General features: G+C 32.8%; 4 protein-coding genes and 3 long non-coding RNA genes across 11 annotated transcripts; all 7 read right to left on the bottom strand.

Moving 5' to 3' along the window:
* Positions 1–13,802: 13,802 nt before the first annotated feature.
* On the bottom strand, positions 13,803–16,704 carry LOC102664531 (uncharacterized). Of its 2 annotated transcripts, XR_001384166.3 has the most exons (6): positions 16,546–16,704; positions 16,001–16,134; positions 15,677–15,726; positions 15,278–15,366; positions 14,959–15,024; positions 13,803–14,380 (listed from the first exon to the last, which is right to left on the bottom strand). XR_001384166.3 is itself a non-coding variant. In XM_041008722.1 (5 exons), the coding sequence occupies exons 2-5, from the start codon at positions 15,724–15,726 to the stop codon at positions 14,355–14,357; spliced, it is 231 nt and encodes a 76-aa protein (XP_040864656.1). In that variant the 5' UTR covers positions 15,727–16,134; positions 16,546–16,704; the 3' UTR covers positions 13,803–14,354. The 2 variants fall into 2 exon arrangements, 1 of the variants encoding a protein (XP_040864656.1); XM_041008722.1 differs by having other exon boundaries at positions 15,677–16,134.
* Positions 16,705–17,143: 439 nt separating this feature from the next.
* On the bottom strand, positions 17,144–18,667 carry LOC102664657 (uncharacterized). Its single transcript, XR_417375.4, has 3 exons — positions 18,596–18,667; positions 17,905–17,960; positions 17,144–17,590 (listed from the first exon to the last, which is right to left on the bottom strand). It is a non-coding gene; the product is annotated as an uncharacterized lncRNA (long non-coding RNA).
* Positions 18,668–29,346: 10,679 nt separating this feature from the next.
* LOC100793262 (neutral ceramidase 2) lies at positions 29,347–38,269 on the bottom strand. Its single transcript, XM_003543770.4, has 9 exons — positions 37,661–38,269; positions 36,927–37,135; positions 35,865–36,158; positions 34,484–34,739; positions 32,161–32,419; positions 31,005–31,130; positions 30,849–30,912; positions 30,315–30,484; positions 29,347–29,901 (listed from the first exon to the last, which is right to left on the bottom strand). Exons 1-9 carry the CDS (start codon positions 37,966–37,968, stop codon positions 29,347–29,349), a joined length of 2,241 nt encoding a protein of 746 aa, XP_003543818.1. The 5' UTR covers positions 37,969–38,269.
* A 761-nt stretch (positions 38,270–39,030) lies between these two features.
* On the bottom strand, positions 39,031–43,320 carry LOC100789382 (zinc finger CCCH domain-containing protein 40). The gene is made up of 4 exons (XM_014765339.2): positions 43,005–43,320; positions 41,913–42,182; positions 41,040–41,263; positions 39,031–40,128 (listed from the first exon to the last, which is right to left on the bottom strand). Exons 1-4 carry the CDS (start codon positions 43,107–43,109, stop codon positions 39,324–39,326), a joined length of 1,404 nt encoding a protein of 467 aa, XP_014620825.1. The 5' UTR covers positions 43,110–43,320; the 3' UTR covers positions 39,031–39,323.
* Positions 43,321–47,800: 4,480 nt separating this feature from the next.
* LOC121173386 (uncharacterized) lies at positions 47,801–50,093 on the bottom strand. Of its 2 annotated transcripts, XR_005888142.1 has the most exons (4): positions 49,473–50,093; positions 48,868–49,393; positions 48,119–48,787; positions 47,801–48,031 (listed from the first exon to the last, which is right to left on the bottom strand). It is a non-coding gene; the product is annotated as an uncharacterized lncRNA (long non-coding RNA). The 2 variants fall into 2 exon arrangements; XR_005888141.1 differs by having other exon boundaries at positions 48,868–50,093.
* Positions 50,094–55,529: 5,436 nt separating this feature from the next.
* On the bottom strand, positions 55,530–61,176 carry LOC100793798 (putative disease resistance protein At4g11170). Of its 3 annotated transcripts, XM_003543771.5 has the most exons (5): positions 60,857–61,176; positions 59,437–59,957; positions 58,052–59,144; positions 57,640–57,942; positions 55,530–56,802 (listed from the first exon to the last, which is right to left on the bottom strand). In XM_003543771.5, the coding sequence occupies exons 2-5, from the start codon at positions 59,946–59,948 to the stop codon at positions 55,771–55,773; spliced, it is 2,940 nt and encodes a 979-aa protein (XP_003543819.2). In that variant the 5' UTR covers positions 59,949–59,957; positions 60,857–61,176; the 3' UTR covers positions 55,530–55,770. The 3 variants fall into 3 exon arrangements, with proteins under 3 accessions (XP_003543819.2, XP_006593609.1, XP_040864655.1); XM_006593546.4 differs by lacking the exon at positions 57,640–57,942; XM_041008721.1 differs by lacking the exon at positions 60,857–61,176 and having other exon boundaries at positions 59,437–60,845.
* A 1,899-nt stretch (positions 61,177–63,075) lies between these two features.
* LOC102665214 (uncharacterized) lies at positions 63,076–64,616 on the bottom strand. The gene is made up of 4 exons (XR_417377.3): positions 64,273–64,616; positions 64,044–64,109; positions 63,586–63,924; positions 63,076–63,506 (listed from the first exon to the last, which is right to left on the bottom strand). It is a non-coding gene; the product is annotated as an uncharacterized lncRNA (long non-coding RNA).
* Between the last annotated feature and the right edge of the window lie 7,473 nt (positions 64,617–72,089).

The raw sequence follows: 72,089 nt of genomic DNA, 5'->3' as shown, positions 1-72,089 counted from the left end.
GACAAGGACAAAAAGCAAAAGTTTTCAAATATTACGGAGAAAAGGTAAAAAAAAAATTTATCAGGGATTAAAAATAAAACTTAAATATATATCAAGGATAACAAACATAGTTTAGCCTAATATTTAAATACTCCTTGTTATCTAAAAAATAATAATCCTTATAATATATCTAATAATGTTAATAGTTTTGTGATTAAATAGAAACTTATAATAACTTTAATAAACTATTTTTAATTTGATGTAAATGTTATTTGCCTTTTGTTTTTCTTGGGCTGAAATTGGTTGTAAAGAACACAATTGTTTGTCACAAATTGAAGATGAGTTGCATGAATCCGTGAAAGGAAATAGTATGTTCTTTGCTGGAAATAGTAGCAACTTGTGTTCTAATCAAATGGTCCAGGATTTAATCCTGACTTTGGATATGAAATAAATCATCTTGAAAAGAAAATATTCATCTTATATATGCTTATAATCTCTGACAATTATTTAAGGTGGGTTTAACCCATTTTTCTTTTTGATCAAATTATTAAAGTCAACAGAAAAATAAATCATAATCAAATGATAGCTAGCATGGCAATTATTGAGTATTGGATGATTTTGTATTGTATTGTTTTGTAATTTAATGGTTTTTTTAAAGAATTTCTATTGACATTTTTTCAATCTAAAAGTCTGTGGATGGAAAATAACCTCAAATTACCTCTAAGATCTAACAAAATTAAAAGGAAGACTTAACACTATCTCTTGTAAACTTCTCAAGAAGTAATTTACATACGTAAGAGTAAGTTAATTTAATTTGTTTTTATTTTACTTACATTAAGCCTTGTTTTAGATAAGGGGATATGCTTAGATAAACTTTTCTATAAGTACTTTTAAAAAGAAAAGAAAAATGAAATAAATGTTAACATAAGTTCAAATTAATTTTTACATAAGTTAATTTACATAAATTCTCTCATATAATTTTTTATCATGATTTTTAACTTATGCATAAACTAATTTTAATTTATGAAAAAGTTTATTTTATTTTTTTCTTATCTTAAAAATGCCTGTGATAAGTTTATCCAATCAGATCCTAGGCCTTTTAAGATTCTAGCTCGAGCAAATTCTCCATATCAATAGACCATCGAATTATGCACCGATCTAAGTAATTAAAATATATTAACATCAAAATATAATATTTTTTTACACGATCATGTTAGTCATGAATTATTATATATAATAAGATTATTTCTTTTTAATAATTATTTTAAAAATCATATATAAAATAATTTCTAATTAAAATATAAAAAATTCTTCTGAAATTATATTACAATTAAACTCTAAAAATTATACATGATGGTACTTCTGTCATATTGAATTTGACTACTTATTATAGTCTTATGTACTCTTGTTAAGTTTTATATTTCACTAAATAAATGCATATAGTAAAGGTACCTTTGCTACGATACTCTGCTTTTTATTTTTTCTCTCTGGAAAGCAGCTTTGCCACCACCAGTTTCTAGAGCTACTAATTAAATGTTCTTACTTACAAAGTAAGGTGCTGTTAGGTTGGTGTTTTAATTAGATTAATAGTGAAAAGCCAACGTCACATAAAGAGGGATGCCAGCCAGTCATGCATAAGTATAACCTTTGTTTCTCCTTTACATGTAATATTTTATATTTTATACATAAAAAATTATAGGCACTTTTTCAACTAAACCAATTTATACTACACTACAGTTTATAGCTATTTACCTTTCATGTATTTCTTATATTCACATTTTTATTCAATCAACTGAATTATAAGTTTTCGGCTTTTAAATTAACTTATAAATTTCATGTAGTTCATCAGCTTTAGTTAACTTAGAATCTAGTTTTACCAACCACACTCATAAGTCAAAGACAAAACAAATGATAAAATTATCGCCCTAACCAAATGGTAAAAGATAATTAAAATCCGAATCACCTGTTTTTTTTTTTACTTTTGTTATTGATAGATAAAATCTTAGTAAGCATGTAAGTAGGGATGAGATTAGGTCAGACTGACCTACAAGGGTCTACGACCTACCCTACATAAAGCCTGATTTGAACTGACCTATTTAATTAAAAGGTTAGACTTAGGTTTTTTTAAAAGCCTATTAAATTAAATAGATCAAGCTTAGGCTTATTAAAAAGCTTTATAAGCCTGATAGGCCGACCTATATATATATATATATATATATATACTTATATTATTTTTTTGGTACAATTAATTATTTTTTTGAAATTAGCAGATTTTGATAACACATTAATGCTCCATAACTTCCATTCCTATAATCAAGTAAGACTTTAATTACAATTTAGGTGTGAGTCATGTGTCCCTTTATATTCCTCATTATTTTTATTGGTTCCTACCGTTTTCTTTTCCTTTGACTTTCCTATTACTTTCCTACTCTGAGCAAATGAATATTTAATGTGAAGAAGGCTTTTAAAAGAACTATCAGGCCAAACTAGGTTTTTAAAACGGCCAGACCGAACTAAAATAAAAGCCTTTGATAGGCTATAGACTAAGCTCAGGCCTAAAAAATTCATCGTAGGCTAAAGCCTGAGCTGGCCTGACCTATTCCCACCAGTTTCTAGAGCTACTAATTAAATGTTCTTACTTACAAAGTAAGGTGTCGTTAGGTTGGTGTTTTAATTAGATTAACAGTGAAAAGCCAACGTCACATAAAGAGGGATGTCAGCCAGTCATGCACAAGTATAACCTTTGTTTCTCCTTTACATGTAACTAGTTGGTGACCCGTGCGTGTATGCACGGGTCAGTTGATTGTTTTATTTTTTATTACATAGTAGGAATAAAATGAAATATAGTGTGTAACAACAAAGAAACTTACTATTTATAATAATATTATGAAACTATAAAATATTGACGGTAAATTCTAATTTCTATAATCCATTTCATATCATTTTCTGTCCCATTCACTTTATTGTCAAATATACATATGTCAACCTAGCTACTTCCATAAAGTAAATATGCAAAACAAAGAAATGATTCTTAACATCATTAATCTGAACAAACTTTTGAAGATTCTTCGGATCAGGAAAAAATGGCTACTACCAGTGTCAAATAAAAAATCTAGAGAAAAATCCTTCATATTTAAATTATTCTTTTATTTAAAGCAACAAAGACATAATGCTTGGGATCAAACAAAATGTCCTGAAACATAACAATAAACCAATTTTTGTCTGTAAGAAGAAGCATTGTTAACAGTACATAATTTGGATCCACTGGTCAATGAAAATAGCTAAAAACAAATGTTGACATCAATTAATTATACCTTTCAATTGGTCCTTCAAGGATGAACTTATCACCAAAATGTATGACCTGCTTACAATAAATCATTTCTGCATATGTTATCCTTGCATATAAACTATATGCTATCATTGTATATGAACTTATTTATAACGACATTGAACAAAGAAAGCAAGAAAAATCGGTAAAAACTCAATTAATTAGGTACAGCTCTTCAAGTTGCAATATAGGCTTAAAATTAAATTGATAAGTGAATTATGAAGAAAGTTAATATTTATAATTAACTAATTGTTCAAAATACATCATTCAAAAACATTTCTCAAAATACATCCTTCCCTTTCAGGCTGTCGCCGTAATTCTGCTACTTCTCTCATAAGCATAGCAGCTAATCTGTTTTCCGTCTCCAAATCCATTTGAGTGACTGAACATATTACACAAAAGAAAGAACAATAGGAATGAGACTTTAATTGAATGAATAACATAAACAATTAATGAAACAACTCTAGGATGCTGAGTTGTTTTGTATTGGAAAGGGGCAAGACACCAAATAAGCAGCAAAAAGCAAAAATTGAAAGGTCAATTATCACCTGCTTGCCATTGATAATGTAAGCGTCCTCAATTACACAAAATCAAGTGCTGATATAAATTCAGGAGGGGAAAAAGGGGAAGACCGTGAAGAAGGCACTGATTTGAATGTCCTTTTGCAGTTATACAATCAGATTCCCAAAACATGTTTGTCTTAAAACTATGTGTTGCGTATATAACTCACATGCCTGAATGCTACTGCAGATATTCAAGAACCAATTTGTCACAATCCTTGAGTCCATCCACACTATAACTGGGGCAAGAATAATTATATATCATCAATCCAATCAAGCAAAATGAAAATAAATGCTACAACAACTTTAACAGATCAAATTTGATACTAGATTTTGATGTGTGGGTGCCCAATATTCATTTGATGCATTTCTAGCAGTAGTGCTCAAGGAGTAATAGATTCCTTAAATCAAAAGCCAAGAGAAAAAGGAAAATGCAAGAAAAAAACCCAGCATTATCAAGTATGCTACTTAAGCTAGGCATGATATCTTATGTATAGGCATACACTAAAAAGGATCGTACGCACGGTTGTTTGATTTTTTTATCTAGCAAGTATTGTAATTTTTGATTGCATGGTTCCATTGCTCCTCTTTCTTGTAAGGTATTCACCGCTTGAGGCATAGAAGATGTTTTTTTGACCAATAGGTACATAAACACATATTATATGTTGTCCCTGTTAATTGAGAATAGTATATGATGGTCTGTACTCAAAATAGTAAACAATTATGAACAAACATAAGCAGTTTATTAATCATCATCCTACATAATTTGTCATCAAATGAAACAGAAAACAACCCAGTTTTTGTATTGAAAAAAAATCAAACACATAAAATTAATAAACTATATAGCAAAATTTAATAGTAAAAAATAAAAAGGTTGATAGATTGAGTACGTGATAGTGTTGGAAATGGAATCCAATCACTATAAAAATAATAAAATGAAAACACTGAATTGTCTAATAAAATATCAGACATTCAAAAAAATAGAAAAACTCAAAATGTTGAAGTCGAATTGATTCTCAACATACAAATGAACAGATAAAACAAAAATAACAGAGCATGGAATTTTTTTTAAAAAAAAAATTCAAGTGAAAAATGAGAGGAACACTAACGCCTTAAAATCTCGTGGTTGCCTTAACCTACGCATGGTGGAGAGAAGGGATCACAGAAGAGATAATGTCATGTATTTTTGCCATTTGTAACATATAAAAGGAAGAAAACCATGATAAAAAAGACAGAAAATGAAAGAAAAAATAGTTATCTTTTACTGATATTGCATCTCCCGTTGCACATTCACTCAACAAAGTAATAATTTATTTTCTGATCAGAAAACAAACTAAGAAACTATAGAAGCATAAAGACTACAGAATAATAATAATAATAATAATAATAATAATAATAATAATAATAATAATAATAACCTGCACGAAGTGAAAAGGTGGTAACAATCAACAAATATGTGAAATGCAACATAATCAAGCAGTTTAATGAACTAAAAACATGTATTCAATCAATTATGTACCTGCCGAATCCCCAAAACAAAAAAGACCAGCTAGTGTAACTGTTAGAACAAATGAAAGTTTAAAAAAAAAAGGAAAAAAAAGAAAAAAAAAGCTTCAAGTCCTACATCGCTCAAGATAAACACTTGAATAGTGTTTCACTCCCTATATATAGAGAGCTCATTTCTTCTTTTTTCCTTGCCCTAGTTGAGAAGCATTTCCTCAACTTTTCTTTCTCCCTCCCATATTTCAGCCGATGCATTTCCGGCAAACTTCTCCCTCTTTCTTTCTGTCGCTCTAAAATTTTCGGTTGCCTTTAAGAGTGACTTTGTAAGTCATATTTTTCGGTTGCCTTTAAGAGTGACTTTGTAAGTCATTTTTTCGGTTGGTTTTAAGAGTGACTTTTAAAGTCACATTTCTCGGTTGCCTTTTAGAGTGACTTTTCAAGTCATACAAGAGGGTGTAATTCTAGAAAAGGTTCCCTCAGTGCAGTGGAAATCTTATACAGTGATTTGGGCTGTTTTATCCTGGGGACTGTTTTATCCTGGGGACGTCGTGGTTGATAGTCTGCTTGCACAATTTTTGGCAGTGCCATGAAACGTCTTAAAGAAAGCGACATTATCTGTGACTCAACCAGTAATTTTTTCGGTTTGCCATAAACTATTGTTACAACAATTTTAAGACGGTTTCGATTCTGCTATGGCTACCGTAGATATTATTGGCTCGAACAACAATGACCTCAACAAACCTTTTAGGTTTGAAGGGTATCATTTCAAACGTTGGCAACAAAAGATGATGTTTTATTTAACTATGAGAAAAGTTGCCTATGTTTTGAACACTGATATTCCGGTGGTACTCGAGGATGCTGAGAAGGAAGTGAAGGATAAAATTACTATGGAATTAGCTCTCTGGAATGAAAATGACTACCTATGCAAGAATTTCATTCTGAATGGGTTAGCTGATGATCTCTATGATTATTATAGCCCATATAAGTCTGCCAAATTAGTTTGGCTGGCTTTGGAAAAGAAGTATGATACTGAGGAAGCTGGGACTAAAAAGTATGTTGTTAGCCGCTACCTCAAGTATCAAATGACTGATGATAAATCAGTAAAGTCTCAATCCCATGAGATACATAAAATTGCTCATGATATAATATCAGAGGGTATGACATTGGATGAGCAATTTCAGGTTGCTGTCATCATAGACAAATTGCCTCCTGGCTGGAAGGATTTCAAAAACCTTCTCAGACACAAGACCAAAGAATTCTCTTTGGAGTCTCTGATCGCACGTCTGCGCATTGAGGAAGAGGCACGCAGACAAGATCAGAAAGATGAAGTGTTGGTTGTGTCTCACAACAACACTAAAAGGAAGAACACAGGTGCAGTTCTGAAGCCTATATTGGCAAAAACTTTAAGAATCAGAACCGCAATGTGAGCAATACCTCCAACCGCAACAAGAACCCCCCAAGGGTCCAACATGCTAGACAACATCCACCTGCCAAGAATAATCCCGGTGAGTCATTCATCTGCTACAATTGTGGCAAACTGGGACATATGGCACGTAAATGCAGAAATCCTTCAATGACAGGTGCTCCCCAGGCTAACATGAATCAAGAGACATACATAGCTGTGATAACAGAAATCAATATGATTGGAGGATCAGATGGATGGTGGATAGACACTGGCGCCTCCCGCCATGTCTGCTATGATCGTGCTATGTTTAAAACATACACGAATGTTGAAAATAAGAAAGTGTTGCTGGGTGATTCCCACACCACTACTGTTGCTGGAACTGGAGATGTTGAACTGAAGTTTACCTCTGGAAAGACTTTGATTCTCAAAGATGTGATGCATACTCCAGAGATGAGAAAGAATCTGGTTTCTGGTTTTCTTTTAAACAAGGTTGGGTTTACTTAGACCATAGGTGCAGATTTATTTACTTTGACCAAGAATGGGGTATTTGTAGGGAAAGGGTACGCCACTAATGGCATGTTCAAATTAAATCTTGATATTAATAAAGTTTCTCCTTCTGCTTACATGCTGTGTGATTTTAATATCTGGCATTCTAGACTTTGTCATATAAATAGTCGTTGCATATCTAATATGAGTAACTTAGGTTTTATTCCAAAGCTATCTTTAAATCACTTTGAAAAATGTGTTTTTTGCAGTCAATCTAAAATAACTAAGAAATCACATAAATCAGTAGTTAAAGAATCTGAACCATTGGATTTAATACATTCTGATATATGTGAATTTGATGGAACGTTGACCAGAAATGGAAAACGATATTTTATCACTTTTATTGATGACTGCTCTGATTATACATATGTATACCTTATGAAAAATAAAAGTGAAGCGCTTGACATGTTTAAGTTATTTGTAACAGAAATTGAAAATCAATTCAATAAGAAAATTAAGAAACTTCGAAGTGATAGAGGCACATAGTATGATTCCAGTTTGTTTAATGAGTTTTATAATTTGCATGTAATCATACATGAAACGACTGCTCCATATTCACCTGAAATGAACGGTAAAGCTGAAAGAAAGAACAGAACTTTTACAGAATTAGTTGTAGCTACTATGTTGAGTTCTAGTGCAACATCTTTTTGGTGGGGCGAAATTTTGTTAAATGTTTGTTATGTGCTAAATAAAATCCCCAAATCAAAAAGCAAGACATCTCCCTATGAGATATTAAAGAAAAGACAACCAAATTTGTCTTATTTGAGAACTTGGGGATGTTTGGCCTATGTAAGGATCCCAAATCCTAAGAGGGTTAAACTTGCAAGTAGAGCCTATGAATGTGTGTTCATTGGTTATGCTATTAATAGCAAAGCGTATAGGTTTTATGACCTAAACGCAAAAGTGATCATAGAGTCAAATGATGCTGATTTTTATGAAAATAAATTTCCTTTTAAATTAAGGGATAATGGGGGTACTTCATCCAATTATCTTCTTGGTATTAGTAGTGAAAATCTTGCACAACCAAAACCAGATATAGAGCCTCGAAGAGGTAAGAGAGCAAGAATTGCTAAAGATTATGGGCCCGATTATATGACTTATACATTAGAGGAGGATCCATCAAACCTCCAAGAAGCTTTGTCTTCTTTGGATGCTGACTTGTGGCAAGAAGCCATTAATGATGAGATGGATTCTTTAGAATCTAACAAGACATGGCATTTAGTAGACTTGCCTCCTGGTTGCAAACCAATTGGTTGTAAATGGATCTTGAAAAAGAAACTAAAACCTGATGGTACTGTGGATAAATACAAGGCTCGTCTTGTAGCCAAGGGTTTTAGGCAAAGAGAGAATGTGGATTTCTTCGACACCTTTTCACCAGTCACTAGAATAACATCTATTCGGGTGCTAATATCTCTTGCTGCTATTCACAGTCTAGTGGTACACCAAATGGATGTTAAAACTGTTTTTTTAAATGGTGAATTGGAAGAGGAAATCTATATGGAACAACCTGAAGGGTTTGTGATTCATGGACAAGAAGATAAAGTCTGCAAGTTAGATAAATCTTTGTATGGCCTAAAACAAGCACCTAAGCAGTGGCATGAAAAGTTTGATAACTTAATAGTCTCGAATGGGTTTAAGGTGAATGAAAGTGACAAATGCATTTGCTACAAATCTGTAAATAATATTTGCACTATCATATGTGTATATGTCGATGACCTTCTCATATTTGGTTCAAATATTCATGGAGTGAACAATGTGAAATCATTGTTGTGTAACAACTTTGATATGGAAGACCTCGGAGAAGCAAGTGTAATCCTTGGTATTAAGATTACTAGGTCAAAAGAGGGAATTTCTCTGGATCAATCTCACTACATTGAGAAGATCTTAAAGAAATATGACTACTTTGACTGTAAACCTGCTAGTACACCATATGATCCAAGTGTAAATCTGTTTAAGAACACTGGTGGAGGTATACGACAAACTGAGTACGCAAGTATCATTGGCAGCCTTAGGTAATGAGGTACCTGCTATGTTGTGGGATTATTATGCAGGTTTACCAGTAGACCTAGTATGGAGCACTGGCACGCTATTGAAAGGGTAATGAGGTACCTTAAAAGAACCATAAATCTTGGAGTACATTATAAAAGGTTTCCCGCTGTACTTGAAGGATACAACGATGCAGATTGGAACACTCTTTCAGATGATTCCAAAGCAACCAGTGGCTATATATTTAGCATAGCTGGTGGGGCTGTTTCTTGGAAGTCAAAGAAACAGACTATCTTAGCTCAGTCCACTATGGAATCTGAGATGATAGCACTAGCAACTGCTAGTGAGGAAGCAAGTTGGCTAAGAAGCTTACTTGTAGAGATTCCTTTATGGAAAAGACCGATACTAGTTGTGTTGATCCATTGTGATAGTACCGCGGCTATTGCAAAAATTGAGAACCGTTATTACAATGGTAAGAAACGACAGATACGTCGTAAGCACAACACTGTTAGAGAATTACTCTTAACAGGAGCTATTAGAGTGGATCACGTACGCACTGATGATAATTTAGCAGATCTTTTGACGAAAGGATTAGCTAGAGAGAAAGTCCATAACACTTCTAAAAGAATGGGACTATTGCCCTTACTGCGATGATCATTCATGATGGTAACCCGACCTATATGACTGGAGATCCCAAGAACTAGGTTCAATGGGTAATAAAAAGTTATGAAGTGATATGAGATGAACATGCTCTTATAAGTGAAAGCAGCATGATTCCTGAAGTAACAAGAGGATGAGTTATGGAAAAAATTCATAATTCTTAATGAGATATATGCTCTACATTGAGTGGAGTACCTAGGCTACAGGAGTACTCTTGATAGACTCACCTATGTGAATGTTGAAGTGGGGGCCGCTTCATATGAAATTTTGGGCAAAAATTTCTAGAGCGTTCACTATACCGGGATAGACGTGCATGGCCTTTAACGCACGGGCTTTATAGAATACACCTATGAAAAGGTTGTGTGTGGTTTGATGTCGGAGATAGAGTTCAAGACTTCGAGTCACTCTAATAAAATCCGAATCTTACTCACTATGCAAAGGTTCAAGTTGTATGACACCTTTGTTTATGCACAATTTTATGAAATCCTCGAAAATCTTCTTTTCAAATTTCAAGTGGGGGATTGTTAGAACAAATGAAAGTTTGAAAAAAAAAAGAAAGGAAAAAAAAGAAAAAAAAAGCTTCAAGTCCCACATCGCTCAGGATAAACACTTGAATAGTGTTTCACTCCCTATATATATAGAGCTCATTTCTTCTTTTTTCCTTGCCCCAGTTGAGAAGCATTTCCTTAACTTTTCTTTCTCCCTCCCATATTTCAGCTAATGCATTTTCGGCAAACTTTTCCCTCTTTCTTTCTGTCGCTCTAAAATTTTCAGTTGCCTTTAAGAGTGACTTTGTAAGTCATATTTTTCGGTTGCCTTTAAGAGTGACTTTGTAAGTCATATTTTTCGGTTGGTTTTAAGAGTGACTTTTAAAGTCACATTTCTCGGTTGCCTTTTAGAGTGACTTTTCAAGTCATACAAGAGGGTGTAATTCTAGAAAAGGTTCCCTCAGTGCAGTGGGAATCTTATACAGTAATCTGGGCTGTTTTATCCTGAGGACGTCGTGGTTGATAGTCTGCTTGCACAATTTTTGGCAGTGCCACGAAACGTCTTAAAGAAAGCGACATTGTCTGTGACTTAGCCAGTAATTTTTTCGGTTTGCCATAAACTATTGTTACAACAGTAACAAAGCATGAAAAATTAAAATAAAATAAAATTGAAGTAAAAATGAGAAGAATACTTACTTCTTAAAATACCGTGGTTGCTCTGACCTGCTCATGGTGACAAATTTTAATCACAGGAATGTCCTAGGCAATACCCTAGCATAGTCATGGTGACTTGACTTGAGTAATAATAATAATAATAATAATAATAATAATAATAATAATAATAATAATAATAATAATAATAATAATAATAATAATAATAATAATAATAATAATAATAATATAAAAAATAAAATAAAATAAAATTGAAGTGAAAAATGAGAGGAACACTTACTTCTTCAAATCTCGTGGTTGCCCTAACCTTGCTCATGGTGACAAATTCGAATCACGGGAATATCCTAGACAACACCCTAGCATAGTCATGGTCACTTGACCTGAGTAATAATAATAATAATAATAATAATAATAATAATAATAATAATAATAATAAAAACATGAAAAATCAAAATAAAATAAAATTGAAGTGAAAAATGAGAAGAACACTTACTTCTTCAAATCTCGTGGTTGCCCTGACCTGCTCATGGTGACAAATTTGAATCACGGAAATATCCTAGACAACATCCTAGCATAGTTATGGTCACTTGACCTGAGTAATAATAATAATAATAATAATAATAATAATAATAAAATGAAAAATCAAAATAAAATAAAATTGAAGTGAAAAATGAGAGGAACACTTACTTCTTCAAATTCCATGGTTGCCCTGGCCTACTCATAGTGACAAATTTGAATCACGAAAATATCTTAGGCAACACCCTAACATAGTCATGGTCACTTGACTTGAGTAATAATAATAATAATAATAATAATAAAATGGAGAGGACTTTGCTTATTATTCAATCAATTATGTAGGTGTCGAATTCCCAAAACAAAAAAGATCAATTAATGTAATATAGTATGAAAAATTAAAACAAAATAAAATTACAGTGAAAAAATAAAAGAAACACTTACTTCTCCGCAATTTATTTTGACTTGTGAGAATGAAAAAGCAATTTCATTTTGCATGGAACTTCCTGCTAACAGATTCGTAACAGGAGACATTGAATACTGCAAGGCAAAGACATGGCAATAGCATGTTGTGCCAGGAATCAAACCGAATGCTTTAATTAAATTACTATTAATTAATTAATTATTACCATCCCCATATGATGCCATAGTGAGAGTTCAAGAAATAATCTTCTGAAAAATTTTAGTGATATCAAAGTGATTCCATCAACTGCATTTAAGAACTGCTCTAGTCACACGAATCGAATTCCTATCTACAATTTGGAGCCTATTAAAGTTTGCTACTTGAGAAATTCCGCCAGACGAATCAATGTATGGTTCTAGTTGACTCTTAAATTGATATTTGTCCTGGTCATATTATTTTCCAATACTTAAATACAACAGTTATTTTTCAGTGTCTGCACATGTTTAATATTCCATGCAATTTGAGCTTACTTTTTTTTTAACTGGTATTTGTACCCTCGGGATGCACGGACAAATGGTTGGCATTAAAAGACTAATTGACATTTTTATATTATAAGATTAGATTGTTTTTATATAATATCATATGACAAAGCTTTTAATAATTTTAAATATTTGCATTCAAAATTATAATCAACATTTTTGTATAATAAATAAGTTTAAATCACCACTTGACTAAATTAAATACGTTATATTTTTTCTTAAATTTTTAAAATCATTTATTATATATAAAATAATATAATTTTACGTAAATGTCTAGGTAAATTACCAGAGATAATAAGATATTTATCTTGTAGGCAAATTACTATATGATATTAACCAGTTAGTTATGGGTGCGTTCGCATAGGTTGAGTTCGTTGTTATGCCATTTATCGATTTTTAGTGGCTTTTTGTTGTTACTTTTCATATACATTTCCGTTTAAAGACATTTTTTTTATTTAATTACTATTATTATATTATTTTTATGTTGAAAACTATCATAAAATTTAATTTACATTCATCTTAAAATATAATTGACTAAATTTTTCTCTTGTAAATATTACTCTTTTTTGTTATAGAACTTTGTAACCCTGCTCTATTTTAATATTTACTATTGAATAAACAAATTAATTAACGAAATATTTTATTTAATTAGATGTTTTAAATTTAAATCCATAAAAATATAATTCTATTAAAAACTTGGAATAAGAATTTATCCCACATTATAATCTTATATGTAATTTAATTTAAAATAATTATATATTTATAGTTTTTAAATATCAGTGATCATAGAAAAAGAATTTTATATATTCTAAATATTTAATTCTAGAAATAAAAAATATTTCACTTAAAAATATAATAGATTTTATTTTCAAACTATACATCATTTGATGCGAAAAGAGTAGAAGAAGGTATTATCATATGAAAAGTGTAAAAAATAATATTATATACTTAAAATAAATTTATGTCAAACAAAAAAATAAAATAAAATAAAATATTTTATGAATAGTATATTTAAAGTGAAAATACATTAAAAAGTACTTAACAATGTATGGCCTATAGTATGATTTTTTTTTTTCATTTTTTACCCGAGTTAAATAAATTTGATGTATAATAATAATAATAATAATAATAATAATTATTATTATTATTATTATTATTATTACAAATAGAAAGATATCTAGGATACAAAAACGCATTCTATCACATGTAAAAAAGAACAGAAAGATCAAACCCCACAATCCCATAACAACAACGTACTGCTAGAAAACACATGACCGTATTACTATCAAAAGATCCCATCACGCTTTTAAAAGACTCCCACCATATATAGTTAAGAATCCTATACATCAAAGCTTTTAACCACACCCCTTCTAAACAATATTGTATATTCGGACCACTGAGATACCATCTTCATATCATTATTTTTGAAGCTTTCTCCAAGTAAAATGAATACTCCTACACACCTTTTCATGATTGGAAGTATGCTAAAAGAGCCCAATGCTAAATTTATCTCGCAATAGCTTCGAAATACACAAAATTGAATCTGATAAAAAGTTGTTTTTGCCAAAATTCTCTGACTGCTTTATAGTTCAGTAACCCAATTCCCACGGACACAAACTCCCTCAATAATCCTCCATGCCCACCAACCATTTGATACTGTGCGTGAACAAAAAAAATATCACCATTCAAACCGTTGTCTCATCCAGACATCTCTATGCAAGCTCTGGTATTAAGAATTCGGCCTGATAAAGGATACTGCAAACCTCTGCTTTCTAGTGTTCCATTGCCAAGAAAACACCTGTACATCTTCCAACATTGTGACATCAGTGTGCTGCATTTTTTTTGTCAGCAAAATGAATATTATAAAAAGCACAAAAGAAAGAAGGTAGTAAGAAAAAGCGCTCAATTTTGATACATAAAGCAGTAACTATGATTGTAAAAAATTCCAAGGAGCTTAAAAGGAGGAAAAAGAAAGAGAAAGTTGTCATGGTTACACGTTCATCTACCGGCACATCCCTGATATCCATTTTAGAGAAAGGAAAACCCTTGAACTCCGAGACCAAGCAAGATGATGTAAAATATATTTAAGATGGAATACTTTGGAAATCAAGTCAAGTTGAAGCAGCAACTATTAACTATTATCAAGCAGAACATAGAGCTCAAGTATACTTGTAAATAACTAAAAGGAGCACAGAGATGGCCATTTATGGGAGGAAGTAAGAGAGTGACACACATGATACACACAGAGAAGCTATTAACAAAAGATACAACGATCTCACAAGACATTAAAGCATAAAATTATAGTGTCAGCAATGGCAAAATGCCAGATATGTAATTTAAATAATCAACAACTACTAATCTTGCAAAATATCTTACATCTTGGATCATACTGAAAACATCCTTGATAGCCAGGGGTATGATACCATGAGAATTTTGGTCTCCCTGCACGTTATTATTGAAAACAAAATTAGATTTTAGAGACATAACTGGAAAGATCATGTCTATACAGAAAGTATAAATTAGATAATGCAGTATAAAGGCATAAAGTATTTTAAGACAAAACCAAGAAACATGACAAAGTAAAATGTGGTAAGACTGTAAACAAAACTATAAGTTAATCAAGCATTAGCAAGCAAAAGCATGCTACAACAACACCATAAAGAAGGCCTCAAACTGGGAGAGGAGCATGAGCTACCCTCTAGGTTCATCTGTGTGGCCATGTCCCTCCTTGAAAGAGCAGGAGATACATTGGTGTCTGCATCTTTGAAACCATCAAACTTTCCCCTATAAGTTGGAACCAACATAAAAAATGACACATCATAAGCACAAAAGTATAGTTTTAAAATTACATAAGACAATCATCTCATCATTATGGATACAATTGTCAACCATTAACGCATATCATTAGTGTTATCAACATAAAATGGTCTGGTCAACAAACCCGATCACAATTCTCATATTACAATTTAAGTTCATGATTTAAGTGATGCTTCTTGAATTAAAGTAGCAACAGGAGAATTTAAGTGAAAAGAAAAAAAAAGTTGGGATTGAAGAATGAGAGAAAAAATTGAAAGGCTTTTGATTGATTAAATACCTTTCTCCATAAGTCAATACCTGCCTTCCTATATCCTCTGATGCAATCATCTGCAAAAGCAATGAGTTTTGAAACACATGACGTACTATATGAAATCAAACCAACCCAATTCCCCTTTCTAGATGTGACAAAGCGTGTAGAGAAATCCAAAATAGATCATACTATAGAAGGAAGCAAAGATGCAAGAGAGACAAATTATTTTTAATTCAGGTGCGGAGGGAAGAGTAAATGAAAGAAATTCTATATCATGCAAACTACTAGTGCGAGTTAGAGAGAGCATACTCTGGACTCTAAATTCATTAGAACTGCAGATTTCGTCGATACCTTGGCATGGTCAAGCTGTACCTATGTAACTGCCATTGTAGGAAGCCCATATTTAATTTGGCACATATCAGGATTCACAGCAAGAGACAAAAAGCAACGTAGATTTAATCCATGGGGAAGGTGACCTTGAGTTCCTGAAATACAATCACGACCAGATAAAATAGCTTCACAGCAAGGACAATCCATAAAAAGAGTCAAAAAAATAAAAACATGGCTTCATTAACCCAACATCTAAAACTCAGAGTGACCACTTTCCAGCAAACAACAACACAATTGATTCCCGACTACACATTCCTTAAAATGATCACAAAGGAAACCAATATATGTCATTTTTCTCATTGCCATTCACTTCACCACCCTTCTTCCCAGCCTCCATTCTCGACAACATCATCTTTTACCCAAAAAAATAAAAAAAAAGTTAACTCAAATGAAACAGAACATTACCAAGAATTTTTTATTGAAAAAAAAATCGAACACATAAAAATTAATAAACTATATAGCAAAATTTCATAATTAAAAATAAAAAGGGTTGATAGATTGAGTACCTGGTAGTGTTGGAAATGAAATTTAGGTCTGTGAATTTAATCCATGGACACCCACCTTTCACTTCACCACCGTTCTTCCCAACCTCCATTCTCGACAACATCATCTTTTACCCAAAAAAAAGTGAACTCAAATGAAACAGTAAAATAGAGATCTATAACAATATTAGCGATCATGTTATTGACAAAGACAAAAACATAAGTATGAAAGATGATATCCCCCCCCTAAAGCAATAATGGAAAATGACAGATATTGACTAACATTTTAAGGAGAATGATTGTAGAAAACAAAATAAAATTAAGGAGAATGGAGTGTCTAAAAATCAGGACTGTTAAAAAATAATAAATCCCAGACAGGGAATATATCACCCAAGAAAAAGAAAAGAGAGATATAATTGAAAAAGTAAAGCATGCATAGTTCCATTCTTAAATACCATATCAGGCAGGATCAATGTCACAACTGGGAAAAATAACTATTAGCTAAGAAGAAAACATTCATAAGAACAAACAAAATTAAAACCTTGCAAATAAAGACAAATAGTAATGAAAAAAACATGCATAAGCGGGAAAATAAAAAAGGAATAAAAAACAAACCGTAAAAATCAGTAAGAAAAAATAACTATTAGTTAAGAAGAAAACATGCATAAAAACAAACAAAATTAAAACCATGCAAATAGAGAAAAATAGTACTGAAACAAACATGCACAACAGTAAAAGGGAAAATAACTTGCCTGCAGTCTTAAATACCATATCAGGCAGTCAAGATCAATGTCACAACTGAAAAAAATAACTATTAGTTAAGAAGAAAACATGGATAACAACAAACAAAAATAAAACCTTGCAAATAAAAATAAATAGTAATAAAACAAAGACGCATGACGGTAAAAGGGGAAAAACTTTCCTGTTGGATGCTTTTATGCATGACTATGCCATGTGGTTTGATGGTTATAGTTTCTGGTGATTATGCCTTTGCACTTTTATTCGATCACTTCTTCTTCTCTTTGGATTGTTTTGCATTTCCGGGTGTTGTCTGGGGAGATCTTCCCTGCTATTATTTTAAACATACCAAACAAAATAAAAACATAATAGAAACATAGACTATAAGAAAATGATATTGTCTTGCTAGAAAACAATACCTTATGCATGCACACGCGCGTACGCACACACACACACACACACACACATATATTCATAGTGCTCGAATATTAGTGTTATTTAAAATGAAAACTATACACATATAAATATACGATTCTAACTACAAATCTAATAAAATGTTGTAATGAAAATATATCTCATGTGAAAAATAAATAATTTTAAAAGTGCCACAAATTTAAAATTAAAATAAGAAATAAGAAAACATACCCAAAAATATCATCTTGACATTTGATCAAACACATAACCTGCAACCAGTAAATGTCCTAATGAACATGATCAGAAAATGAATAATTGTGAGCACTAAAAATAATCCTGCAGACAATGGGAAAAGGCATGTCAAAAGAGGATTTATCGTCTAGGGCACACATGCATCTTGATAACAAACCAAAAAACCTAAGATAATAGAGAATTAGATATTTGTTCTAATCAATATAAATATACAATTCTAAATACAAATCTATTAAAATGATGGAATGAAAATATATCCCATTTGAAAAATAAATAATTTTAAAAGTGCCACAAATTTAAAATAAAATAAGAAATAAGAAAACATACCCAAAAATATCATGTTGACATTTGATCAAACACATAACCTCCAACCAATAAATGTCCTAATGAACATGATCAGAAAATGCATAACCATGAGCATTAAAAATACCACTGACACACATACACCCTGATCCAAATAAAAATTGCAAAAATAAAAATAGCAAAAATCGCAAAAAGATACTGTGAGGTGGAGAGCTTGCATGCAAATTCAGATAATTAAGCATTGAGGAAAATTCATAAAAATTATAGCTTACCTCGTAGACTATCCCGTAAAACTCTAAACCATATCAGAAATATGAGTTTAAGGAAAAAATAGCAACAAAGTATCCAAAAACAAACCAAAACGCACCATTTGCAGCACCCCTTTAATCTTCCTCTCTGCCTTCTTCGTTTCCTGTGGTTTGATCTACGCCTTGGCAGTCTACATAATAATAATAATAATAATAATAATAATAATAATAATAATAATAATAATAATAATAATAATAATAATAATAATAATACGAAGCTTCTTCGTCGATAGCTTGGTAAGCAGGAAGATAAAAATGGAACCAAAAACAAAGTAGAAAAATGAGCAAGAAAAAAATGAATTAAACTCCTCCCATAAGTTAGATGAGACAACTTTTATAAGAGTTAAGTACATAAGTTGATCCAAACAGGGTTTTAGGGGCACTTCAAATAGGCTCAACAAAACTAAATGCAACAACTCACAAAAAGCACCAATGTAGAGATAATAATGGAAGCACATCTCACCAGAACATGTAGAGATAATAATGTACAATGCACAAATAGCACCAAGAAACCTGCAATTAAAAAACATCAAAACCCAATTGATTCTAAAGAAATCGGATGAAAGTTAGACCATCAATAAAATTATAAAAAAGGGAAGCAAAAGTCAAAACTTTTCCATTCAACAAAAAATGGACAACGGCAAAGGGACCAAAAACACAGGAAAACAAAAACTTAACATGCATCAGAACAAAAAGAAAAACATGCATGAGAAGAACAACAGGAAAAGAAAAGCAAAACCTCGTTTGCCATCGAAAAATGCACATCAACAAAACCAAGCACGACGAGAAGCAAAAGTTAAAACTTTTCCACTCAACAAAAAATGAACAACAATATAACAAAAAATAATTATTATTAAGAAGAAAACATGCATAACAAAAAAAAAAATTAAAACCTTGCAAATAGAGACAAATAATACCAAAACAAACATGCACAACAGGAAAAGGGAAAAAAAACTTGCCTGCAGGATGCTTCTTCGTCGATAGCTTGGTAAATGGAAAAATAAAAAAGGAACCAAAAACAAAGTAGAAAAAATAGTAAGAAAAAAAATAACTATTAGTTAAGAAGAAAACATGCATAACAACAAAAACTCAACAGAAAATCAAAGCAAAAACTGGAAGTGAAGATGGAAGAGACGGACCCCAAAAATGGAGAAGAAAGAAAGCACGGAGGAAACCTTGTGTAGCAAACAGAAAATGGAAAACCTCATCAAGGGGAAAACTCAATGACAAGTGAAGCTAGAAGAAACAGACCACAAAAATGAAGAGAAAAAAATCAAACGGGAGAAGGTGAGGAAATGACGAAACACAGTTCAGAGGAAACAACGGGAGAAGGCTGGAAAAGGAGGCACATGGAGCAACCAAAGCTTGAAGCGGAAAGAAAATGACTTTCTTGTGGCTGGTTGTGTTTGAATCGAAAGAGAAGAGAAGAAAATAGAAGAAGAAAAAAAGGAAGAGGCACGGGAGAAATAGAGAGAGAAATGGAATTAGGCACAGAAGAAGAAAGAAAGGAAGAGACATGAGAGAAATGGACAACTGCAGGGTCACGTGTCAATCTTAGAAAATTTTCAAAATTCCAATTCTGTTAACTGCAGGGGGACACATGTCACCACCTGGAGCATGGGCACAATAGGCATTTCCCTAGACAACTCTTTTATAAGACTTATAGTATAGATATTTTATATTTTATACATAAAAAATTATAGGCACTTTTTCAACTAAACCAATTTATACTACACTACAGTTTATAGCTATTTACCTTTCATGTATTTTTCATATTCACATTTTTATTCAATCAACTGAATTATAAGTTTTCGGCTTTTAAATTAACTTATAAATTTCATCTAGTTCATCAGCTTTAGTTAACTTAGAATCTAGTTTTACCAATCACACCCATAAGCCAAAGACAGAACAAATGACAAAATTATCGCCCTAACCAAATGGTAGAAGATAATTAAAATCCGAATCACCTGTTTTTTTTTTTTTTACTTTTGTTATTGATAGATAAAATCTTAGTAAGCATGTAAGTTACTTTGTAATAAAAAAGGAAATTAACCTAGACTAGAGAGTGATTGTGCGGAATACATTTTCAGTAATTAATCTCCTTGTGGAAGACTAGTTGGTTTTGTTTTATCACGAAAAGAACATGGACTTCATTAAATCATGATTTAATTGATAAAAAAGCGATAAATTCTATAATTTGATAAATGAAAAGAATTAATAAAATGAATGGAATTAATTTTTTTTAATTAAAAACAATACTGTTTTTCATTAAGGTTGAGGTTCTTAATTCCCGTAAAAAAGGGTTAAGGTTCTTAATTAATAATTAAAATAAAGTTCATGTCATTTTTTTGACATATAATAAATAAATTCATGTCTATAATTGATCAAAAAGTTGAAAAACAATTCTTTCAATATTTTTATCTAATGATTATTGAGGAGGGGATCCACTTACTCCACCTGTAAAGTTTTTAGAGTTATTCCTTATCATTCATCATTCATTCTCCTAAGATCTAATGGTTATAATAAGTAACTAATCTTAATTATTACATCTCAAGAAAGGAATTACTCTTCAAATAAATAATCCCTTTCTTGATTATTTATTAGCTAGAGATTAGGAAACAACTTAGTTTGCAATTTGATGATTTTATTAGGAGTTGTAAAATTATTTACATCATCAATTAATCATAAATCCTTTTTAATATAACCTTTAAATAATTATTATAGAATTAATAAATTTACAATATATGGTAATTTCTAGTTTGATGAAAGTGTAAAAGGCCTTATTAAGTTTATATTATCTTTACACGTATAATTTATTCTTATTTTTTTTAATTAATGAAAGTATAAGAGACGCAACTGTGATCGAAATTGTGCTAAAAACATCTCACTCTCCTACTTCATTTGCATTGCAAGGGAAAAAATGTCCAAATCAATGGGCCTGTGAAGAAAACTCTTCGAATGAGAGCAAAGAAAATCGGGTAAAAGCTATCTTTTGTTTTCAATCATCGAATTTACGTACCCGTCACATAATTAATCATTTTCAAGATTGGGACAAATTGTGCATTATGCTACATACAAAGTATGAACGCCTTTATATTAAAACTAGTCTGCAACCCGTGTACATGCACGGGTTGTTTGGCAAGCGTTTTCTAAATGTTGATGGACACCAAAATAATAAAGTTGATTAATAGGAAAATGGAGGTTAACAACAAAATGTTGATTGAGAACAAAGTTGATTAACAGCAAAATAGGATAAGTAAACATTAACAGAGATTGTTGGAACTAAAGGTAGTCTAGTTGCTGTCAGTATCCTCCCAATCCTCCTGTCTCCTAATTATGATATCCCAAATTTTTTCATAATACCTATAGTAAATAGAGATTTCATCTCCATCATCAAAATCCATTTCTTCAAGAAAATCGTTTCATGGTTGGAGAACACCTTTTCTACCAATAGGAGGATTCAACTATATAAGGTTTAATTGCAAACAATATAGATTTTCATTTTCTGAAATGGAGTCAAATTTCATTAGACATTAAAATTTGCTAATTTAATTTGGGGTATTCTTCTTTTCTTTCCCTAAAACATGACTTAATAATAATAATAATAATAATAATAATAATAATAATAATAATAATAATAATATACATAAGAGAAAAAATAGAATTAGGGTATTCTTCTTTTCTTTCTTTATAAAGAAGTTGAACGACCAAAGCAGTCCAAGATTATATAAAAAAATGGCCTAACTTAATGACAAAATTCAAAATTAGATAATCTCAATTATCATGAGACATGACATTCTAGGGTCTAGAAAAGATGAAAAATAAATGCATCAGAGCATGTGCACTCAGAATGCTTTTATCTAATAAGCACGCTACCCTGTCAATCGTAGCATAATTAGATATCACCAACTGAAACTCGGCAAGAATCAGGTTTAAATTAAATGCTTAAAAAATATTAAGCAAAAAATTAAGATGAGTAGAATTTAAATAATGCAGGAAAAAATGGTGGACAACTAAATTGAATTAAAGCTAGTAGCAAACAGTAAGTATGAGAGAAGGTTAAAGCCTCAACTGTTGGAGAAGTTGCACCATCAGATCCTGCAGTTTCCTAAAACATGACTTAATAATAATAATAATAATAATAATAATAATAATAATAATAATAATAAAGAACAATAAATCCCGAAAACATGACTTAATAAACTCTAGTTGAAGGTCTTTTTTATGTTGTGGTTGTTATTATTATTATTATTATTAGTATTATGTTGGCTCTAGCTGAAAAGGGAAAGTGTAGGATTCCTAGTTAGGAACCTAAAATGTTAAATTGTAGTGCAATGTGTTGAACGTGTTTGAAACATGAGTGTGATGTCGTGGGTATTGTATAATTCATTAGCAGTGTCTGCATGCAAAAATTATTTTAGGGGTTGGACTTGAATTAGGAAGGTGAGACCCTAACGGATTCTTCGGAGTCTAGGTATTGGGGGTAAAGACACTCAGTTTGAGTGCTCCTTTAAGTCTATGTCGATCCCATATGGTTGGAGCATTCTCGCAAAACAGAGTGACCCTGACTAGTCACCTTATGATTTTACTTAGTGAGAGTGTCCTGACATACCTATTGTGTGGTGTGTCTTGTTATGTACTCCTAAGCGCCCTAGTGTGGCTTTTCACTGACATGGTACCGCATTGCACTATAGGCTTGAGTCTTAGTATAATTGTTGCATAATGTCTGCTAATTATTTATTATGAAATTAATGAGTGTTATTACATCTTGACCCGAGTGCGTGATTCATGTTTAATATGATTGATGATTGAAAAATGAATTTTAAATGATAAAGTGGTGAGGTGACGTGGATTATATTAAGTTGAGTTATGTTATTAATACTTTTATAATTTATTTTGATCATGTCTTTGTTTATTTATATTTTTTTAGAAATGTGATAACTCACTCCCTGTGTGCTATTTGTGTTTGGATCCTGTGATGATCTCAAACCTTGTGCTCGTGGGAGCAGATGACTAGGTGGATGACTTTAAAGAACCTCATGCTAGAAGACGCTATGACACAATGCTCTAATAGGATTTGAAATTGGGGATGAGTTTTTATTTTAATTGCATGATGTTATTTTATTTTATTTTACCTCACTTATTTAACAAAATTTCTTTTGTAAACTTTGACGGCCTTGTTCTGAGTCGGATATGCTTTTAATAAGTTTTATTTGGCAATAGTGAAGTGAATGTCAACCTTTTATCCACATGAATTTGTTTATCTGTATTTTTATATGTTTTATTTATTTATATGTATGTCAGGGTAGAGGGTGTCCCATTGTCTAACCAAAATGAATCAAGAAGACATTCCAAAGCTTAGTGATGCAAGTTCTCAAACCAAGAATTGTGTCATTTCTAAAACTTAAAGATAAATTTAATAAATTTAAAGACAATAATTTGAAGAGCACAATGAGCCCAAGAGTTCAAACCTAAGGTGCAACTATAGGCTGAAGTTTATTTGGATGAATTACATAGCTTTTGGCTAAAGAACTAATTAAGACCCATTTTCTAATTTTCCTATGAATTTTCACATTTATTTATCATGTAATAATTTCAAATGACTCACAATATGTTTTTGGTCAATTTTTATGTTTTTAGGCTTTTTAAGCCATTATAGTTGTTAGTGGGGTTTTTATTCCTAGTGGGAAATAAATGTAAGTGGGAATTTAGTTATTAGTGGGATATTTAGAGACAATCTTAGCCTATAAATAGGAGAAACTTTGTAGCTTTGAGGGAGATTGAGTCTGAATGATAGTTTGAGTTTTCTCCATTTTGTGAGAGCTTCCCTTTATTCTTGAGCAAAGAACTGAATATGAACTTACCAAGACAACTTGTGGCAATTAAATCTATGATTTATCACTCGTATTCTCACCTATTTCTTGAGTGTGATATCAATATCCTTTTCCTAAAACAAAACTAAACCAATTTCTAAATCTGAATTCTTCAACATGATTTGTCTTGTTTCCGTATTCGTATCACTTTTTTTCCTAAATAAGCTTAAAATTGGATCCTATGTGGTAGCTCACCCAAGATTAGCACCAATAAGTATCCCAAGAAATTTAAAAGGCAACATTGCAGCTGAACAATGAAGAAATGTTTGTTGGACAAGTGGTCTCAATAACTTAAGAGGAGGGGATGAATTAAGTTTCAAAATTTCTCACTAACAAACTTTTAAACATGCAAGACAAAATTGATTGCAATAACATAAATGAGATAAAGGAAGAGAAAAATGCAAACTCCATTTATACTAGTTCGGCCACTTCTCGTGCCTATGTTCAGTCCTCAAGCAACCTACTTGAGATTTTCCACTATCTCTGTAAATCCTTTACAGACTTTGAACACACCTTGAGATCCCTCACCCTTATATTCCAAGATTCTCCAAAAGACAACCGGTCTCTTGATTACAATTTTCATAATCCAAGAGACAACCAGTCTCTTGATTACAACTGACTTTCTGATATGAACATAAAGATTTCTCTCCTTTACAATGGATGATACAAATTGAAGTTCCTAGAGGAATTTCTCTCTTTTAGAGATAATAATACAATTTGAAGTTCCTGGATGAATTCTCAATAGATTTACAAGTGTTTGTCCAAAAGTTGTTAAGAGAGCATTTGACAATTAAGTTCTCTTAAAATATCTCTCTCTTGCTTTTTGAAGTCAGACACACATATATACAAGCCCTTTGTGCCTTTTCAAAATGGTTTGAAGAGATGTGTCTTTTCAAAAAGCTTTTTCTGAAATTCTCACTTGTAATCGATTATAGGTTTCTGATAATCGATTACACAGTTATATTTTGAAGGGTCATGACTTTTCAAAGTGTTTTATGAAGTGTTGTTGCTGGTAATCGATTACAAACATCTAGTAATCGATTACATGATTCAAAATTCAAATTCAAAACCCTTTTTAAAAGTTGTTTTTTCTGAAGTGTCGTTGCTGGTAATAGATTACACTGCCTGGTAATCGATTACCAGAGCCTTGATCTCTTGGAAACACTTGTTTTGAGACAAAAGCTTGATCTTGAATTAATCTTGAAGCAATGCTTGTTTGTTGAAGCAACCTTGTATTAATCTTGAAGCAATGCTTAACCTTTGAATGTTTGTTGAAGTTGTTGGATCGAGTGGCCTCAGAATAATTAAGAAGGGGGGTTGAATTCAGGCGGTTAGTCCTTGGCGAATTCTTTTTGGCAAAGGGAGAAGAGAATGAAAAGATGAATAGCGCAAGTTTTCAAGGTTTAGAAAACCAGAAAACTTCATAAAGCTTTTGGTACAAAGAAGAAGAAGAAGTTTAAAGAGATTCAAGGCTTGTAAAGGATTGATTGAATAAGTGTAAAAAGTATTGAAAAGCAAATCAAAGCCTTGCTTTTATAGACTCTTCATGTCTGGCCAAGAGGACCATTTAGAAGAGTTATAACTTTTAGAAAAACTTAAAACCAATTTGAAAAAGTCAAAATCCTTTTGAAGAGTTACATCTTTTGATTTTATTCAGAAACAATCACTGGTAATCGATTACCAAATCAGTGTAATCGATTACACAAAGCTTTTATGTGAAAGGATGTGACTCTTCACATTTGAATTTGAATTTCAATGTTCAAAGGCACTGGTAATCGATTACCAAAACATTGTAATCGATTACAGCTTTTTGAAATTAATTGGAAAGTTGTAAATTCAATTTGAAAACTTTTTCAAAACAATTTTGCTACTGGTAATCGATTACAACAATCTGGTAATCGATTACCAAAGAGTAAAAACTCTTTGGTAAACATGTTTTGAGAAAAATCATGTGCTACTCAATTTTTGAGAAAAACTTTTCATACTTATCTTGATTAAGCCTTCTCTTGATTCTTGAATCTTGAGTCTTGAATCTTGATCTTGATTCTTGAGATCTTGAACCTTGAATCTTGATTCTTGACTCTTAACTTTCTTCTTGAGTCTTGAATTCTTCTTGATTCTATCTTGAACCCTTGAATTGTTCTTGATTCACTTGAGTTGTTCTTTGATTGATCTTTGAGCTTTTTGTCATCACCTTTGTCATCATCTTTTGTTATCATCATTGTTATCATCAAAACACCTTTGAATCACCTTTGATTCACCATGAAGCTCTGCTTCTACAGAAGTAATCTTGAAAGCAACCTTGTTTGATTATTCTTTGGCATCATCAAAACCATGTATTCATACATTCACATTCTCCCCCTTTTTGATGATGACAATCATTATCAAGAAATTTTTTTTTTGGCATCATCAAAACCTACATGATTTACATTCTCCCTTTTTTTATGATGACAACCATCTGTAGGTTAGGATGATGACAACCATTTGTAGGTTAGGAGTTAAAACAAAAGAATATCTATCTGTATAGTTTACTCCCCCTTGATTTTGCAATGATTGCTTATATGAAACAGTTGAAGATTGCATAGATTTCATATATAAAAAGTTGTCTCATAAGCCCTTATTATCTTATCTTTTATCTATCTCTCCCCTTTTGTCAACATCAAAAACAAATCATGAGCAGAAGGGAGAAACACATTCAGCAATTTATAATGCATTAAAAGAGTAGAGAATGTCATATTGTTCAAGTATCATTTCATGGCCCTAAAGAAAATGTTACCGCTTGTTGAAATATATGAGAATCAAATGATATCAAAAGGCCTTTATCACATAATTGATGAATACTTAATAAACTATGCTTAAGATCATCAATAAGTAAAGCATTTTCTATGGAGGTAGAGGGATTTGTATCTATTTTTCCAACTCCAACAATTTTACCTTTGTTTGTTGTCTTCATAGGTCACATGTACACTATTTTTGGGAGAAATATGAATAAACTTTGATGCATCTCCCACCATGTGTTTGGAGCAACCGCTATCAATGTGTCAACTTTGCTTCAAGGAGTCCATCATTCATAAAATCATATTTTGATTTTGGTACCCAAATTTTCTTGGGTCCTTGAATGTTAGTTTTGAGTAAGGATCCTTTTGGAACCCATACCATTTTTCCAATGCTACTACCATTTTTTCTAATATAACATGTTGATGCACTATGATCTTTCTTACCATAGTAAAAGCATGTTAACAAAGGAGAACTAGCCTTTTGAGTGGATGCAAAGAAATTTTTATGCATCTTTTGTTGATATTCAGGATTATATCCTAATCCAACCTTATCCAAACACACAACTTTGTTTGCCTAATATAATATCTAAATTATTTTTACCAAGAGTAACATTGGCAAGAACAATTTTTAAATCTACAATTTCTTCTTTGAATTTATCACAACATTCACATGAATGAGATGCTTTAATGCTTTCTTGTACTAAGCATTTTGTAGATGATTGGTCTTTATCTACTGATTTTAATGTTTTAACTTCAGATTTAAGATTTTCTAACTCTACATTTAACTTCAAAATTTTCTTTTTTAAACTTGAAATATGAAAAGGAGGGATTAAAAGTAAAAAAAAAAACAGAAAATATAAAAAATATAAATAAAGAGGATTTTTTGGCATCAGACCCAAGTTCACTTCAGCAACTATAGAAAGGAAGTCAAGCACAAGTCCACTCCAACAACTATAAAAATGGAGTCAAGCCAAGGAGAAAAGACACACTGAGTCTGAGAACACTCTAATACACACTCAGAACTCACCCTTAGGGGATTCTTTCTTCTCTCGCATCATTTTCTATTCCCTTTTTTTACATCCATTTTCTTCCATCAGATTCTAAACCCCTTTTCAAGTGTAAAATCCCTTATGGTTATGAGAGGCTAAACCCTTAGTTAGGGTCTAGCAGGCCTAAAAAGCCAAAAAATGTATTGTACACTTCATATTTATCAATGCAAACAGATATTTTCTTTTCTATTATCCTTTCTTACTTTTAATTTCATGCATCATTTATCCTTATATCATCTTTGGGGGTTAGGTGCTTGACAGAGGGTAATCCTTAGGAAGGTCTTGCATGCATCTGTTTTAGGAATTAGACGTTCGACAGAGAGTAATTTCTAATAGAACTAAAAAAAAGGGGTATCTTAATAAAATCATTGCTAGACATAAAGTGATTGCATTATGCCCATGCATCAAAGCAAACATCTAGAATTAGAACTTCATGCATTTTATCTATTGACTCTTTGCAAAGACATTTGGAAGATAGATAGGTAAAATAGGCTTGTCATCATGAGACATCAGAGACAAGTATTCTAATAAATGTGAGTAGGATAAATTCACGTCATTGATAGAGAAAAATCACAAATAATACATCTTAGGCAAATAAGGCATGCTAGGTTCTAACATTCTCATCCTATTGAATTCCATTTTATATCTTTTGTCTCTTTTTATCTATTATTTTAGTTATTGTTTCTTTTAAACTCATCTTTTCTTTTACCTTATCTCATCTTTTCTCTTATAAATTGAAAATTATCCAACACAAAGTACAAAACAAAATCTTTGTGAAAATCGACACTCGAACTTCCGAGTCTTTACTACTTGGACACTTGGTACACTTGTCAAACCGTTAACACTAGTGTATTAACTTTTGCCCTATATATCAATAGGGATTGCAGTTGGATGAAATTGTTACTCGTGAGGTGGAGTTTAAGGACATCAATAAAACTTTTGATTTACTGAGTAAAGGAGAGTGTCTTCGATGTGTGATTTGGATGGATAAATGAGTACATTATTATGCATTCCTAGCCCTTGGATCATGATTTGCAACATGAAAATATTGAAGTTTGCTTTTCCCTTTTGTATTTGATTAAAACTTATTCAATAACGCGGAGCTGCTATCCTATTGCACTGCAAATGCACTTGAAGCACCAGTAAAGTAATTAATAGGGGAGATAATGGTGGTCCTAGTTGCTCCAAAGTGTTTTAATCTGTATACTCCAGAAACAGCATCATTTGGTATTTCCCATTCTATGGTAGCTAACCCATGCAAGGAACTATTATCTACTTTCCACTTGAAAAACAAGCTTAAATCATCATCATCATATACAGAAATCCATCTTTCCCCTTGAAGCCTCTCCACTGCAGCAAATGTGCCTTCTGTCAGAAGGTCATATCTTGGATTGGCACTCCAGAATGTAGCACTTGGTGTATCTCCCTTAGTAAAGTAGCCTCTTTTAGGAAACGCCACGTCTTCCTTTATGTCACCAAATTTGACTCCTTTTGGAGGTGATTCTCCAAGGGGATCAAGTAAGAAGCTTATTTGTACAGATGAGAGATCTGGCGGAGAAGGACCTTTTATAGTGATGTTCTCTCCTTCAGCCATTGCTTGTGCTAGTTTCTTAAATTCTTGGATGTATGCTGATAATGTGTGAGGACCATACAATGTTGAAGCAGCCTGCAAATTTTTATTATTACTTATTAGCAATAATTTACATCTATTTTCTCTCAAAGGTAAAGCCTAAAAGTATGGTAGCATGTGCTGCTTTCTTATGCCTGATATAGTATATCAGGGTAATAACGAAAGCAAGTGCATGTTTGGCAAACGATTATTTTTGGGAATAATTACTCTTTTTTTCTTCCAAAATCTCTTTTTGAATCATTTCTTCAAAATAAACTGAAGCAAACACATTGAATTAGTCCTAGCTTTGATTTATTAGACATTTATTGACTTAATTTAAGTTAGCTTCTTACCACTATTGAAGTATAATAAGATAGATATTCCTTAACATCAATTGCTTCTGTCAAATATGGATATCTAATAGGTCTATAGTAACTTGATGATTTGGTATCCTCGTCTATTCAGCATACCTCATACCGTTGTTGCTGGTACTCTTCAAAAGTAGCAATATATTGTGAGTAAGTATTTGTCAGTCCTGCTATAACCACATGTGTTTCATCATCGAATTCTCCATTGCTGCTGGATATTAATGTCTCCTTCACTGCCTCCCTTAGCCTTCTGCCAGCCATTGTTGTCAACTCTGTAATAGTCAGGGTTAGAGCATGTAGTTGTGTTTCATTGTGTAATTAACAATTATGCAGATCACCATGAAGCCTTTATTCATATAAAAAATCAAGGCCCTGTTTGGATAATAGGAGAAAAAATGAAATAAGATTCTTCAAATTAGCTTATGCAAAAGTTAAAATTAGCCTTTGGAGACTAAAGCTAGAGAACTTATACAAATTATCTTATGTATAAGCTAATTTTAGCATAAGGGATAAGTTTATTTTATTTTTCCTATTTTATAATCTTTTTCTATATGTTTTTATAAAGAAGTTTATCCACACAGGGTTCAACTTTTTTTCCTATTCAATTCAAGATTTGACAGTGGAAAGATTACAAACCTCCTGGTACAGAAAGAATGATCAACTTTCCCAGCCTTAGGATTTGGATTGGAAGAATTGCTGGCTGTACCAACATTCAAAACATTATTGATCAGTATATTGTTATGCAAATTGTTACCTTTTAAAATAGCTGACAAGTACTTACTGTAGTCTTACCGCCCAAGGATAAGGATAAAACATTTCGCCGGTGCTCAACAGAACTGGCTTTGGGTTTTGGCAGTCCACTTGATATTGACTTGGTTTTGTCAGAAAATCTCTCACATTCTTCCAAAATGGATTGATCTGGACAAAATTGATCTTAGTTGATAGCACATAGGAGAATAAGCAAGAACCTGATACAAACACTCAAGGAAGTGTTCTTGAAATTCTCTCAGGTCAATTAATCGAACCTAAACAGGGAGGTTTTTGGTATATTTTAAAAGCAGACACAATGTTAATTGATGTATAGTGATGAAGTATTAAATGTTTTATTAATATAACATTTCATAGATATGATTTATATAATATAATTTTTAAATCCAATGGTGAATTTTTTAAAGTTATTTAAGAGTTATTTTAACTTGCATTGGTCTCAACCGTACTTTTTTTATACTACAAAAAGGCCCTCCCACTAGGGTCTGGTGAGGGATTGGAGTAGAGCAAGAGGACTTAGATTCAATTTCAAGTATCGCCATGGTATACCAAAAGAAAAATATAAACACGCTCATATGATATGTCTTTTATATGAAAACGTCTCTAATGAAAAAGTTATTATTGTACAAAAGTAAAAGGAGTAAACATTGTTCATATATGGCAAGATAAAAAGTTATTTAAAGTCGTATGATCATTTGAAAATGTTGTGTGACTATTTTTGGTGTTTTAATCTAGTCTATATATGGCAAGATTAAAAGGTTAATATTTACTTCTTTCACTGTTATATAAACAATTACCAATTTTCCCGTTTGATGTATCCTATGTGTATGCGTGTTTGTTACCCATTTCAATTAACAATCACACATAACTAAAGAGAGAAAACTTGTGTTCCTCACCTCCCCATCGGTTATACATTACTAGAAACTTAGTAACCCATGATCATTGGGATTGAAAGATAGCCTGGAATTTTTATTTTTGGACTTTTTGTATAGGCTTCAAATGCTTTACATATCTTCTGACCGAACAAGTGATTGGACATAAGTATTTAATGTGTTAAAGTTAAGGATGAATCATGCAAGTAATAGAACTCAATCCTTAACCGAAATAATTTTTTATCATACTTTACTTATTTTTCCCTCAAACTTCATATTAGTCAATGCAAGATAGTAAAGACATTTACCTTTGTATCACCTTGTTGAAACCCAAAAAGACCTGGCCCATCTGTAGTGCCTGCTGCAAAACCAGGACCAAGTGCTGCAGGGCATGTTTTAACCACCTTGTTGCTGTCCAATTCAACTTCAATGTCTGTGAAGTTCAGGTACACATGGCGGTAGTCAATCTTCCCAGACAGTTCCTCTGAAGTAGACTCAAACAGTTTCACAGCAGTTTTGAATTGCCTTTCACCTATAATCTTTGTGCTTAATATTTCGTCTGGGTACCTGCTCCATGCAAAATTATAAGCACGTCCTTTTCTACAAGCATAGGAAACAATAAAGAAAGCACATACAAAACAAGGGATACATGCAATACAATATATATATTATTTTGGTAATTATTCATTGACATATTGCAAATTTTAGTGTTATATTTTGAGGGAACAAAAGCAACGTTGAATTAAATTTAAAGGACAAAAATATATTTAAATCTTTTAAAATTTATAAGACACTATTTTTTATGTTGATCATGATATTAGTATAAAGTTATTCCTTCGTTGAGACCATTGAGTGTACACAAGATACTTTTTCTTCTTTTGATTTATCTCGTGGAATATTCTTGTGTAGGGCACATCTAAACACCTCATTCTCAAGCGCAGTTAATAAAAATTGACAAATAATAAAACATTAAAAAAATCATTTATTAGCTTAAATTTCATTCCTTCAAATAAGGTAAATGATATAATTAGTTTTCTTTGATAAATATTTTATATTATAAAGATATTATAAATAAAAAAATTAATTTCTCTTATTATATTTAATTAAAATAAAATAAAACTGCATAGCCAACAAAACTAAACCATACTTAAAAAACAAAACAAAACTAAACCAAAAATTTTATAAATATATTTTCTATGTATTTTGTTAATTATGAAATATATAAAATAGATTGTAAATAACTTAGTATTCAAATATTTTAAAATCTATATAAAATATTTTTATAAATTATAGTGCGTAAAAATTTTCAATTAAATTTTTTTAGTTATTAGTAATTATTAAAATCATTCAATAAGAAAATATATATTATATAATTAGTATTTGACCACAGTTTCTATCAACTCTAGATACGAATAATTTATTGTTGAACGGTTTTAATAGTTTTATTAATAACGAAATTTTTTATTAATATGTTTTATATATTTTTTATTATATTTTATAAATAAATTTTATATGTATTTTAAAATGAATATATAAATATATCTTAAAATATATAAATTCTAATCTATTCAATATATTTTATATAATATAAATTAAAAAAATATATGCAAGATATAATATATAAGAACTATTTGGTCACAATTGTTATTACAAATAATTTCTTGTTGAATGAGTTTAACAATTTTATTAATAATATTATATATTTTTCATATCATATAATTTACAAAACATATTTTAAAAAATACATAAAAATATATATTTCAATAATCTATTAAAAATACATAAAAAATCTATTAATGAATAATATTTTTTCCTTATATTTTACCACTTGTCAGCTTTTTATTAGTTATGTGTAAGAGTGAGGTACTAGGTATGTGCCTACACAAGAATATTTCTTATTTTATACCCAAAGATGAATCAAAATTTAAATCCGAGTAGTTATAAGTGGTATCAACCATTGTTAATTTATAAGACATTACTTAGTTGTAATACAACATATAGAAATAGTTTGAAATTAATAAGAAATAAGAAATTTAAATCAAAGGAGAGAATTCATATTTTAAAAAAATAAGAGACTTGATATAAGATGCTACTATTATCAAATTAACGTTGTATTAGAATTTGTATTAATATGAAACTTTTAAACAAAATAAAAGTAAAAGGAATTATATAATAAGTAAATAGTATATGCACTAATATATTATCATTCAATCACAAACTATAATGTATAATAAATTTGTCAATTTTTGTAATAGTCGACATGATTTTTTATTTGTTAACAAGTCAAACAAAACTAACAAATATTAATGAATTATTTTTTTTTTCACTATCATGTCATTTTAGAATTGACTTTAATGAAGGGTATTTTTGTAAAAAAAATAATACACGAGACATTCTAGTTGGATCTTATAAAAAGGACTAAACTTTACTTTTAATTTGGATCTTATAGTATTTTTTTATGTGAAACCAGTTGTAGGATAATATAACTAAATATTTGAAGTATTCATGTAGTGGCTGACATGAATGTGTTTGACACAAGTATGGCATGCCAGCAACTATTTAAAATTTTTTTGTGTTTTCTTAAAAACCAAGAATTCATAGACCTCATCTTTGATCAGAAAGACTCATTACCCGGGTCCCCTGCCTACACAAAGTTGGTCATTGCCATGGCATGAAGAACGGTTGAAGTCACAAGGTTTTCCACTGTCGATGCAAAATGCTCCTAGAACATTTGGTGACACATCTCCAACATTTGATTGGCAAAATGCTCCAACAAATAAGGATCCATCATTCTTCCTCACCTTGGACGCTTGGCTTGCTAGTTTCTTGCAATCCTTTCCTCTTGTGGCCTTAATTGATTGTGCTTTCTTCATTAGTTGTCCAATATCTGCATTATCCATTATTATTATAATACTGAAATCAATGTCAACCTCTTCATAAAATTAATTAAAACAAGCATTAAGGGGAAATTTTCTGGAAGCTCAATCTCCTTTGTTCAGTTAGAGTAGGATTAGTAGCATTAATAGTTTGGCCTCTATTTAATAGTCGAAGTTTTAAGATAGTTGGATTTATTGACATCACCAACTAATATAGTGCTCAATGTTTTACGCTCTAACTCTCCAAAAATAACGTGTAAAAATGTGTTCAATGGGCCCTTTAAGCCCAAAAGATGTCAACTATCAAATTAATTCCTGAAATTACAATAGCCAGTCGTCACTTTAGTAATTAAAATCATGAAAAAGAAATTTTAGTTCTTGAAATTAGTAACTGTTGGTCATTTAACAATTCATCAATTTTATTTCTAAATTTGACTACTGTGGTTATTTTGGTTCATGACTTTACTATGCATCAGCCAATTTAGTTTCTGACTTTCACAATTGTAAATCATTTTAATCCCTGAAATTGGCACTATCAATCAATTTTGTCCTTAACATTACAAAATCAATAAACTTAGTTCTTGAATTTTGCAATCACTATCAATTTGGTTCACGAATTTGACAATCATCAACCAATTTACAGAATATTTGTTTTCACATCAATCTTTTATATATGCACGTCACATAGAAGCGTTAATACACAACACATCTGCTGTGTAATTGAACAAAATTGATGTGATTAGATTATTTTAGCGTACACGTGTATTGGACGTGTGTCCAAATACACACTGACATCAGCAATTAATTCGGTGTATTCATCAAACATAGAAGTATAAATAGGTTGGGACTAAAAGAAAAAGAAGTATAAATAGCTTAAGCTATGACATACATTTTGAATCTTTATCCATCTAAGATTTCAAAATTTTTGGGTAGCATTTATATTTAAATTGCTGGGTAGCATTTATATTTAAAAATTAGTGTTAGTAGGATTTACATTTTTTATTTATTGAAAAAGTATACTTACATTCCTTACGCTTTTACCAATTCTGATAGATTGAAAAGTTATATATAATTTTAAAAACAAGGGTATCAACCTTGAGAGAGGTTAATGAAATGAGCCCAAAATTTTAAGATACCTGGTACTGTTGAATTGGTGTTAGTAGAATTGTTTTGAGAAGCAAACCAATCTTCAAAGAGTCTAGCAGCAACACCCTTGTTATCTCCGCTAATAAGCTTGTTTTGATTGCTCATGGAGGTTCCATGTGTTGGAAACCAGCTGAATGCTCCAATATTTTTACCACTTGCTCCATCCACAAACCTCATAAGGGTCATTTGTGTGTCAACATTTGTGGGATATCTTGCTCTCTCATCTGCAGGGTTTTGCAGATATGCACTTGGACTCCTGTTTATACCTGCATCCTTCACATCTCCTACAAGAACCAACAAAACCAATATATTGGTATTTCAAGATCCTATGCAGGTTAGTCTTGCTACCCTATTTCATGTAGACTGTATGATATCAATATCTTTATGCCTTGTCCAAGGTCGGCCAACCTAAAGTAAATTTTAGAAAGATTTTTTTACTTTGAATAAGAGAGTTATATGCCGAATTTTTTTTTTTTTTGTCTACCCTATGTGTCCTTTTTCACTTAAAAAAATAACCCAATGATAAATAATTTTTATTGGTGAGCCTAAGACTTTATGTTTGAGTTGTTTTACCTTCGAAGTAACCTTAGACTTGTCTAATATTTTCTACTCAGAGTGTTTTTTTTTTATTATTTATTTTTTTGCATACAATAATAGCAATCAAGTTAGAACCTATGGCTATGCAAATTACTTTAACTCTGCATTACTAGGTTGACTCTAAGTGTTCTTTACAATAATCGTCATAAGACTATTCTACCTTATTTCATTTTAGGATGCCAATAACTTTATAGTTTGTCTATCATTTTCTATTTTATCCCTGTAATTAATAACTTTATGGCTTGTTTAACATTGTCTACCATATAATTGGAATTTTATATATTATTTTATTATTGATATTACACTCACATCAAAAATATCAAATGATAAAATAGAAATGTTACTAGTATTTATTAAATATTTAACAAATAATTATCCATGGCAAAATAACAAGTACCAAAGTCTTCCTAGGTAAGACGTTGAGTTCATATAGCATGGAGACACAGACATGTTACCTGTATTCATAAAAATGGAACCAGGCTTGAGGTTGTTGTGAGCTTGAATAATGCTTTGTTCTATTGCATTCGCAATGGCATCAAAGGATTGTTTCACAAAACCCAGAGAAGTCACAGAGTAAACCACATATTGCAGGTAACCGCCAGGACCAGCATGTGTATGAGTCCCACTGATTGCTACATTTTCTTCAGTATACAAATTTCCAAACCTTCACAAAGGTTAACCGTGAAACAAAAGCCATGTTATTTTTTTGTTTTAAATAAAAAAAAAAATCATCCTTTTGTTTCGGTTCCCTTTAGTTTTAGGGGGTTTGATGTCCCTTTTAACTTGGTCATTGGAATTATAATCAGTATGCGCCATCGATTAGGAGACATATCTAATTATTTTCATCCCTACTAAGTAGAAAACTTATTTGACTATCTAAGCAAAATCCTTCTCCTACCCTCTCCTTCATTAATGGATTGTTTGGTTCAAAGGAGGAGAAGAGAGGGGAGGGATTTTAATGGAAGAGAGAGAATCATTAAATGAGAAGTGAAATTCATTAACATTTGTGATTTTCAATCAATAGTAAAGATTAATGTGTTCATAAGAGTATGTCAAAAAATGTGTTACTTGCATCTCTCTTCTTGATATGTTTAGTTTGCACGTATACTCGGTTGGGTGTTACAATCATGCAACTAATCAAGTGAATTGCTTAACTTGGTGTACAAAGTGAGTCCAAAATTTGTTGTACCTTGAATTAAGTCTTTCAAGCACCTTTATAGTAAGAAGCTGGGATGCCATTCCAGCGTCAAGGTTGACAAAAACAAACCTAGGGCCTTGAAGGCTCTCGGCCACAATGAAAGTTCTAGCTCTTAGCCGGAAATGAATACCAGCAGTGTTCTGTAAAGGGTTGGCATAACCCATCATGTTCACATCAGCAGCTGGACCAGTCATGTCATAACTCCCAACCCCAATCAAGTACTCACCATGTGCACCTTGCATCCATGTCCAAGCATACACCACCAAACCCAATGCAACAATTACATAATTCTGAGCCATTTTGCTAGTAATTCATTCATTTGGGCTGATGCTAATTTTCTTATATACATAATTATTAGGTGAAAATTACTTGGATTCGGAGAGCTCTAGCTAAATGTTTTTGTTCTTTTTGCCTATACTAAGCTTTTATGTTGGCATTAAGTGCTACTGCTTAGGTAACGACGAATAGGGAAGTGAGCTTCAAGGTGTTCTTTTGTCTCTTGCCATGGGATTTACATGAACTAAGCCGAATGTACATGTGTACGCATATTTTGATGTACAAATCTTGACTTCTAGCGCATGGAAGAATGGTTATGGTTTAGTTTCGTTTTAGGCTATACAAAGTAATGGTTAGTTGTAAGCAGCTTAGAAGAGTAAATATATACATACACCACAATTAGTCATATTAGCTTTTTTGAAAACGAGCCACAAGAAATGTGTCTTTCAAATGAAAATTACAGTGATTCTTGAATATACATTTAGTCGTTAAACTAATTTTATAAATATGTTTAAATTATTCCAAGACGAGGACTAATTTAATTGAAGAAACACGTATTCGCAGGCAGAAGCTACACAAGCATATTTCATCATGTAGGCTAAAAATTAATTCCATTTTTCGTAGTTTAGAAAAGCTAGTCAGTTCTGATCCTACAAAATATTATTATAACGGGAAAGACAGAAAGATGAATGTGAAGTTTTGTAAACTAAGAAGCAAATCCAGAGTTTAGGAGTGAATGGTCTTCATTATCTTAATCATTCATATATTACTTCATGATTAAGGTTAAGAATGCCCACACCAACGTGCTGTAGCCAAAACAAAAAATATGAAAAAGATACTGAACTAATATTTTATTGGGTGTCGATCCCACTTCTCGAAAAACCGACTAATATTACAGGCAATGAAGAGCCAATTGAAGCTTTTCCACAATACATCCCTCAGCAATAGCAATTAGAAGGTTCTAAAACAATCTATATACATTCTTCACGAACTACTTGATGGTATATAAAATTAATTGAACATCTTTACCAAATGCTATATACCAAAACACAAGTTGTAACATTAGAATTCAGTGCAAAGTAATATACTAAAGCTGAGCATCACTCTGATCTAACCAGGAAGCCAAGAGTTACAAAAGCACAAAATAAAATAACTTGTTCAAGCCACAAGGCGATCAACATTGAGCTAGCAGAGATAGTAAATAGACAGCTTGAGTGAAAATATCTTCCCTGTCAGCACGGTCAGTTTAAGGAAAAACTTTGAACAATAATTAAACATAACTAGAAACATCAGTACACGAGCAATCTTATTGCTGCTGTGACTCTGATGTTGATGTTCCAGTTTCAGCTGGGGCAGATGCAGCCTGTGAAGATCCTGATTATGAAGAACCTGGCTGCATAGAATGTGGATAAGGATGATTTGCAGCTGGTGGCTGGGATGGAGCCGCAGCAGGTGGCTGGGATGGAGCCGCTGCAGCATTGTATGGAGGTTGTGGGTATTGATGATAAGGCGGAGGTGGTGGCATATAACCATATGGTGGATAATACTGATGATATTGACCAGGTGGAGGAGGCATCATTGGATGGGCATAATGTTGCATTTGCTGCTTCTCCAAACCGGGGTTGTTCTCCTCTGACCCAGAAGGCCCACCAGGAGCATCTTGGGATGAAACAAGAGCTCCCATTCTTCGAGGATCCATTGATGGGTAGTAGCTTCTTTCCTGCTGAGGAGGTGGTAGATTGTTATAGTAAAGCATTCCTTGGGTTTGGTCCTGGCTTTGCTTCTGTGATATAACTGCCCGAGGCAACAATCCACTATGAGCTACAGATGCCTGCTGCCTTGCTTGATCAGAACCGTCAGACTCGGGTTTCGTTGTCTGAGGCCTGCCCCACATCAGCTTTAGCCTTAGGCCCTTAATAACCAATTTGTTGGAGAGTTCTTCTGCTGCCTTTTCTGCACCTTCTCTGGTTGTATATGTTACAAAAGCACAAGCCCGTTGGAGAACCATTTTGATGGATTCAATTTCTCCATGGGCATAGAAGTGATCCCGCAAATCCTGCTCAGTGACCCTAGCATCAAGTCCACCAACATAAAGAGTTTTAATGCTCTCATCCTCAGGAGCCTCCAGAGTGGACATCTCTCCTGCCTTGCCAAGTAGCTTCAAAGCCACTGGATCATTCACCCTGAACATTTTGAAGCATGAACAGAAAATTAACAATGTCAAAAGCATGCAACAATATCATAAACGTTACCAATTATGCAACTAAAAATAACATCAGTATCTGTAGTCACAAGGAAATCATGCAGAGAAAAATAAGAATGATCATTATACCCAATTACCCATGATGGACTAAAAATATAAACCAAAATGTTATCCTCACAATAAGCTGTTTGATAGCTATTGACTGTCTGTGCGCCGCATCATTTTTGGCTACTATAGAGGATTAAAGGTAATATAGGAATCTTCTTTCATCCATGTCAATAAATCTCTTACTATACATATTGACAAGTAGAAAAATACAAACAAAATGTTCATAAAAGTCTGAAAAATTACATGCTAATAAGGACCATGAAAGCAAGATTAGCCCTTCCATTTCACTAAAAACAACCAATTAAATACACATGACTTTAGTCACATACAGAAGGAAACAAAGACACCCAAGATTGCCAGTATAAAAGGCAGTTAGTAACTTAGTAATCAATAAAATTTTCCCACGTTGGATCCTCAAATGTTTATGTAAAATAGTGGTTTTGACTAATATTTGACTCCACTTGGTGGAATAAGGCTTGACTATTGTTGTTTAAAATAAAGCTCCTACAAGCAGAACCATCACATGACTTTGCTGGGGGCGGGGGCGTGGGGAACTGCAAGTTTGTTATCTTCTTAGCTACACAGCAGGTCATCACACAGGACACAAAAGAACCAAGTGAATGCCTAAGAAACCAACTACTATATTCATCAAGGAAATGAAAAATCTTGAGTTGCTTCCCAATGCCAATGAGACAATACATAGAAATACTAAGTTGGAATAAAAAGAATAACTGAAAGAGAGATCAAGTCATAAGTAAGGAAGTCAGTTTGAACCATACATACCCATAATAACGATCTTTAATATTTTGTTGAGACAATTCCCCAGTTACTGGCATCTCATGTCTATAAGGGCACTCAGCTCCTCTAGTACATTCACCCCTTATGTAGAAACTGCAAATATGCGCTCGATTTCTTTTGTAATATGGAGTTGTCCTTTGAAGCTTCAGGATAGTATCATTTGGGCGTACTTTACCATAAGAGGATTCATAATCTATACCAGCTCTAGCCTGCACCAAACTTTTATTCTTAGTAAAAAGATCTCAATCAAGTAATGACCAGAGAGAACTGAGTCAAAATAGAACAATTTTTATAAAAAAAATGATAAAGAAAATTTGAAATTTTAATAGCTGTTGTCAAATGAGAATGTTAAAACCAGAGTTCCGTGGTTGAGGAATCTGCATGTAATTAAAAAAATCCCAAATATTACAAAAACCATGCAGGTCAAAAAATAACGATTCAATCACAACTACTTACGGATTGAACTAAAACTCATCACTAATATGAAGTTTTTTCTTTTAGAAAGATCCTGACAAGGACCAGATAAGGTAGATAGCTTCAGGTGGAAACTATGCAAAACTGGAATTGAATTGAAATAAACCAAATCAGAGCATTAAAGAACGTCGTGGTTGAACATAAATACAAGTGTAGCCAATCAGATAAAAAGAGGCAACTAATAGGTTTGTGCCCAAATTATGAGAAAGTTCAAGGATCAAGCTAAGTTATCAGGAGCTGGTCATTTGTCATCCAAAACAAGGAGCAAACGATTAGCATCTTGATTCTTGAAACAATTACAATCGCAAAACATCACTATTTTCCAATCATTAATTAGGTTCACAACTATAAGTATAAATACGACTTATCGTAAGGAACACATACCTTACGGTCATGCTCTTCAGCAAAATACTCCCTATTAACATCACTCTTTGGAATGGCATCATTGGAATCAATACTAAGAGCCGAGTCTCGAACTTGAACTGGTAGTCCATATTCAAGATCCAGAAGGCACACTTGACAGACATTTTTCAACTTACTACATGTCTGACAGATCTCAGTTTTCTTATATCTTGCATCTCGACCAGGTCTCCATCTAAAAACAGTGAATGGCCGTGTACAAATCTTGCACTCCTTGTCATACTCTGCTTTTGTCTGCACCCAAAGATAAACATAACAAAAAGAAATTAAACAACCAATTGGATTCCCAGAATCTCATCTTTAATGAAACATGCTGAAATCTGAAAATTATTAACTATGCACATTCAGGGACTCCCACAACACCATAGTTTTTCATAGTACACCAGAAAATCACCAAGATCATATAATGATAGTTTCAAACTACTCTGTGATTGACAAACTTAATGTTCCATAGAATCCACACTACCAAGATAAAAAAAAATGAAATAATTAGTTAGATTTAAATTACCAAACAATGAAAGGATCACTAGACTTTTATTAACTAGAATCTCGAATTCAACTGAAAGCAAAAACTAAAACATAAAATCCCTCTTTCATTCAAAAAGCTCAAGAATAAAGCCACAAGTACAACACTTCCAGATTCCAAGTTCACAATTCACACAATTTAAAACAAAACCCTTGCCCTCCTCAATAACAAAAAAACATTATAAACTTCACACTTGCATCTAGAAAATTATCATCCTCAGGTTAACAAATTGCACAAATTCACTGTTCAATTCTAAATAGCTGCTCATATGACGAAATTCAATACACCAAAACCTTATAAACTCAGTTGTTCCTTCAACCTTCAATTCCCCAACAAACACCCAACAAACATTATTATTATATATAGGCAAAGTGATTCATAATCATACAATCATCTACCACGCAATTTATAACCGTACAATACAACAACAATCAATAACCCATTCAATCTCATGAAAACAAAACACAATCATTCAAATAATTAAAAAAAAAAAAAAACTAATGATGGTAGTAGATTGATTGGAAACGAACCATTCGAACGTAGGGGCTGTCGCCGAGGCAGGATTCGCAGATGATGGGGAAATCTGAGCGCTCCCAGCCGTCGGCCTCGTGGTCTCTCAGCAACCTATGCGCCATGGTTTAGGTTTAGGCTAGGGTTTCTCAACAATAACCCCTTCCTCGTTACGCCAAAAATCCAAGCTGAAGAAGGAACAAGAAAGTAAGAAAAAAGAAGCAAAGAATGTGATTTAGAGCAAAATCCAAATCCAAATTTTCCGTTGGGTATGGATTTAGGTGCTATCAACCGCAGCAGGCACCAAGTGGCAATATATATAACGGGTCGGATCGGGTTCCGTTTATCACACGCTTTCGGCAATATATATATTCATTCTGATTCGTAAAAGTGTGAATGCTAAAAATTGGTCCAGATGAAAAATTTAAATTTAACTCACAAATCTACAAAATGTTTGACAAATTAGTCATACACATAATTTAATGAGAAATTAATTTATAAATTTTATAATTTAATGTTAAATTAATCATCAAAAAATGCAATTTAAGTTTAAATATATTTTTTATTCTTAATAAACATTTAATTTTGCATTTATTCTCTACTTTTTTTGTTTCCCATAAATTAATAAATAAAAAAAATTCATTTGTAATTAATCAGAATTAACAAAATTTGTTAATTTATCTAGGAGTAAACACAAAACCACTAATGTATCAGGGAGGAAAAACAATCTAAGATAGAAAATAAAATTATTTTGTTATTAGAGATTCAACCCAAGGCAAAATTTATTAGAGAGTAAATATAAAAATTGAGTCTTTATTAGGAATCAAAAACATATTTAAGTCTACAATTTATTATCAAATTTATCCTTAAACATTACAACTTAATGACAAAATAATATGAAAATGTAGCAACATCACCATAAGTGGGTAGATTTAAATGATTGTATAATCTCTTCAATAATAATAATAATAATATTGACAAATATGCTTGAAATGTGATCATTTATTTTATAATTTGAATCTTATGGATTTAAATTTATTAATGTTGATGAAATGATCAAATTAAACCAACTTAAGAGAAAACAAATTAAATTGAATTTTTAAAAGATAAAAAACTAAATTGAATCTAAAAGGTAAGCTAAATATAGTTTAGCTTAACTAATATGTTATGATTGTCGAACACCTTTCTAAATATTTTAGTAGTAGTTAAAATTTATTAAAAATTGAAAAAATTTAACATTAAATTGTTAAAATACCAACCATAGTTATAAAAATTTAAATAATTACTTAAGACAAACAAATTTCCAAATTTATGATTTGTTTTAAACACTTTTACCGTAGTATATAATAATAGTTTATAATTTAAAGTTAATAATATTTTTTATATTTTGACTTATTTATAATTTATGATACTTTTTGTGTGTAGATCACATGTATTGTTTAATGGATGCAATCATGTTTAAGCCAGGTAAAAATATTATGGGTTGCAAAGTTTTAACTCAAGGGGGCATTTATTCCATTCTAACACTCTTAGGAATGTTATTTCCATGAATATAACATGAGAATATCATTTATGGGTATTTTAAATAAAAAAAATATATATTTGGCTACATTTTAATATTTTTGGGAATAATATTAAATTTTTAAATAATTTAAATGAAAAAAAAATCATGTGTATTAGACAATAAACTCTCCCATGTGAACATCACTTTCCCACCGAATAGAAATGTTGTTGAAAAATATGAAAAAAATTTATAATATTCTCATAAGAGGAATATTTTTACAAAACTTGTAACAAACATGAGAATTATTATATTCTCATCTCCACATTTAATATGATAAGATTTTGTGAAACAAACGCCCCCAAGCATTTAATTTAATGTAGCTGCAAATCACCTTATATATTTTGATATTTTAAATATTTATTAAATTTTAAATTTATTTTCTATTTATATTTGTTTATATTACTAATTAAATATTTAATAAATACAAATATTTTTGTTTCTAAAGCTTTTATAAATATTTTAATTTAAAATACACTAAAAATTAATAGGATTGAATAATTAATTTCAAAATTATTAAATTACTTATTTAAAAACTATTGAAATAATTATTTAATTTAAAAATTATTAAGAAATATATTCTTGAAACTTGAAATATTTTCAATTAAATTAATAATTTTAAATTATCTAATTTTGATTATTTTAAAATACTATAATTTTTTTTCTTAAATTATAAAATAATATGCTATAAATACTTTCTCGAAAGTGAGAATAATTGAGATTAAATATTTAAATTTACTAATTTTAATATTTAAAAGTTGTTATAAATGTTTTCATTCAAATTTTACAATTTTTAAAAATTTACAAATACCTATTTGAAAATAGGGATACAATTCAATTGAAATTATTATTATTATTATTATTATTATTATTATTATTATTATTATTATTTAGAAACTACTATAATTTTTTTTAATTTTGTTTTAATAAGACGTGTTATAAATGTTTTCTTGAAACTAATAATATTTCGGTTAAAAATTAATGATTTTAATTTTACTAACTTTATATTATTGTAAATAATTTCTTGAATTTTCAAACTTTTACAAATGTTTTCTTTAGGAATAGTGTAGGATTTGTTAATGGGAAAGCATTTATATAAAAAATAGCATAATTCATATTTGTGTGGAATGAATCATTCAAGCAATGAAACATCTAAGTTCTATAGTATTTTTTTTTTAAAAAAATAACCTAAACAAAATGATCTATGGCAAAAAAAATCATTTTCTAAAAAAAACTATACAATAACAATTTTTTTAAATGAAACAACATTATTGTATTTCATTGATAATAAGAGGAAAGACACGATTTGGATTATGATCAAACTGATGAATGTCGATGCGCCTAAGCAAGTGAATGGGCTACTTGGTTTGTTTGCCTCCTTAAAAAACTCACCAATGAGTTAGGAATAACATTCACCAAAGCTCTACAACTAGCAAGAATAATGTGAAAACTCATCCGAACCTCTTTGGTTAGAGCATATGTTGTCAACTAGCAATTTTTAGTTTGATTCAAAGACTACATTTGAAGCATTCATTTTGGTTGCCCGATGTAAAACTTGATAGAGGGCCATAGCTTCTACCTCTCTTGGTTGAGGTAGTCCCGACATGAAAATTGTCTTTGCTTTTATGAAATGACCTTGATCGTTTCTAATATAGATATAAATCTCATAATGTTGTTGACTATCAAACAAGGTTATATCTATATTAACACTACTAGAAAATAAGGTTTTTATATCGGTTATTTAAGACTTTCAACATCAGTTAATAACCGATGTTGAAAATACCAATGTGGAAAGTAGTATCGTTAACATCGATTTTTCAAAATCGATGTTAACTGATAAATGCAACATCGGTTATTTAAATAGCCGATGTTATATGATAAGAATTATGAAAAAAAAAAAGTTATAAATCTACATATCAACATCGGTTTTTAAAAAAACCGATGTTAAATGTTACTAATAACATCGGTTATTTTAAAAACCGATGTTAAATGTCAAAAAACTGATGTTGTTAGTGACATTTAACATCGGTTTTTTAAAAAATTAATGTTGTTTTAGAAATTTTTTTAATATGTTGTCTGTTTTTTCAATAAACCCAAAATTAACCTGCAAATTTTAAAACCAAACCACACAACATATAGTTTTCATTTTGTTTTGAAATAGTTTTTATCATAAATTTCATGAGAAATTTACTAATTACTATGAGTTTAAAACATATTTAATGTTGAGAAATGAATTGTGAAAACAATAAAGTAAGTAAATATAAACTACAATTACAAAATTGTCTAAACATCCTAAGTTTCATTTTTAACTTTCAAATAGTACTTTGCCTACTGGATGCAAAACGCCTTCAATCTCTTTGGTTCCAATGATGTAGCATCAATGAAATATTGCATGATATAATAAAACATAAGTTAATAATATATTAGCAATCATAACAAAATGAAATTTGGTGAATTAAAAATTACCATTTCCCAATTATTCTTGAAATTTCCTAAGATTATAGTTGACATCTAGTACATGACGTAATATCCACACTCAGTGCTTCCTTTTTGTCTATTATACTAAATACATTATGAAATTTAGATATTTAATGTTGAGTACAAATTAGTCTACATAGTACTAAAATATAAGTAGAAACATATTGTTTAAATAACTTACTTTAACAACAATCCACCTAGTAAGAGGCTTGGATTTACTTTGTTGAGTATCGTCAAGTCCTTTCAAAGCACTATTGAATACAAACATGGATGTTTATTGTACAGTTAAAATTTTGATGTTCTTGACTAATGCTAATGCAAATGTATTGAAAAACAACACTGACCTATTAATTATGCCTTTGAGGTAGTTGTCTGGCCTATTATGCAACGAACAAAACCAAATGACAACATTTTCCTTAGGCAAAATGATGACCATTTGCCAATGTGCACTGCAGTGGAGACCAATATAGGTTATTATACTATTATACATTATTTAAATTCATTTGTTGAGTTTAAGTTACCCATTCAGATAGGCTCCTAGGTACACATCTTGTTTTTAATTTTGCATCCAGTTCTTAATGTAAGTTTCTGATTCAAATTGCGATTGGCCAGATCTCTGGATAGACTGTGGCTCGAGGAATCCATACACATCGGTATTCCCCGCTCGCATACTTGTCTTAGTCATATGCCTATTGTTTTTAACACAAAGTAAATTATGCATGAAGGTAAAACAATAAGTTAGGTAATTAACAATAATCTAAATTGACTTACAGAATTCACAACTGTATAACAGAGATGTTGAGACATTGACCATCGTGTGCTATTTCAGATAGATCTTCATACTTTATGTACAAGGGAAAATCTTCATTAAACAGGCCAAACAAGGTAGCATCCCACATAACCTATAATAGCTTCAGAAAAAGCTATGGAATGGTCAATGTCATTAGATAGGGGATCATCGACCTCATGATCCGGCCTATCTGGAGGTTTTGCAGGTCCCACATCTCCCTGTTTATCCAACATAATTAATTGACATAATTTAATCACAATAAACATTTTAATGGAAAAAATAAGCATTTAATGACACTAAAATACCTATTCTGATAAACGCTTGACAAGATGAGTCAGCCAAGCAAGGAATGTATTAAGAGCCTGTCCCATGACCTTAACCTCTTTAGTGGGTACAGGAATGAGAGCATCTGCATCTTTAACCTCCTTAACACCAACCTTGACTTGATCATGCAACAAAGGAATGTTGTGAACGGTTGTGGATCTCTCATAAACTCTTCCTAAGGCAACCAAGCGGGGAGGATATTCTTCGATGTACAACCCACATTTGTCTGAGTCACTTGTATCTGGATCATTCCCTGAGGGATCAACACAACTCTCCTTTGTGCTGACACAAGTAGCTGAAGGACCAACCTTGGGTTCAGGAGGCAGTACGAGTCCCTGTGATTGCATTTGCGACTGAAACTGGGACTGCATCTGGCTGAAAGATAACATTAGTTGTCAAGTGACTTTTTCTGTGATCGAATCCTCCAGTTGGTCCCTAATTTGTTGTGTCAACTACAGGTCTTCAGGAGTCATGGAGGAAGACGTGTAGGAGGTCCTTGAAGCCGATCCAAAGTATTGCTTGATGGTTAGACTGGCTCCTACAGCATGCACACGACTAGGGTGTTCTGGTCTCCCAATGGCAGCAGTCAGTACTTCATGACGTCCATGGGCGACAAAGGAACCCTATGAGGCCTGCTCCTCAAACGCATCCTGTGAAGAACACATTTATTGGTTTACTCTATCACACAATAAACAAAAATAATTACAATTATGAATTGAAAGTGACTTACAATCTTGTTAGTAATTTCCTTTGTTGCCTCAGATGTCATGTGACCAGTTTTCTTGGTGCGGGTTAGCTTCCACTTCACGTGTCGTTTGATGGGAGATGGAGGATCAATGACGGTGTCAATGCTTCCAGATTGAGCAGCTTCCTCCAGTTTTTTCATTCTCTTCTCATCCATCAACTTTTTTTTTTCTAAATATTCATAACCCCCACGAGACAACACGTGAGGGGCAATGTTTTGCTTCTGGATGGCCTGTGCCTTTATTCGCACATCATGCAAAAATGCAAAATTAATGAAACTCATGATTACAATGTATTATAATAAGTGCATTTGAAGTCGAAAACAATGAAACCCATTTTTCCTTGCTAATATCGTACATTTTGCATACTGTGTCATCGACACTATCCTTGTCAGCTGCAAGTGCCCATTTCGATGTCAAATCAGACTTAAATTGTCTCCACCGCTACCCCACAGTCTGAAGTATTTTCTTTTTTGTCCTTACATCAGATGCTTCAGGGATATCAAATTCAGCCTGACAAAAGTAAATTAGGTTTTATTATTACTAAATTCAAATATTTGGCTAACAAACAATATGCAACATGAAATACTACATGATACTTGAATATCCTCCCATATCAAATCCTTCTGAGCAATAGGGACATGCTTCCAATTGTCATATGTGACATCCACCTTATCACGAGCGATGATCCCCAAATATGTTCATAATTTCTTGTTGTGGGGACCGTCCGCTTTGCCGGTATCAGGATACACATGGACCAGTGGTCTCTCTACCCCAATTGGTCTAGTCGCCAATTATCTTAGGAGTGAAGCCTTTCTAGTCCACTTCAATGTTGACGGGGAATGCGATACTACACCAGTAGAAGGAGGAGGCGGAGGAGAGTTGGGATGTGTAGCCATTTGGCTGTAAAAAAAAAAAACCCATTAATTTAGTATGTTATCAAGAATAAATGCGCATGAATGTAATTGAATGGACTGAAATTAAGTACAAAATACAAAAATTACATAAGACGATGTTAATTAATTCTCCTTCATCATGATCATTACGATTAGCATGAACGTCGTCGGCTTCTTCTCCGACGACATTAGGTGACAGTTGTGTGGACAAAGGACTAACATAAGTATCAATGTATGAATCATCATCTTCAACATTGACACCTATTGTTTTCCCATGTAGAACCACTGACCACCTTTGATCACAAGGGTCTTCGACATAAAATACTTGTTTCGCTTGTTCTGCCATGATGAAAGGATCATTCTAGTAAGCGAGTTTGTTAAGATCCACCAACGTAAATCCTACATCATCGGTCCGCACACCAGTATTACTGTCAACCCACTTACATTTGAAAACACAGACAGTGAATTTGACATAGTTAAGCTCCCAAATTTCTTCATTGAAACCAAAGTAAGGGATGAAAGCTACACAAGGATTGTCATCATGTAACTAGTAAAGTGTTGAGATTCAGTCCTTAGGGTAACCCCACTATTTTGCATTGTACTATTTTGGTCTTGTGCTTTTGTATAGAAGGAATACTTGTTGATAGAGTCCACAACTCTAAGGCCAGATATGAAACTCTTCAACCATACACCATGCGAGGTAACCTCAAAACAAGAAACGAACTCAGCCTCCATAGTGGAAGTAGCAGTCAAGGTTTGTTTGGCACTTCTCCAAGATACAGCTCCACTGGCTAACATAAAAATATAACCAGATGTTGATCTTCGTGAATCAACGCAACCAGCAAAGTCTGAGTCGGAGTAGCCAATCACTTCCAGACAATCAGTTTGTCTGTACATGAGCATGTAATCCTTTGTTCCTTGAAGATATCTCATCACTTTCTTTGCAGCTTTCCAGTGGTCAATACCTGGATTACTTTGATATCTTCCCAAAACTCCAACAGCGAATGCAATATCAGGTCTAGTGCAAACCTGAGCATACATAAGGCTTCCAACTGCTAAAGCATATGGAATATTTTTCATGTGTTCCCGCTCAAAATCATTTTTGGGGCATTGACTCAAAGCAAGTTTGTCACCCTTCACAATGGGAGCTACACTTGGTGAACAATCTTTCATATTAAATCTCTCTAAAACTTTGTTGATATAGGTTTCTTGAGACAAGCCTAAAATGCCTCGAGATCTTTCTCTATGGATCTTTATGCCTATGACATAAGATGCCTTTCCCATATCCTTCATATCAAAGTTCTTTGAGATAAATTGTTTCACCTCATATAGCATACCCTTATCATTAGTCGCAAGCAGAATGTCATCTACGTATAATACAAGGAAACAAATCTTACTCCCACTGACCTTCTGGTATATACAGTGATCCATGACATTCTCTTCAAAGCTAAATGAAGAAATGACCTCATGAAATTTTAAATACCATTGGCGGGAGGCTTGTTTCAATCCATAGATGGACTTATTAAGCTTGCAGACTAAGTGCTCACCAACACTAGATAAGAATCCCTCAGGTTGTTTCATGTAAACCTCTTCTTCTAGATCACCATTCAAGAACGCCGTTTTCACATCCATTTGATGCAACTCAAGATCAAAATGAGCTACTAATGCCAAAATTACTCGAAGAGAGTCTTTCTTAGATACAGGGGAAAAGGTCTCTCTATAATCGATTCCTTCTCTTTGAGTGAATCCTTTAGCAACAAGTCTTGCCTTATGTCTCTCAATGTTGCCTTCTGAGTCTTTCTTTGTTTTGAAGACCCATCTACATCCGATGGCTTTTACACCAACAGACAACTCAACGAGATCCCAAACTTGGTTAAATGCCATAGAATCCATCTCATCCCTCATAGCATTATACCACAAATTTGATTCCTTAGAACTCATGGCTTGTGAAAATGTCTCAGGATCATTTACGGCTCCAATGTTGTAGTCTGATTCTTGTAGGTACACTACATAATCACTAGGAATTGCTGCCTTTTTTACTCTAGTAGATCTTCTTAATGTTGTTTGGTCATCTTGCTGAGGAACTTGTTCAACTGGTTCTTCACCAATTTGTTCAATATCATCATGTTGTTCCTCACAAACAACTTGATCTACATGATCACTTTCAACAACTTGTGGAACTTCAATCACTGGTTGTCTAACACCCATTTTAACTTGAGGGGTGGGAATGACTACCAACCTATTACTTGTCCCAGAAGGTTCAGCTTCATAGTGATCCCTTTCAGAAGAAATGTTCTGAAATTGATCACTCCCACTGATCAAGTCATTTTCAAGAAACTTTGCATTCCTTGATTCCACAATCCTAGTGTTGTGGGATGGACAATAGAACCTATACCCTTTAGACCTTTCAGCATATCCAATGAAATACCTAGTAATAGTCTTAGGGTCTAGTTTCTTCTCTTGTGGATTATAGTTCTTACTTCAGACGGGCATCCCCAAACGCGTATATGTCGCAAACTTGGTTTCCAACCCTTGAATAACTCAAAAGGTGTCTTTGAGACAGCCTTGGTTGGAACTCGGTTTAATATATACGCAGCCGTCTTAAGAGCATCAATCCACAAAAATTGAGGAAGCTTTACATTACTCCTCATGCTTCTCACCATGTCTAATAAGGTTCGATTTTTTCGTTTTGCCACACCATTCTGATCCGGAGAACCAGACATAGTGTATTGGGCAACAATCCCATGTTCTTGAAGAAATTTCACAAATGAACCTGGTGTTTGTCCATCCTCTGTGTATCTACCATAGTACTCCCCACCTCTATCTGATCTCACGATCTTAATTTGTTTTCCACATTGTTTCCACATAAAAAACTTTCTCCAAATGTAATTTAAAGCCACTACTTAAAACTAAGATGCACGTTCCAATGACCTCTACATGCGAGCTCATCCTACTCCCTGAGTAGATGCACTACTCACTTCCCACTGGCTTCCTTAGACTTTTCATACCCTGCAAGGTATTAGAAACATGGATTGTAGAACCAGAGTCAATCCACCATGTATTATGATTCACATTAACCATATTAGATTCATAACAAACGAAAGTCAATGGTGTACCTTTCTTCTCAAACCAACTTTTAAATTTGGGGCAGTCCTTCTTCATGTGTCCTTTCTTTTTACAGAAGAAACACTTTGACTCCTTTTTAATTGTTGGTTGAGTCGGAATCTTTCCTTTATTGGTGCCTACAGACTTCTTCCTATCCTTTCTAGAAGTAGAAGTAGTCAAATTTACCTTCTCACCCTCTTCCATTATCAATCTCTCCTCTTCTTGAACACACATGGTCATCAATTCATTAATAGACCATTTATCCTTATGTGTGTTGTAGGAGATTTTGAAGGGTGTATATTGTTGAGGTAGGGTGCACAAAATGAAATGTACCAGGAAGGACTCAGACATGGTAACTTCCAGGGTTTTCAACTGAGCCACTATGTCCCTTAAGCGCATGATATGTTCACGCACACCTCTCGTTCTAGTAAGCTTAATGGAAGAGAATTGCATAATGAGTGTGCTAGCAAGCGACTTCTCAGAGGTCGTAAACTGTTTATCAATGGCTTTCAACAGATCTCTGACCTTATCATGCTGGTCAACTGAACCCCGGATACTAGCGGATATGTTGGTTTTTATGAACATAACGGAAAGACGATTAGATCTCTCCTACTTTTCATAAAGATCAACAACATCAGGTTCGCTAGTTTCAGTAATAGCCGGTGGCTCATCCTTCCTTATAGCATAGTCAATATCCATCCAACCCAAATGAAGGAGAACTCTTTCCTTACAAACCTTATAATTATCACCTTTCAAAATGGGAAGGTCACAAGAAATATTCATAGATTGTGAAACTGCAAACAAACACACATGCTCATTAAGAAAATTTGAGACTAAACAAATGTCATGTTTTGCCAATGCAAATCATGTCTCAATATATGAATCTAGTGACACAAAACTTGCCTGTGGGCTAAAGTCCTACTCAATTAGATTCATCATGCAACTTTATGATAAAACTATTAAATCATGTTCTTTTCCTTAATTCCTGTGGGTAAATTAAGAAATATAATTTAATATTTTATCCTAATTAATCATACAAATATAACAAAATTCCTGCGGGTAGATTTCATCACATTACATATGATTAATCACAATTAATATTTCTAATGTGATTATAAATTTAGCATATAATTTTACTCAATTAAAGATGCTGTGGCTATTCTCTAATTTAATAAAATTATATTAATCACTTAACATTCAAAAGTAATCCTTGCATAAACATACTTTAATAATGCAAATGTGCTCAATATTGAATCATAAAAAATTACATGTATACCAATTCAAAATAACATTGCATGTATATTCATTCAACATGTAATAAACTTTAAAGGATTAAATCCAATGCATATCAGTATTTAACATAATATTGCATGTTCAACATAACTTAAGAGACACACAATTTTAAACAGTTTGTGCATAAATGATTTATCCTTCAGAAATTATAAATACACATGAACTGCAATTAATAAACAATTAAATTGCAGTAGCTTAGCGGCAAAGGGAGTCCTTTCATGCTTGTAGGGTGAGGGTTCGAAACCTTCAAACCCATAACAGAGAGGTAATATACATCACATCTACCACTGGACCAGCTCATGCTTTGTTTAATATTGTTAATTTAAAATGTACATTAACAATTCCAAGACAGTAAACAAAACCCGCAAGACGTCGTCTTCAACCTCCAGTTATTACCTCAATTTCGAAAAACCCACATCATTATATGCATTTTAAACACCCAAAAATACGTTTTAAATCATAGAAAAATTAGAAAACTCATATCATTCCTAATTTTGATGTTATTTTAAATTAAGGAGGCTTAAAACATAACACCCATATACTCAAAAAATAAACTCCGCATAGGAACGACCCAATAAGCAAGATAGAGGTACATATAGGCTCTGATACCAAATATAAAAATATACCTATACTGATCTAAACATGCAAATAAATTTAAATAGCATATTTAGATCAAACAGCGGAAATTAAAAAGAATTACGAGCGTACCTCCACCCATTGCAAATTGAACGGGAAGCGGCGCACACACGAACCTGAAAGACAGTTTTATTCTTCCAGACCCTGAATAGATGATGTATTTTTTCTGAATAGAGAAGTGGGTTTGGTGATACAAAACTGAGAGCACCCCATCCTATTTATAGAGTGTGTCCATCACAGAGCTCTCAACTTCTTATCAGAACGTGAGATAGGGAGTTATCAGACGTGAGATAAGAAGTTATCAGTACGTGAGATAAATGATGGGTACGTGATTTGTTACCGAATGTGGTTGCAAATATATTTGCAAAGATATGGGATGAATGTGGATGAAAAATGGACCAGATTCAAAATAACTAAATGTTCCAAAATAATAAAATAAAGAAAGGAACGTGGGACGTGAATGCAACGTGGGATTCCAACACGAACGTCCTGAAAATGAACCTAATAATAAATTAATAGAAAAATTTAGAAAAAAATAGACGGAAGAGCTAAAATTTAGGACGGAAAAAACTTTGGAAGACTTTGGCATGTTAAGATAAAGTTTAAGAATCAAAACCAAAAATGTCAAAAAATTTAATGATTAAAAGCATAGTTTAGCATTTAAATAAATACATAATCACAGTATGAAAATGATCAACGAAAATATTCTTGAGTACTGCTTTGGCTCTCTGAATAAGCTAATGCTCATTTCCCACCAATTAATATTCTTTTAAAAGAAAACCTGTTCAACATAATTACAGAAAAATGTTAATGCAATAAAAAGAAAAACGCATAATTATCTCGAATCAAGATTCAATAGTATTTTCAATTGATAATTTCTATATTTGAAGGACTAGTTTCATTTAAGAAAAAACAACAATTCTTTCTGTGACTCATTTCAGATATTTGAGTAATGAATTCTCATTCAAAAATTTCCTTGCTACCAACCAACTTCAACCCTGATTCTGAGGCATATACCGGGAAGACACCAAACTCTGTTATGCGGTCTTCATTGTTTTCAAATATAAATGTTATGTTGCTGAAGAAATGATCATGCACTTCACTTATTTTGTCAAATTCACTGATGTCATGATACAAAATCACCACGTGATCTGAAATCAAATTTTCGTATTCCAACAACCTTTCGAGCCAGCCAACCCTTATGCCATCTTGATAGACAGAGCAGGAAACATCACACTCTAAGAGTGGTCCCATAGAGAGAATGATGCAATAAATGAAACCACACAATTCAGGTTTCTGAAGATAAGGAATGGTTATTGAATTCTGTGTCGTGTGAAACCTACACTCATCAATCACATGATCCCCCGGGAAGAAATATTCTTCATCATAACACTTAAGATAGTGTTTGCGTAAGTAGGGTATGCGACTTTGTAACATGTGTTGTAACACTTGCTGCTGAGTGATCTTTGTGTCCAAAGAAGTGCAGTTGCAGGCACTTAACTTTTCAAGGAACAGCGGAAGCTCCGGCAAAGACACGAGTTTCCTGCAATCATCTAACCAAATCATTGTCATCATCGAAAGATTTTCAATGTTCACAGGCAATCTCTTAACATTAGAGGCCAATGTTGTGATGGAGTGCTTGTAAGAACCACAAAATCTGGGTTCATCTGATAACTTGTTGAGATTGTGACAACCTCTTAGGTAAAGAGATCTGAGTTTTCTTTTTTGCCAAATTGATGATGGCAATGCACATATAGCAGTAAAAGCCAAGTTCAGTTCTGTCAATTCCTCTGATGTCACTAAGAATTCCCTAAGTGATGAACAACCATAGAGGTTAAGTACACCAAGAGATTTTGAATGAACTTGGAGCTGGCATAGGCTTTCACAATAACAAAGAGAAACACTTTCAAGTTTTTCTGCCTTGGATAAGTCAGGGATCTCAACCAGGTCTCGGGATCCCCAAAGGTCAATTGTCTTCAAATTCACAAGATTCTGTAATAAGAAAGATGCATTGCATTGTTAAGAAATTTTTAAATTCATAATCATGAGCCTTAACTAAAAGAAAAACCTAAGCATACATGGAATCACATCATCCAAGAAGTGGTTCTTTTGAGTTTGATTCACTTGAGGTAGCACAAGTGACAAGACCAGTTACCAGTTAACACTGGTGAATAAGAAATAACTTATAATATTTTCATAAAAAAATATTTTTATTTACAAAATACATTATGTCATGAAAAAAGAAATTTTTAAATACTTAATTTTTACAAATTATAATTATCTTTTATGCATTTTTATACTTTAAAAGTATTATATAATTTTTCATTGTAAACACTATAAAAAATTAAAAAAGATAAAGTAATAAAATTAATTGCCCCCACACCCTTATACTTGCATCTGCCCCCGCTAATTAGGACCCTCTCCTGAATCCAGAAATTATTACAGTCTAGAACCATCATGGTCACAACTAATCTTTAAAAGTATTATATAATTTTTCATTGTAAACACTATAAAAAATTAAAAAAGATAAAGTAATAAAATTAATTGCCCCCACACCCTTATACTTGCATCTGCCCCCGCTAATTAGGACCCTCTCCTGAATCCAGAAATTATTACAGTCTAGAACCATCATGGTCACAACTAATCTTTACATAACATATAATTAAGTGTCATTATTTTTTTCCTAGTAAACTAAGAAACTTGAATGTGTCATAGAGATTGACTAAGACCATGAAAACGTGTAGTCGAGGCTACCTAATATTTTTAATCTACCATAGCTTTACAAATTGAAAAAAAATAAATATAAAGTGTATATAACCACATTTATACCTGAACCCCATCCCAAAGCTTTTTAAGCTTGCTACAATGCATGCAAAGTTCTACAAGCTGTTCAGCACAAAACCTAGATGGCAAAGACTCAAGACAGAATCCATCCCAGTGAAGGTACCTCAGTTTATAAGACAATGAGTCAAGACCATTAGGAAGGTATACATTAAATATGGTAAACTTGGACCAACTATGGATTTTAAGAAACCTCACGTTAGTCATCTTTGCAAGGAAATCAAAGCTCAAGTATAGATCCTCGGTTAATTTAGACAAATCTAAAATTACGCCTTCAACAACTTCAGTTCCCTAACAAATAAAAATTAGAATAATCACTAATTAGCAAAAACTATCATATTAGCTAATTCTTAAAAGATACATGTATTATGAAATGGAAGCAATCGCGTATCTTGTTTACCTTATTATATTTCAAGACATCATGCACTTCCTCATGTTTCCATAACCGACTTCGTCTTCCAGGATCTTTGATATGTTCCTGATGAACAATTTTCCAACCCATTTCCTGTATCAAGTCATGCATTTCTATTTGAATGCCACCTGAAATTGTTATGAGAGCTTTATCCAAAAGAACTTCTATCCCTGATGCTGCAGGAAAATCAAAAGCTTCCAATATGCTTGTTACATGGTCTCTTTGTTTTCCTCTTAAGAAGCATGCAATGTCTAGAAATATCTCCTTTTGAGAATAATCTAAGCCATCATAACTTAATTTTAATACATTATGAATTTCCATATTTGGAAACTTTTGGAGTTTTCTCAATTCACACTCCCATGCTTGTTTACTTCTTGAACGAAGACTTGCACCAAGAACTTTTAAAGCCAAAGGAATACCTTTGCAATAGGAAATTGCACTTCTTGATAGATCTTCATATCCATGTTTAGGTTGTTTTTCTCGAAATACAGATAAGCAGAAAAGCTTAAGAGAGTGATGAATGCTCAATTCCTTGACCTTATATATTTTATCAACTTGGCTAAATATTTGCTTATTTCTTGTTGTAACAATGACTCTACTTCCAAGTCCCAAGAAATCAAAATCTTCAATTAGATTTTCTAGTTGCTCTGAGGTATCCACATCATCCAAGACTATGAAAACTTTTTTGCGTCCAAGCCTACTCAAAACAAAATGGGACACTAAAAAGGATGATGCATCAAAACAAAGATTTTCATTCTCTAACAACTCAGAAAAAAGTTTATTACGTAAAGCTTTAAATCCATGCTTGTCTGATTCTTCCCTTACATTTGCGAGGAAGCAACAACCTTCAAATTCAGGAGACAATTTGTCATATAAAGCACTAGCGAGGGTGGTCTTACCTATTCCACCCATGCCCCATATTCCCAGAATTCTAACTTTGCTTGACCCAATTTTTAGTAATGACTCGATCTTTTCATAGTTTTCCTCAACTCCTACCAGTTCTTTCCGGTGGTTTGGGTATCTAGGAGCCAATTTTCGCAAAACATCTTTAACAATATCCTTAAGGAATTCAGATTCAGTCCTTGCACATGAACAGGGCAACAAAGAAATAGATGAGGAATGAAATACATAAAAATGATTATGCATAATCTATGGTGAATATGGTAGTGTAGAAGAGAAAGAAACAAAAATAAATTGAGGAATGAAATACAATGACTTTGACAACAAAATCAATGCCTTTTTTTTTTCTAGGCAATAGATTTCCTAAGCAAACTACCATGAAAGGTGTTGTATAACAAATGTATGCTCAATTTATAATCAAATTTGGACAACTCAATTTTACTCACTTTCAAGTCTCAATTCATTTTATTTACCTGTAAATTTGAGAGTCCCATGCAGCTAAATTGGCTGCTTCAGTGAGAGCAGCTTTCCATTTGCTGCACCTGGGTTCTCCCGTATGTTTCGCAAAGGATTGCTCGTAGCTCCCAGTTTGCTTCCTCACATGGGATGGATCAATATTATAGAATACTGGTATCACAATCTGTCCTCTTTCTTTCTTGCATTCCATAATCTTGCCCAGTTCACCCAAGCACCACTTTGAGGAAGCATAGTTCTCTGAGAAGATGACAACAGATACATGAGAATCTTCGATGGCTTTGATGAGCGCTGCCGAGATTTCATCTCCCTTTTCAAGGCGGTAGTCTATATAGGTTTCAATCTTCTTTTGCTTCAAAGCTTCATAAAGATGGCTTGTGAAGTTCTTACGAGTGTCCTCGCCTCGAAAGCTTAGAAAAACATCATATTTTTTAGAAGATACCATAGAAGAAGAGTTAGAGGAAGAAGCAACAGCCCTTATCATATTCTGCTCATCCATTATGATTTTCATGTGTTGTACCTGCAATGATTAGAATTTGTAACGCTACACTTGAAGAAATAATTTAAGTTTCAATGCGTTCTTGACCCTTCTCGTTACTCTTGTACATTGAATTTTATTAATCTGTCTAATATTAGATCAAAATCTGTGTAATATTAGATCAAACCATTCAAAGTTCATAGCTTGCTCACATAGGGAAGAATAAACAGACATTTACCAAATTGCTTTGAGGTCGTTTTGTTACCCCTTGGAAGTTTATTTTGCCTTGATTAGTGGCTTGCTTTAGAGTGGGGAAAGCTGATAGTCCATTCAATCATAACAAGAGCTTAGCCTTAAATAACATTGACATCAAATGGAAAAGAACATAAATCTGCAAAAACATGCTCATAATAGTATAGCCAATCATGCAGATGGCATCCAGCAATAAGTCAAGACATTAGCATATTTTCTACTTTCAAACCATTTAAAACATACTAGGCACTACATTAGATTAAAAAATTAACAAAATATCAGACTATCAGTCACTATTCACAAATCTAATCAGATAATTGAAAGCAGTTCTAAATTAAAAGAGAATTGTAAGTGACCAATCTGAACAAACAATTAGAACTTAGAAGGTCGTGCTCTTAGAACTATTGTCAGCTTAAGAAAAAGAAAGGTAACATACAAAGTGAGCTTCACCAATAGTACAAAGAATATAGATAAATGTCTTCAAACACTTCAATGAAAAGTTCATACTGACTCACCAATTTTTTTTTTTTTTTTTTTAAAGTTACTTTCATTTTAGACAACCACAGAACCACTCATGTTTTGAAGTCCATAATCTATTTTCTTGGAGATGAAATTAGCCATATAATTTCATCTTCTATATATTATTTCTATTTGGAAGTAAAATTGAAAATGGAGAAAAAAGACCTTACCTCGGACTCAATCCAATTTCTTGCAACAGAGAAGAATACACTGTTTCTTTACTTCAACACAAGAGCTTCTTGGGCGCCACATAGAATAACTACACCGGAATTAGATCAAAATGATTAAACTCTTTGTCAAGTATTAAAGAAGAATTAGACCGCAGGTGTAAATATTCTAGTATGTTAGTGGTGTCTATGTCATGTGTTTCTAAGAAGTTTCATATGCTATGATGCAGAGTCTAGTCTTCAGAATTTCATGCGTTTCATGTCTCTTGACTTTTCAATAACGTTGAGTACTATACTTTCTTTCTCCTTTTTGGCTTGAACCATGCAATGCATTGTAGAATTTTTGTCCTTCATTGAGAGGTTGAGTGACTATATGCGTTGATTTGACATGCCGTTAGTTTTATCTTTTGATAGCTGTATTGAAATTTGTGACACTTTCAACCTTCAATTTAATTTCATGTGTCTCCTTCGTGTAAGTTGCATCCACTGAATGTTTATGGTTATGAGAAGTTTCATATGTCGTGTAAGTTGCATCCACTGAATGTTTATGGTTATGAGAAGTTTCATCTGTCGTGGTCAAGCTCACTAGCACTCATGTCCTCATCATCATTCATCATCAGTAGGCATCGGCAAATAAATTGTATCATCTCGAATCTATCTCTATTTTGATTGGATATGGATATGAATATTATTTGAACTATTTAAGGGAGGATGGAGATCAATATCAAATTATACCTATCCATATCATATTACATTTTTTTAAAAGTTTTTTTGACACAACATATATATGTAATTAATAATAATGACAATTATCTCATTTGGTGTACATATTTTATTGGACAATTTTACCCTTAAATCATTTTTTAAATTTTAAAATTTTCTTCTAACTTACATTAACTTTCCACTACTTTTATATTATTAGTTTTTTTATTCTCTCATTTTTATTTATTATATTTAACTTCTTATTTTATTATTTAAAAATTTAGAGAGATACAAAGCGTCTCTCTTCCTCTAGTATACATATATATATTAAAATTTTTATTGTTATAATCTTTTATAATATAAATCAATTAGCTTAATAGTTAAATATTTAAATAACAAACTTAAAAATATACATTTAATTAAAAATATAATTCAATTCTTATTTTTTAACTTTAATTTATTTGTTATTTCTAATATTTATATATTGTTTGAATTAAAATATAATAAAAAAACTTATATATAATTTATTTAAAATATATAAGTAAACTAAAATTATAAAAAAGGTATAGTAAATTACCCACAAATATAAAATATGTTGAACCCAACAAAATCTAATCGGACTGAAAATTCTAAACCCTCCTCTATTATATGAAATTGGCTTCTCTGCTGTACCCCGTGCTGCCCCTTCGAAATAATATCGTTTTCATGATTTTCATAGAGTGGGTTCATGATTAAATATTAACACTATACACAACTATTATGCGACGTCGTTTTGTATGGACAACACGGGGAGAACTTGAAAAGGAATAGTAGAGAAGCCAAATCCCCTAATCATTAGTTAATATAGCGCTTGACACATGTTTTTTAAAACAATTTTCTAGGCCTGACCCTAGCATTTATGGTTTGGTAGAGGAAAAATAGTTATTCCACTAAATACTAAGTACCAAGGTTTGACAGCAATTAAGCACGCGAGAATAAATCACAGGAAAACATGCTTAGGAGGAGTATTATGATGTTAGCATACTTTGAAGATGATAGCAGCACCTAGCGTCTGTATTTAATGTCAATTTGTGGCAGTGAACAGAGATTTAGCAGTTTAATGGCCTTTTTTTTTTGTCTGACTTGTTGAATAATAGGACAGGGTTATGTTTACTTGTGTTTGGTGCTCTGCCAATGGCTGTTTTATGGGAGTTAGTTCTAGTGTGGCGTACTCAGTGGGTCAAATTATAAAAAATGAAATTAGTGGGTTTATATATATAATTTGAAAAGTTAAAATACAAAAGTATAAGTTTTTATCTATAATTTTCTGTCTAAAAAAATTTACTTAATGATTCTTTTTAAATGAAGGGTGCTACAAGAAGCATGAACATATCGACTGAAACACATGCCTAGATGACCGATACATTTTTGATATCGACATATGCTGAACACGTAACGGATACGTGTCAGACATGTTTTTACTGTGTTCAATATTTTGGAACACTTTTTATTATAAAACTAGACACTATACGCATGGGTTGTTTGTTTATTTATTCAGCAAGCATCGGAATTTTTTATTGCATGGTAGGAATAAAAGGATAGCCATGAATGTACCCCACAAAAAAAGAACTGAATGTTTATAATAATATTATGATAAAACATACAAAATATTGTTTGTAAATGAAACAAACTATAAGCAAATTTAATCTGAGTCAGTGTCTTCCCAATCTTGTTGTCTTCTGATAACCATTTCCCAGACTTTATCAAAAGGCCTGAAGTAAAATGAAATTTCATCTCCATGGATGAAGTCATTGTCTGCCAAAAACTGATACCAAGGTCGAACAATGCATTTTTCGTCAATGCCAGGGTCATTGACGCTAACGCTCCATTGAAGGGGAGGGGCATGTTTTTTGAGGATTGTCATATGTTAAGCACATGCATCAACATAGGGTACAACAGAGGGTAGAAGTGCCTAGAGTAGAAATTGAAATAAGTAATACAATTTAATGACTATTGGAATAAGATTATCTGATTAATAAAAGAAGATTTACCAGTGGATAAGGGGCACTGAGCACAGATTGAGTCACTTCCACAGTCCATACATATTTTCTTGTAATTAGTCGAGGTCTTCCGCACGTTTTCTATTCTAGGGTTGGGGTGAAGTGCAAGTTAAATATCCAGTTTTGGTCGCAAGCATAACAATTGATGGTAGTGGATTCATAAATATTTAAGTCCATTCTAAAGTCCTTGAGTCCATTAGCAAAGAAAAATTTGTCGTGGTGTTGCCTGACTTTGATTTGGTGAGTGCCTCCATTGTATTTGAAGTGGACAAATTGCGGATAGTGTGGTGTCCACTGTCGGTGGTAAAAGGACAGTATTTCAATGACGTCCTGCAAGAAGACATTAAAAATGATTACTGATGCAACGTGGATGAATGAGTGATCAAAATGAAAATAGAGTTGTTTTGATGTAGACAACATAGTGTAGTTGTATAGATAGTTAATCTTACCTTGTCGTTGTGGAACGCAACAACAAACTTGTAGATGATGGGTGATCTGATAAGTGTATGCCTTATCTGCAGTGAGCCCGCATCATAATAGTATAATTTGTTTAAAATAAACAGATGTACTTTATGAATGTGATTCTAAAGGATGAATGATGTTTTTCTCTCAGAATACAGGAGTAAAGAAAATTAATGTTGAAAACATATAGGAAAAAAAAGAAATGAATGGACTCACTTCGTTGGGAGAAGTTGATGAAATGATATACAGGAAAAAGTTACGAAGGACTTATAGTGCTGGAAGCAGTTGATGATTGTGAGCTCATGTTGGTAATGGCGAGGAGAAGAAGTGTTTTCGATAAGCAACAGTATTGTGTTGAACACCGGAAACGGAGTATCACCGAAAAGTTTGATTTTGGCATGTGCAATTGGATTGAGGTAGCAGTTAATAAAAACATGATGACTAGCTTTTCCGAAGCGTTGTAACTGGCGGCTAGTTGAGTGGCTTAGGGAGTGTGGAGCATTCATTGTGGCATGTGAAGACTGAAAGGTAGGTGGCAGGTGAATGATTTTGAAGCTAGAGAGGCATTTATGATCAACTATTGTAAGGAAATGAAGAGTTTCTAGTGCTTGTTGTGGATCAATGTCACTACCCTTTTCCGCATCATCCACTAAAACAGTGATGCCATTATTGTTTATTGTAGCAAAATTGGCCATCAGAACCATTCAGCCACATTTGAAGTAGTTGTAATAAAACCAGACCACTTGATCTTATATCTATATCTATCTATAGAGATAGATATAGATATTAATTTTCCTTATCTGTTTTTTTTTTGTTAATTGCTGAATCATTGGCTCGTTATACGTAACTATAATTCAAAATTCATGTTTATAAAATATCTATTATAAAAACTAAGTAAATAGAATTATGGTTGCAATGTATGACGAATTAATGGTCAATATTTAACAACGAAGAAAGTATGCAATTTTGATGTTGAAATATTAGAATCTTTGTGTTTGAAGTTGTATTTCATTTATTAGAGTAACTGATATGGTGATGTAATTTTACATAATATAACTATAATGGATGTGTTAGAATGATTGGGCATGGCAGATGTTATCAGCCTTATTTTTTTATTGGTGTAGAATGAGGAAACATTTAAATGCAAAAAATGATATTGGTTACCTCATAATAGAAGATCCGATGTTTGAAGTTGAGGTATGGTTTATTGGCTGATATCATTTGAAATGTAGCTGCATATTATAGGGTGGATGAATTAGTATTAAATATAGCATTATCCAGAATAATAATTGACATTGTATAGAGATTGTATTTACCTTGTTAGATTTTTGAAGACCTCTTTGAAAACCACATTGGTGGTAGAGGCCAATCTTTTTTGGTGTTTATCATGTATTAAAACTTTTAATCCTTTTTTTGATTTGACCCTTGATAATGCAACATATAATTGGTCATGGCTAAATACTGGTTTTGGTAAGTAAAGTCCAACAGTGGATAATGATTTCCCTTGAGACTTATTAATTGTCATTGTATAATAGAGCATTATTGGAAATTGTCTTCTTAAAAGCTTAAAAGGCCATGGTGATTGAGAATGGGAGATGGACCTTCTGTGAATATAAACATTTTGGCCTATATTTTTCCCAGAAATTATCTCAGCTACAATAACATGTTTTGCTAGCCTCGTAACAATTAATCTAGTGCCATTACATAGTCCTTGAGTTTGATCTAATTTTCTTAACAACATAATAGGTGATCCAATCTTTAGTTTGATAGAATGATTGGGCAAGCTAGATGTTGTCAATGAATTAAGAAATTCAGTAGTTAATAAGCTGAAATGAAAACTTTCTATGGTTTATGATTTGTCTGCTGAGTCAGAACTTAGATATTCCATATGTTCACCTATGATCATTTTTGTAATTAGTATATCAAGTTAATAATAAATATAAACTAAATCAATAAAGATAGTACATAGCTGGTAATTCTACATAATGACAAATCAAGTAGAGACAATTTACATTTAAGGGAAGTCAAATTAATTATATAGAAATTAAGACAATTATATAAGTGATGTTGTGATTATCTGGGATCAATGATAGTATGTAATCGTTGACTTGTTGGACTATTTCATTTGTTGAAGCTAATATAGCTATAGATTCGAAGAATTCAGGGTTGTTGTGATGCTGGCATAAATCTGGAAATGTGGAATTAACTATACCATGGATTGGATCATCATATTCTGTTATCAGGAGATCTTGTGGGATTTCCACTCTAGCATAACCATAATTTGGATGTCCGCTAATTCCATCTCCAATGTCTAAAATCCACTGTGCAAATGTGGCAGTTTCTTCCTTATCTGATGCTTGTATGTTGATTTGTAAACACATATTTTTTGTTAGTGTTAATACCTGGCAATAATCCCATAGATAAGAAGAATTTATTGTTGCATGAACAATGTCGGAGTGACTGCCTCTAGGAATGACTGGTAGAATTTGGCGAAAATCTCCACCTAACACCATGACTTTACCTCCAAAGATCTGATTTGAATTGGATTTGCCTTTAATAATATCTCTCAGACTTTTATCAAGTGCTTCAAAACAAGATTTGTGAGTTATTGGTGCTTCATCCCATATGATTAGACTTGTTTGATTTAGTAATTCAGCCAGTTGATTTCCTTGATGTATATTGCATGTTGAGTCTTCAAAAATTGGAACATGAATCTTGAATTTGTAATGTGCAGTTCTACCTCCAGGCAACAATAGAGAAGCTATGCCGCTAGAAGCAATCATAATAACAATTTTGTTGTCTGCTCTTAATGAACTTGTCAGTGTTTTCCAAATGAATGTTTTTCTTGTACCTCCATATCCATATAGGAAAAACATGCCACCTTCATCCTTGTTGACAACTTGAATAATTTGTTTATAAATTGATGCTTGTTGATTTGTAGTTATGGATATGTATTTATGAGATGTAAAAGAAGAATTAATGAAATGCAAATTGAATTTGATTAATAGTAGATTGTAATCTTACAAACAAATAGAAAGTAGAAGATAGGTATAGCAATTTTAAATTTAAAATGTAAGGTAAAATCCCCTGTTATGATTTTATTTTTTGGTTTTGTTTATGTAGTTAGTATTGTACTTAATTTTTTTTCTACAGATATAGGATTTACATATGGTTAAGTACATTAGTTGTCATTTTAGAAAAAAGATGTAGAAATTCTTATCTGACCTCATCAATATTGTAATTTAGCTATGATAATATCAAACTATTGTCTAGACAGCTTAGCCAATTTCCATCTTCAGGATATGACATTGAAGGATAGTCTTTAAGTAACTTTTGATTGGCTTGCAACAGTTGTTCAATTTCAAGCAACACCAAAATTTTCAAATGGTCATCATTAAGATGTATCTCTAATAGGTAAGAAATACTTTGTTAAATTATGATTATTATAGATGGGATTTGATATAAAAATATAATTGAACTAACTTGTATTTGCTGTTGTTTTCCTATGATGATATGCAATGTCATCAGTTAACCAATGCCAAATTTGTTCCCAAACTTCTTCAGGTTTGTTCATGGTACCTGTTAAAAGCATTCAAACAAATAGCTTTCTCAAATAATGTGTTGTGCCCCAGTCTTTTGCTTCTTTGATTGCTTCAACAAATTCTCTATCATCTTGTAAAAAACCCATAGCAAAGCATGCTTCTCTATATGTAGGATATTGAACATTAGCAACTGTTCTTATATCCTCAAATGAGGTTGGGCCTTTGCATACAATAAGCATCATCCTTAGATAAAATAATTCTCTTGTAGTTGGTGGAACCCATAGTAGCCTCCCAATCGTGTATCCTTTTTTTCTAAGTTGTCAGGATCTTTTTTTTCCTGATTATATACGAACTTAGAAACAAATTCAGCATAAGTAAGAGTTCTTGCTTTAGGAAAGCTTTGGTTGTTGTTCATCCAAGAAATAAACTTTGAACCAGAGATGCTTGGCTTAGACAGGACATCGTCAATATCATCATGGTCTTGGTAAAGAACAGTATGTTGTCCTGGAAGATGGAAATGTAATCTTTCAACAGCAGGCTTTCTGCCATGTATTAGAAAACCAAATGATGCAATCCTACCCCGCAAGGGCATTGGATAGAAGACTCCAAGAAGATCGGGCCATAGATGCAAGAGAAGGCCTTAGGGTTCTCATGAGCCTTAGGGTAGATTTCGGGCCCATGGGCTAAGTATGAGCCCGCTTATCTTTGTACATATTAGATTAAGGTTTCATTATTTTTGGGCCTTGTATTTAGGGCTCCATAATGTAGGTAGGGTACCCTAGAAATATAGGATTTTTCAGCCCTTGTATTTTAGGGCACCTAGTTTTTGTATTAGGGGTAGTTTTGTAATTTCATATGCACTAAGTGAATATTTGATTGTGTGGTTGGAAATAAATTTAATTGAATTGGTTGAAGCTCAATCCAATTAAATTTTCCCCTCCTCTTGAGCCATGTGTGCATCTACATCAAAATAAAAGGGCTCAGGAAGGGTGAGCTCATCCTCCCCCTCTGTTGTTGCTGTTGCTGGCTCCTCAGGAACAAGCTCCTGGGCTGCGGAGGCCCCACCCCCTCCAAAAGGAGAAGGCTGGGCTCCTAGCCAGGCCACCTGCAGGTCAAACTCATCCATGCTCATAATGGATGGCAAGCCTAAGCCCTGAAGGCTTTGCATGATGATGGACTGCCCCTTGTGTCATGGAATGCAGCATCTGTGGTGTAAATGAAAAATCTGAAGGTCCTACATATAAAGGAGCTAGAAGTGGTATCTGTGTAGATGCTGGAGGAATAGCTGGAGTCTAAATGGGAGGTACTGGAGTTGTAGAAGAAGATGGAGCTAGAGTCTCTGGTGCTGCTGAAGTAGTGGGGACCTCTAATCTCTTACCCTTGGCCTTCCTTGGCCCTCTAAATGTCACAGTTGGATCATCAAGATTCCAACAATTCTTCTTAATATATGCCAAGTTAATGGCAGGGCTCAAGTTCTCCAGGGATCTAGAATCTGATTGGACTCCTCTAGCCTTGCATAGAGCTGTGATCAAGGCAAGGAATCCAAGTCTGGATGTATCATGCTATGCAATAAGAGAGATTTGGTGGAAGATGAAGTACCCCAAGTTCATATCCATCTTCATAATGATACCATAAATCAACTTGGCTCTGTCCAAGGTCACATCAGATGTGTGGGAGGTAGGAATCAGGTTAGAAAAGGAAAGAACGCTCCATGTTTGAGCTAGAGTGGTCATGTTCTTCCTCAATATCTTCAATGGCTTCCCATCAGCATTAAGCTCGAATCCCCTCCCTGGGATACAAAGCTTAGCAGCCAACTCCTAAGGATTAGGCCTCAGGAGTGCAAATCTGGAATAAGTACACAAATTGTCCCCTTCCTCCAAAATTATCGGGGTCTTCAGAAATGTATTAAGAGTATCTTCATCAAATTTCACTAAGTGACCTCTCACCCTCACCTGCTTAGGTGATTTATCCTCGAGGTCATAGAGGTTGGCGTAAAACTCCTTCATAATAGCAATGTCTATGCTACTATCAGCAAAATCAGTCAACTTATCATCCCAATGTCTTCTCTCGAGTTCCTCCTTGAACTCGTCAAACTCAGTGTAATAAACTACTACATTCCTCTCTGGTAGTAGCTTTCGAGGCACCACAATGTCTGTATACCTCTCCCAAGCCTCTAGGGATGTGAACCTGGATCTATCAAATCTGGCCTAGGTAGGTGTAGAAAGTGCCTTCCTTTTCTTGGATGCCATATGCAAAATATAAGACAAAACAAAAGAGATTAGCACATGTTATTTTCTCAAAAACATAAAAATAAAACTGAAATTTTAACTGGGCGCTTAGCGCAGCAGGCTGAGCTTAGCGCGCCTTATGAAATTTTACTCAGGTGCTTAGCTCGAAGACATAAAAAATATTTTTTCTGTAGAATAGGCTTAGCGCACAACTTAGCCTAAGTCTACAATTTTCAAAACCGAAGAGGGTTGGAGCTTAGCGCAGCATGGCGTGCTTAGCTCAGCCTCAATAGAATAACACTCAGGCTTAGCGCACAGGGTTCGCTTTGCCTTACTACAAAAACTTAAAAGATAGTGAGGGAGTTGAGATTAACGCAGTAGGGCACTTAGCTCAACACACAACAAGGGCTTAGCGCACAGACGCGCTTAGCCTTATGCAAAGGAAAACTTACAGAAGCAAAGTGGCGCTTAGCCGTACAGGTCAGGCTTAGCGCTGAACAAAAATTATCAAAATCTTAATGTCTGAACACTAGTCCCGCTTAGCGCACAGACGCGCTTAGCAGGCTCATCACTTACGTTCATCAACAGGGATGAACACACTTAGCACGACACGGTCCACTTAGCGCGTTCATCTGGAAATCCAAAATTTTGACAACTGCGATGAACAAGCTAAGCGCACAAGCGCGCTTAGTGCGTTCATCATGATTTCTAGACAGAACCACAGGGGTCTTCACCCCTTTCAGCCACATTGCCCCTAATGGGCTTCTAAGTTACCTAAAATCCTACATTAACTAACCCTAAAACCAATAACCTTAACCTGACAACATACAACTAAGAAAACAAGAAATCATCTATCCTAAGGTTTGAAGAATGAAAAATAAAAATAGAAATGTACTAACTTACTTGGATTGTTCTTGAAATGAAGCAATGAAGATGCAGACACGCAGTACACACGAAGCAGAAAGTACACAATTGCTCAAGGTTAGGAAGGTGCAGAGGTTTGGGTGCAAAGGTAGTACCCAAAGTGCCTCTGCCTTTGATTTTTAAAAACTGAAATTCGCATGGCGCACTTAGTGCACATCTACGCTTAGCGTGCCCATGTTATGTTTGAGTTTAAAACCCAAGCGCTTAGCCTAGCCTCGCGCTAAGCCCAACTTGAAGTTGTAAAGTCCCGTAAGCATCTGGGGCTTAGCACGGCAGGCTGCGCTTTGCGCTTTCTACAACACAATTTTTTTTTTTTTGCAATATGCGCTTAGCCTGAGATGTGAGGCTTAGTGTACCATCAAGCTCCAACTTACAGAGAGTAGTTCAGGCTTAGCGTACTTCCAAGAATTCAAAACCCATAAGAGATTGTCGCTTAGCGCCTCCTGGCTCGCTAAGCCCAGCTTAAAAACTCAAGTTACGGAATGGATCTGGGGCTTAGCGCAGGATAGCGCGCTTAGCGCTGCTACAATAAAATTTTTCTAGAGAAGAAGTAGCGCTAAGTGCATCATCCACGCTAAGCCCACTGATTAAAGTTCAATTATCATGAAGATGTTGGGCTTAGCATAGTGATGTGCGCTTAGCTGAACTATTTAGCCAACCAATCAGGGGTCTATGCACTTAGCGCAAGCAAGCTCGGCTTAGTGCGTGAAGACTGAGCGGTTAGTGCAAGGTCTACGCTTAGCGAATAGACAATTGCAAGAATTTTCTAAGTCTTTTTCTGTCTATCTCTTCACACAAGCTAAAAACCCTTTGTTCATTACTAAACAAGCTAAAATTAATCACAATCATAAGCATGGTATCCTAATTACATGCAAGAGATAAGAATGAAAAATAGGAAAGGGAAAGAAAAGCTGGGTTGCCTCCCAGTAAGCGCTCTTTTAACGTCACTAGCTTGACGCATTATCCTATTATCCAGGATCCAACAAAGTTCCTACTTCAAGGACCTTCTTCTCAAGTCTCTTTTCCTCCATCACAAGCACTTTTAGACAGACATTTTGGCTAGGTGGATCTTTGTCCTCAGGGAACAAATCAAAGCTGATCTTCTAATCTTCTATGCCCATCTGCAGTAATGGAGCGGTCAGCTAATTGGAGGGTCATACGTGTGGGCATTATCTCTATCTCTCCAAGTCGCTGGCACATGGAAAGAGGCATTAAATTGATACTGGCTCCCAAGTCTATGAGAGCTTTGCCTACAACAACCTCACCAATAGAACATAGTATCGTGACAACTCCAGGATCTTTGTGCTTGGGTGGAAGAATGCGTTGAATCACAGCACTA

Source organism: Glycine max, chromosome 13 (assembly GCF_000004515.6).
Source record: "Glycine max cultivar Williams 82 chromosome 13, Glycine_max_v4.0, whole genome shotgun sequence".
Classification (NCBI taxonomy): Eukaryota; Viridiplantae; Streptophyta; class Magnoliopsida; order Fabales; family Fabaceae; genus Glycine; species Glycine max.
Note: the sequence above shows the minus strand (reverse complement) of the source record. Positions and strands in the feature narration are given on the sequence as shown.

Excerpts from the sequence above, each read along its gene's own strand:
- LOC100789382 (XM_014765339.2), bottom strand. The coding sequence starts at position 43,109 with ATGGCGCATAGGTTGCTGAGAGACCACGAGGCCGACGGCTGGGAGCGC. Across the intron at positions 42,183-43,004 it reads ACAGCCCCTACGTTCGAATG|ACAAAAGCAGAGTATGACAA; the intron begins GTTCGTTTCCAA and ends CTTTGGGTGCAG. Across the intron at positions 41,264-41,912 it reads CTGAAGAGCATGACCGTAAG|GCTAGAGCTGGTATAGATTA; the intron begins GTATGTGTTCCT and ends AGTTTGGTGCAG.
- LOC100793798 (XM_003543771.5), bottom strand. The coding sequence starts at position 59,948 with ATGAAAATCATAATGGATGAGCAGAATATGATAAGGGCTGTTGCTTCT. Across the intron at positions 57,943-58,051 it reads ATGTCTTGAAATATAATAAG|GGAACTGAAGTTGTTGAAGG; the intron begins GTAAACAAGATA and ends TTTATTTGTTAG. Across the intron at positions 56,803-57,639 it reads AGCTTTGGGATGGGGTTCAG|AATCTTGTGAATTTGAAGAC; the intron begins GTATAAATGTGG and ends TTCTTATTACAG.
- LOC102664531 (XM_041008722.1), bottom strand. The coding sequence starts at position 15,726 with ATGATTGCATCAGAGGATATAGGAAGGCAGGTATTGACTTATGGAGAA. Across the intron at positions 15,367-15,676 it reads GTATTGACTTATGGAGAAAG|GGGAAAGTTTGATGGTTTCA; the intron begins GTATTTAATCAA and ends TCCAACTTATAG. Across the intron at positions 15,025-15,277 it reads CACACAGATGAACCTAGAGG|GGAGACCAAAATTCTCATGG; the intron begins GTAGCTCATGCT and ends AATAACGTGCAG.
- LOC100793262 (XM_003543770.4), bottom strand. The coding sequence starts at position 37,968 with ATGGCTCAGAATTATGTAATTGTTGCATTGGGTTTGGTGGTGTATGCT. Across the intron at positions 37,136-37,660 it reads CTTGAAAGACTTAATTCAAG|GTTTGGAAATTTGTATACTG; the intron begins GTACAACAAATT and ends ACCTTTGTGAAG. Across the intron at positions 31,131-32,160 it reads TTCAACAAGGTGATACAAAG|ATCAATCCATTTTGGAAGAA; the intron begins GTAAATGTCTTT and ends AATTTTGTCCAG.